The 71,898-nt window shown below is 43.9% G+C and overlaps 2 protein-coding genes across 6 annotated transcripts in view; one reads left to right on the forward strand and one right to left on the reverse strand.

The window, feature by feature from the left end:
- Positions 1-22,570: 22,570 nt before the first annotated feature.
- FAM117B (family with sequence similarity 117 member B) lies at positions 22,571-51,711 on the forward strand. The gene is made up of 8 exons (XM_028701688.2): positions 22,571-23,502; positions 34,848-34,999; positions 38,522-38,614; positions 40,091-40,204; positions 41,342-41,485; positions 43,156-43,381; positions 43,933-44,053; positions 46,634-51,711. Exons 1-8 carry the CDS (start codon positions 22,782-22,784, stop codon positions 46,950-46,952), a joined length of 1,890 nt encoding a protein of 629 aa, XP_028557521.2. The 5' UTR covers positions 22,571-22,781; the 3' UTR covers positions 46,953-51,711.
- A 4,951-nt stretch (positions 51,712-56,662) lies between these two features.
- The window catches only part of ICA1L (islet cell autoantigen 1 like), a 26,629-nt gene continuing 11,393 nt past the window's right edge, over positions 56,663-71,898 (reverse strand). For 2 of the 5 annotated variants that reach the window (XM_028701756.2, XM_028701743.2), the window contains one exon: positions 67,785-67,936. In XM_028701756.2, coding sequence (XP_028557589.2) covers positions 67,850-67,936 — 87 coding nt within the window. In that variant the 3' untranslated portion in view covers positions 67,785-67,849. Of the gene's footprint in view, positions 57,697-58,862; positions 58,962-59,728; positions 59,957-63,236; positions 63,306-65,813; positions 65,861-67,784; positions 67,937-71,898 lie in introns of those variants that run through there. The other 3 variants (XM_028701734.2, XM_028701727.2, XM_077918109.1) reach the window with 3 other exon arrangements.

Genomic DNA, 71,898 nt, shown 5'->3' on the forward strand with positions numbered 1-71,898 from the left:
TATGTAATAAATAATTGTAACATGCAAATGAATTTAAAGTTTATAAAAGGCTATTCCATCAGTCTATATAATGAAGAATATTTTATGTGATTTGCTTTTTATCATATTATGTATGTCTTTCGATGCCTTTTTTTCAGTAAACACATGCCTCAGATCTCTGTTGCAACTTTTTCCAGACACACCGTACGAAATATACTGATTGGAAATATTAAGCCTATAACCAATGACATAGCCATACAAAAAGACGAAGAACTCCCTATAAGATGGCAATGTGTCTGAGGGAGCAAATTTTAGAGGAATCGTGATGGCTGGGTAAATGTTAAGCATCCCTTCCCTACTGAATCCTCTTCTCCTATCTGCAATTTTTTTAAGAAAAGAGGAACATGTCATAGGGCACTGGGATGAATGTCCCTTTCATCTCCAGTGCAGGCTAAGTACTGAAATTCAGATAATAAAATATCATAGGCATTAGCCATCAGCTATATGTGACATTCATTCAACTGTATTGCACTATGAATTCCAATGGCCTTGCTAACTGGGAAGACAATTGCATTTAGCAGTAACAAAATCTTGCCATTTGAGTGCTGGTAAAATACAACATCGCTGAAAGAGGTGTGCATATCTGAGGAAGACAGACTGGATCCTGGGCAGAAAAATGAGCAACAGCTGCACAGTTGCTGCTTTGAAAACTCAGTGCTCTGAGACGGTAGGATATCTGGAGTAAGCAAACTCTTGTTTTCAGCAGGAATACACAAGCACCCTAACATTCAACCTGAAAAATATCATGCGAGTGCCCTGTTCAAGCACTCACAAAAGTGTAAGCCTTTTTTTTTTTTTTGTAAGTGTCCAGTTTGAGGACTTGCAAAAGGCTTGCTGGTCCTCACAGTGACCACTGCCTCCCATCTCACCAACCTGAATAATATATCTTGAGACTAGGGCAGGACGGTAGAAGAATGGAGGCAACGGGTGTTCTGGAGCCCCTCTCAGAGCCTTCTTCCCAGCAATCACTCATAGTATTACTGTATTTTTCGCTCTATAAGATGCACCAGATCATAAGACACACCTGGTTTTTGGAGGAGGAAAGCAAGAAAAAAAAATATTCTGAATCTCAGAAGCCAGAACAACAAGAGGGATCGCTGCGCACCGAAAGCAGTGATCCCTCTTGCTGTTCTGGCTTCTGGGATAGCTGCGCAGCCTGCATTCACTCCATAAGATGCACACACATTTCCCCTTACTTTTTAGGAGGGGAAAAGTGAGTCTTATAGAGCAAAAAATACGGTAAGTCCCATCCCCAATGAAGAAAGATGCTCTGCTGGGGCCTCTGGATCCTCTTTGCTATCTTTGACTCCCCCCACTGGCAGAGGAACAGGGGTGCAGGGGGAGCGCATTGCCCCTGGCGGCATGATCCCGGTGGGGTGCCATCGTGGCTCCCCCCCTCCGCGCTGGGTGCCACGCCCCTGCAGGCGGCGCGCCACACCCCCAGCACGCATGCCACGCCCCTGTGGGCCGTGCATCACGCCCCCAGCACGCGTGCCACGCCCCTGCGGATGGCACGTCACGCCCCCGGGGCGTGCGCCATGCCCCCAGGATGCGTGCCAGCCATGCCCCCACGTGCTCTCCGCCAATGGCTCCCCCTGTCTCAAGGTAGGTAATTGGGACAGGGGAAGGCAGATATGACAGTGGGCACTTGTCGGATCCAGATCAGCAAAGGAGCCCTGCTCACCTTGAACCATTTTCAAGAGTTTGAACAGATGCGCTGTCTTCTGTGACCATTGATGTGTTTACACCATGCTTAGCATGTGTGCTCAATTTAAAGTTCTTTCTGTCACTCTATACATTTTGCCAGCCACACAGATTTATGCAAAACAGACCACTTCCCTTTGTGTCCTGCTGTTCATTTTTAAAGAAAACCATTTGGTCCAAGTACCATTTTACACAGCTTTCCAATATTTCCTTCAGCACTTGGAAAGTTTCATTTAAAACACAACTAGTTCAAGTTAAGGGACGCGGGTGGCACTGTGGGTAAAACCTCAGCGCCTAGGACTTGCTGATCGCATGGTCGGCGGTTCAAATCCCTGCGGCGGGGTGCGCTCCCATCGTTCGGTCCCAGCGCCTGCCAACCTAGCAGTTCGAAAGCACCCCCGGGTGCAAGTAGATAAATAGGGACCGCTTACCAGCGGGAAGGTAAACGGCGTTCCGTGTGCTGCGCTGGCTCGTCAGATGCAGCTTGTCACACTGGCCACGTGACCCGGAAGTGTCTGCGGACAGCGCTGGCTCCCGGCCTCTAGAGTGAGATGAGCGCACAACCCTAGAGTCTGTCAAGACTGGCCCGTACGGGCAGGGGTACCTTTACCTTTACCTTTAGTTCAAGTTAATCCTGCCCCAAAGGGAACTACCGTATTTTTTGCTCTATAAGACTCACTTTTTCCCTCCTAAAAAGTAAGGGGAAATGTGTGTGCGTCTTATGGAGCGAATGCAGGCTGCGCAGCTATCCCAGAAGCCAGAACAGCAAGAGGGATTGCTGCTTTCACTGCGCAGCGATCCCTCTTACTGTTTTGGCTTCTGAGATTCAAAATATTTATTTTCTTGTTTCCCTCCTCCAAAAACTAGGTGTGTCTTGTAGTCTGGTGCGTCTTATAGAGCGAAAAATACGGTGCTTCCAGTTCATCCTTTTACAAAACAAAACTTGTTCAATTAATTCATCCAAATGAATACATCAAAAGGTCATCCTAAAATCAGCATTCAGAATGTCACAACCTGCTGTGCAGAGCTATAGGGTCTAAAAGGAAATAGGGGTACACAACTAATAAGATGTCTAAAAGACAGAATGTTAGCAAGTGAATCTTTTCAATCTGTGCCAGCCACACAGCTGTTAACGGCATTGTTCATTTTGTTCCTCTACCTGTTCTTCTCTCTGCAAACTACCCTGTTGAAAAAGAGCAAATCTCTTCACTAGGGAAGGTACAGGAAATGCCTTACATTCCTTCCTTTTGATTACATAACAACAGTGATTAAGTTACTGTCTAATCAGCCTCCATGGTTTGCTTTCTAACTTTCCTTATAGATGTCTGACCGACCGGGGGTGGGGGGGAATAGTCTGGGCCTCCTGCCAGGCTGAAGAGAAGGGAATGAAAGTGAAGATGAGCTAGAAATTTACTTCACCCAGCAGTTATGGGGACCACTTTCAAGTGTAGTCCAGAGATTTTTGAACTTTGTTCAACCAAACTAGTTCATTCCTAGCACTGATTTCCTTGTTCCTTAGAACTTAAAACTTTGAGGATATAGTAGTTGGCACTGTTAACAGTATCAGTCTCATACTATTTGAGTAGTAACAGAGTACTTGCTTAAATGTTTTAAAGACTAAAATTAGATATGAGTCTTATGTGCTCTGCTGGCATACACCCCACTGTTACACATGGGACCACAGGAGAAGATACATATACAAAACTGCTTTATAAATTCCTAAACTGGAACAAAAGAGCAACTAATCCTGAGAAACTTAAAAGACTAACAAATGTGTTCCTGCATGAACTTTCATAGCTGCAATATAAATAGGCGTTACGTGTCCTGTAAACTTGGTGGCCTTGTGTACACATGTTCACATACAATGCTGAACCATGGTTCGTGGTACATGCACAAGCTAGAATGAGCCAGAGCAAAACCGCCAGCTTGTGTTCTCCTTCCACGTAGCCAAGAGAAAGACTTCTGCCATTTCTATTAACGGTTTCCATGAATCTTGGCTTCTCATTTCGTATAAACGGGAGACGGTAGCAAAGAACACACCTGATCAATTTCAAAACGAGCCAATTCCAAACTTTGGGCTATAAAGTTGGCTTCATTAGCCATCGTCATGACATACCAGGATTTGTAAAAACTGAAGCCAGGTATTGCAAGAGGAGGGGAGGAAGAAATGAAATTAACAACATCTGCAAGCTCAAAGCTTTGCTCAGGCTCATCATAGCTCATGCATGTAGTACTAAATCATAGTTTAGTGTTGTGTGTGAATTAGTACAATGAGACTAAAGGAAAAATAAAACACATAAAATACTATATCACGTCAGAGTTGGGTGTGTGCCTTGGCTCATAGAGGTATACAAGATGCAATCGGAAATTAGGAATTATTCTTTTTCTCCCTACGATTTTAACAAGTGAAACAGAATTTTTTTATTATCTTAAAGCACATCATTCAGGTTTGGACCCCCCCAACAGTCTTAGGTCTATTTCCAGTTATTAGTATTTAATACCTGTTTCGCACAAATATTGTGTTATGCACTGTGGATTTGGTAGCTTGAAACCAGGTTCTTTGTATCTTAACAGCACTATGGAAAATTCCAATGTTCCAAAAGAAACTGACAATGCAAATTAAGGAAACGATAATTCCAAACCTCTTTATTTGTGTCGCTTATACAATATTGAGCTGCATTTCTTGTTTGTTTACTCAAGAGTGAGGGAACTGGGTTGTACTGGCATGCATGTAAGGTTGAAGCATCCTTCTCAATGACTGTGGGCTGAGAGTTTCCTCCATCTCAATGATGGTGTGTTGTGACAATGGAGATATTCCTACAACTTTAAACACGAAGCCATGCATAGCCTCGAATTGGAAAAACGAAAACACCGAGCTACATGGCATTCGTGCCCACAGCGAGATTTCTAGGGAGAAGGAGCCGAAGAATACTAGTCCTCTCCGAACTGTCTTATTGTAGTGCTTCTCACACATTTCTGCTGAAATGTCAAATTTATACATGGTTTATTTTACTACTTTTGTATAAGCTGCCCAGTACCTTCCTATGCTGTTTAAGTTGCGCATTACAGGATAGTCTGACTACGAATGAAACGTACCGCTTTTTTAAATCATCTGTGGATGCCACTATGAAAGCTGACATTCTTAAAAGCCACTTCAGAGTTTTCTATGAATACTTGTTATATATGAACCTATACAAAGAGACTGTATCGATACAAAGAAATTGGAACATTTAAAAACATTTCTTTAGGTTTGGGGGCTGCGCGGGGAGTCTTGCTGTAAAATGATGCATTAATCCATTTAATAAAAATGACCTTCATGAAATGAGCTGGGGTTTTTTTTGTGTATGTGTGTGTACGTTTGACAACTTTATGGTGTGACCAGTAGATGTCACTGCTTACTATTAAAGCATGGGATTAAGATATACCGGTATTTATCTGCTGGGAAAGAAGAACCATCTTCTGACTTGGCGTGTTACAAGAGTAAGTTGCGGGGAAATGTGCCTAAATTCAGGTTTCTGTATTATCTGTTTCAATCACGTGTATACTTTGTTGTAAATCAGCTTATAAAGAAGAGTACTCTCCTGAAAGCCCATGATGAGTAAGAATCTCCTCTTAAGTCAGGCAAGATATATTTGTCCATTGGAAGGAGTAGGAGTTTCTCTCTCATTATCTCTGGGCCAAGATGTGCATAGACAGAAAATTTAAATCTAAAAAAATGTAGTACAGTGGTACCTCGGGTTACATACGCTTCAGGTTACATACGCTTCAGGTTACAGACTCCACTAACCCAGAAATAGTGCTTCAGGTTAAGAACTTTGCTTCAGGATGAGAACAGAAATTGTGCTCCGGCAGCACGGTGGCAGCAGGAGGCCCCATTAGCTAAAGTGGTGCTTCAGGTTAAGAACAGGTTCAGGTTAAGAACGGACCTCCAGAAAGAATTAAGTACTTAACCCGAAGTACCACTGGAAAACACTGGCCTGCGAATGCTCCATTTGGAGAAGAACCTTTACCAAAGGTGTCATGGGTTTTGAAGACACTCAAACTCAGGACAAAAGGGAGAAACGCGCTAAGAGGAAGGAATGTTTGGCAATTCCTCTCTATGATCAACTCCCATCCAGAAACCTATGTCCCACTGTGGAAAGATGTGTGGATCCAGAATTGGCCTCCACAGTCACTTACGGACTCACTTTTAAAACAGTGTTTATAGAAGACAATCTTACTCGGCTACGAGTGATCGCCAAAGAAAGAGACAGAAAGTTTTGTAGGCTGGGAATGGACTGTTAGAGTGGTTGTTTATTTTGGTGATGTAGCGAAATGGTAACTTGAAGAAACCTCTAACGTCACACAATTTTGCCTGGTGCCAGGGTTCAACAGCTAAGTGATGTCACCCTGGGCTCTTTAAGGAGGAAGGGTGGGATATAAACTGAATAAATAAAAACTGTAATAGCTGCCATCACTTGGGTAGAAGATGCCACCCAAGAAAAGGAATGGGAATGGGAACGCTGTCTGGGCAGCGTGTTATAGAGGTCCTAGGCTGCCTGGACAACAAGACCCATCTCTTGGCCTTGCTGATGCCATTCAAAAGAAAGCAGAGCAATACATTTGACACAAGCTTGGCTGCAGGAGTTGCCAGAAGGTGGCGTACAAGGTGCCATCCAACCACCTTAGGGATGGCAATCCAGATTTGTGTAGGGTTTACTCCCTAGCTGTGGGTTAAACTACAGAGCCTAGGACTTGCCGATCGGAAGGTCGGTGGTTCGAATCCCCGTGACAGGGTGAGCTCCCGTTGCTCAGTCCCTGCTCCTGCCAACCTAGCAGTTTGAAAGCACATCAAGTGCAAGTAGATAAATAGGTACCGCTCCGGCGGGAAGGTAAACGGTGTTTCCGTGCACTGCTCTGGTTCGCCAGAAGCGGCTTAGTCATGCTGGCCACATGACCTGGAAGCTGTACGCCGGCTCCCTTGGCCAATAAAGCGAGATGAGCGCAGCAACCCCAGAGTCGGCCACGACTGGACCTAACAGTCAGAGGTCCCTTTAAAAGGTAAAAGTACCCCTGCCCGTACGGGCCAGTTGTGTCCGACTCTGGGGTTGCGCGCCCATCTCGCTTAAGAGGCCGGGGGCCAGCACTGTCCGAAGACACTTCCGGGTCACGTGGCCAGCGTGACAAGCTGCATCTGGTGAGCCAGCGCAGCACACGGAAACACCGTTTACCTTCCGACTAGTAAGCGGTCCCTATTTATCTACTTGCACCCGGGGGTGCTTTCGAACTGCTAGGTTGGCAGGCGCTGGGACCGAGCAACGGGAGCGCACCCCACCGCGGGGATTCGAACCGCTGACCTGACGATCGGCAAGTCCTAGGCGCTGAGGTTTTACCCACAGCGCCACCCGCGTCCCAGAGGTCCCTTTACCTTTACCTTTACTCCCTAGCCCAGGGGTCAGCAAACTTTTTCAGCCGTGGGCAGGTCTACCATCCATCAGACCATGTGGTGGGCCGGACTATATTTTGGAAAGAAAAAAAAAGAACGAATTCCTATGCCCCACAAATAACCCATAGGTGCATTTTAAATAAAAGCGCACATTCTACTCATGTGAAAACATGCTGATTCCTGGACTGTCCTTGGGCCAGATTGAGAAGGCGATTGGGCCGGATCCAGCCCCCAGGCCTTAGTTTGCCTACCCATGTCCTAGGCCACCATCTGTGTGCAATTAGGACCAAGGTTCTCCACCCAGATTTCTGGTCTGTTTGCTTATCCAGTTGACATGTTCAAAGTTACATTTTTTAGAAATGAAGTTATCGTCGTTCATATTGCAGCGATACACCATTGTTCTCAGAATTTTCTCTCCCAAAATAGTTCCTTCCTTTATGAGCTCACACCCTAAATAAGGGAGCAAGAGGAAATCTTTAAATAAGTCTTAATTGTCTGGGCTTGTCTGAACAAATGGTGAGAAGGAGCCAAGCTTTGTCATTCCAACTACTCTTGCTAAGATCTGCAAATATTTCTCTTTGCACTATGCCCAAGAGAACTCTCCTTTTTAGGCAGGGCCTGGTGACTGGAAAAGGGCAAGAGTGCCTGGCGATGTCTCTGTGCTACAACCTCTTCTTCTTTTCCTATTTCACTGCACCCACTTGGCTTTAAAATGCATCTCTAAGTAGAAGTCCTGAACAGTCTGAAGCTAACCAATGAAGACATCTGTGGAGAGCATTCCACTGCTGTAGTGCTAAAATCAAGAATATAAGAAGAAACCTGCTGGATCAGGCCAAAGACCTGCCTTAATCCAGCATATTGTTGCCACAGTGACCGAATCAATCAGAGCTTCCCAAACTTGTTTCTCCAACTGATTTTGGACTACAGTTTCCACCATCCCTGACCACTGGTCCTGCTGGATAGAGGTGATAGGAGTTAGTCCAAACAGCTGGAGACCCAAGTTTGGGAAACCCTGAACTAGATAGAGGCCAGCAAGCAGGACATGAGGAATCCTCCTGCTTCGGGTTGTTGCTGTTGTTTAGTCGTGTCCGACTCTTCGTGACCCCATGGACCAGAGCACGCCAGGCACTCCTGTCTTCCACTGCCTCCTGCAGTTTGGTCAAACTCATGCTGGTAGCTTCAAGAACACTGTCCCAACCATCTATCTCGTCCTCTGTCGTCCCCTTCTCCTTGTGCCCTCCATCTTTCCCAACATCAGGGTCTTTTCCAGGGAGTCTTCTCTTCTCATGAGGTGGCCAAAGTATTCAGCTTCAGGATCTGTCCTTCCAGTGAGCACTCAGGGCTGATTTCCTTCAGAATGGAGAGGTTTGATCTGCTTGCAGTCCATGGGACTCTCAAGAGTCTCCTCCAGCACCATAATTCAAAAGCATCAATTCTTCAGCGATTAGCCTTCTTTATGGTCCAGCTCTCACTTCCGTACATCACTACTGGGAAAACCATAGCTTTAACTATATGGACCTTTGACGGCAAGGTGATGTCTCTACTTACACATTTTGCTTCATAACGTGTTTTTCTTGGAGGGTGAGAGAGAGAGAGAGAGAGAGAGAGAGAGAGAGAGAGAGAGAAAGAAAGAAAGACAGACAGACAGACACAAAGAGGAAAAAGCTCATTCTGTGGCCCCTGTGCAAGACTGGGCTGGCAAACCCTGAACTAGGCCCAACTAAAACTGCCTTGGTAGACTGGAAAAACTAGCTTTTACTATCTATTAATTCATAATATATTCACACTCCAGTGCATGGCTGGCCTTCACAAGACTGGGAAGCCTCTCTGAGAGGCATTTCTCGTAACAGACTTGACTTTTTTTGTTCTTTTTAAAGCAAAACAAAGGATTTAGTTGGTTTTCAATGAAGGGCTCAGAACCACTGATCCAGCAGATTAGCACAATGGGAAAACAATTTCCAACGGGAATTAGACAGAACTAATAGGGTGGATGGCAAGAAACCACCCTGATAAAAATGTCAGATACTTATCCACAAGCTAGCTGCTGAAAGCTAGCTTATCCCACGCCTAGGGAAGGACATATAAGGCAGCTGGGGCACTTATTTCCTTGAAAACACAACTGTGTGTCAAATATGTCAGATAACAAATGAGGGGTCTTAAATCTGTATCTAGTTAAGCGAAGCTGATACTATATCAGTAGAATTTTAGAGCCATAATCTCCACACGAAAAGTACCATGCATGTCAAGTATTTCCATATAGTACAGCTTATGTTAAATACGTACACATCTACCAACCGCCATTCCCTTACCCCCACCTGTTTATTATTTTTACACAATACAGTGGTACCTTGGGTTACAGACACTTCCGGTTACAGACGCTTCAGGTTACAGACTCCGCTAACCCAGAAATAGTACCTCGGGTTAAGAACTTTGCTTCAGGTTGAGAACAGAAATTGTGCGGCGGCGGCAGGAGGCCCCATTAGCTAAAGTGGTGCTTCGGGTTAAGAACAGTTTCAGGTTAAGAACGGATCTCCAGAATGAATTAAGATCTTAACCCGAGGTACCACTGTATATGGTTCAGCTTTTATTTTCTGTATTTTCATCCGTTTATTTTAATTTTTTAACATAAGGTGATGAGACTGGGCCCCCAGCATTCTACATAAAGGTACCATCTAGAGTAGGGGTCAGCAACCTTTTTCAGCCATGGGCCGGTCCACCATCCCTCAGACCATGTGGTGGGCCGGACTATATTTTTTTGGGGGGGGGGGGGGATGAACAAATTCCTACGCCCCACAAATAACCCAGAGGTGCATTTTAAATAAAAACACACATTCTGCTCTTGTAAAAACAACAGACAGGCCCCACAAATAACCCAGAGATGCAGTTTAAATAAAAGGACACATTCTACTCATGTAAAAACACGCTGATTCCCAGAACGTCCGTGGGACGGATTGAGAAGGCAATTGGGTCGCATCCAGCCTTAGGTTGCCTACCCCTGATCTAGAGGTACAAAGGCATTACAGTGGTACCTCGGGTTACATACGCTTCAGGTTACATATGCTTCAGGTTACAGACTCCGCTAACCCAGAAATAGTACCTCGGGTCAAGAACTTTGCTTCAGGATGAGAACAGAAATCGCACGGCAGCAGCGGGAGGCCCCATTAGCTAAAGTGGTGCTTCAGGTTAAGAACAGTTTCAGGTTAGGGAGAAGAGACGGTGGATGAAGATTGGAAGAAAGTTTAAAAATTTATTGAGAGAAATATTGTAAAATTAATGAGTGTTAGAAAAATGTTGGAATGAAATTACATGGCTTTAGTAGAAATGTTATAAGGAGTTAAGTATAAATAAGTTTTAGGGTTCTTTATGGTAAGATAAGGTTAAAATAAATTAAGACAATTAAATGACAGAAAACAGTGAAAGATGGAAAGGATTTGCTGAAATAATTAATAACTAGAATACAAAAAAGGGAGGTGTGAGGAGGTCAATGAAACAAGTTAATGAAAGATAAAGATATGGAAATATTGGATGTGTTTTTAATTGTTTTAGTTTTAGTTTCGATGTATTGTGTCTTTTGTTTTATATATATATATGTATTGTAATGTATTGATTTGTATTGTTTACCTTTTTTCTTTCCTTTTTTACTTCTTTCTGTAATCTTAAACTTTTAATAAATATTATTATTATTTTTTTAAAAAAGAAGAGTTTCAGGTTAATTACGGACCTCTGGAATGAATTAAGTACTTAACCTGAGGTACCACTATATAGTTAAAATCGCTGTTGTTTCCTTTCAGCTGTTGGAGCCTGTTGATCTAGTATTTTCAGTGGATTTTGACTCCAAGAACATTTCCCTGGGCAGTTGCAATCTAATCCCTGAATAGGGTTAGCATTTTTTACTGCATTGTCTCACTTTCTACTTACAGGAAGGGTGTGTTCACATTATACCCATCTTAGTGCCCAGGTGAAGTTGTTGCCATTGCCCCACCACCAGCAGCTGTTCCTATTGGCACAGTTTCATTAGTTTCAGATTTCTATCTGATTGTGTTTGCACCATGGGGTCTTGGCAGGACAAGGGTGTCATTACCCTATGCCAAGGTGTTCACACCTTGGCGAGAGATGAATGAGAAGCGTCTTAATCGGTGTGAAGCTGGTTTGAGAAACAGTGCATCAAACGGTAGCATTTCATAGCAAAGTACAGGACGCACATGCATTTGGGATGATGTGTGAACACAGATTAAAAGCACTGGAAATGGAGTGTAAAAGGTAAAGGGACCCCTGACCATTAGGTCCACTCGTGACCGACTCTGGGGTTGCGGCGCTCATCTCGCTTTACTGGCCGAGGGAGCCGGCGTACAGCTTCCGGGTCATGTGGCCAGCAGGACTAAGCCGCTTCTGGCGAACCAGAGCAGCGCACGGAAACGCCGTTTACCTTCCCGCCGGAGCGGTACCTATTTATCTACTTGCACTGGTGTGCTTTCGAACTGCTAGGTTGGCAGGAGCAGGGAGCGAGCAACGGGAGCTCACCCCATCGCGGGGATTCAAACCGCCAACCTTCTGATCGGCAAGTCCTACGCTCTGCGGTTTAACCCACAGCACCACCCGCGTCCCTGGAAATGGAGTGAGTACATAGTAAATGGAAGTGTGAACACAGCCAGAGAGTCAAATTACAGATTATGTGGGAGAGGAAGAAACGTGTTCCCCACGTGTTTTGCTTTGCTACTGTAAAGCAGTTCCCATGCCAGTTTAAGTGACGGAACAAGCAAGGGGTAGAGGCTGCTCTCAAGCCTGAACTTCTGCACCAATTGCCTGCTCAAAATAACCCTACCCAAGTTGCTTTTCTTCCTGCACTGGGGGAAAGAACCTCCCTCTCCCATTCTGCTCAGAATCACAGCCTCCTGGGCTACTTTTCATTTGAGGGAAAAAACAAAAACAAAAAACGAGCATGTATTGCCCACAAATCCACTAGTTCAGATCTGAAACACAATTGTCATTACGTCACCTAGACATCCAGTTTGCAGAGAGCTTTTGACCATGCTAAATGTTTATTTGGTGGTCATCTGCGAACTTGCTGTTCGTCATTGACTCTGGATCATTTCTGAACAGCATCAGTCCTGATACAGAGCATCAGGGGAGCAGTTTACATCCTGTTAAAACTTATTTGGTCCTACCCACTTCTTTTCTATTAATTGATGAAAATCTCAAGCATTTCCTTCTAACCGGTTTTTTAAAAACATTCTGAAGAAGCCTTCTCCCTTCACCCCCCCCCCTTCCCTGCCTTAAGCTAATGACTCTCACCTCTTACCTAGGGCACAGGTAGGGGATAGGGTGGGTGTTGTCAGTGTTAATCCAATGCGGCTGTAAGGACCAGAAAAGTCACAGCAAGAGACGTGGTGCAGAATTCAAACAGCACCCCAGAATGCCAACGAAACCTGGAGTAGCTGTTTGTAGTGACTCACAGTCACTGTCAAACTACACTATTTCACCTGAAATAAGCTGAATAAAAGTCTGTGGGATCCTGCTACTCTTTCGCCTTAGATCTGGGTTGAACAGATTGAGGTTGAATCCTGACAAGACAGAAGTACCGTTTTGGGGGGACAGGAGGCGGGCAGGTGTGGAGGATTCCCTGGTCCTGAATGGGGTAACTGTGCCCCTGAAGGACCAGGTGCGCAGCCTGGGAGTCATTTTGGACTCACAGATGTCCATGGAGGCGCAGGTCAAATCTGTGTCCAGGGCAGCTGTCTACCAGCTCTACCTGGTACGCAGGCTGAGACACTACCTGCCTGTGGACTGTCTGGTCAGAGTGGTGCATGCTCTAGTCATCTCCCACTTGGACTACTGCAATGCGCTCTACATTGGGTCACCTTTGAAGGTGACCCAGAAACTACAACTAATCCAGAATGCGGCAGCTAGACTGGTGACTGGGAGCAGCTGCCAAGACCATATAACACCAGTCTTGAAAGACCTACACTGGCTCCCAGTACGTTTCTGAGCACAATTCAAAGTGTTGGTGCTGACCTTTAAAGCCCTAAACGGCCTTGGTCCAGTATACCTGAAGGAGCGTCTCCACCTCCATCGTTCTGCCCAGACACTAAGGTCCAGCGCCGAGGGCCTTCTGGCGGTTCCCTCGCTGCGAGAAGCCAAGTTACAGGGAACCAGGCAGAGGGCCTTCTCGGTAGTGGCACCCGCCCTGTGGAACGCCCTCCCACCAGATGTCAAAGAGAAAAATAACTACCAAACTTTTAGAAGACATCTAAAGGCAGCCCTGTTTAGGGAAGCTTTTAATGTTTAATAGGTTATTATATTTTAGTGTTTTGTTGGAAGCCGCCCAGAGTGGCTGGGGAAACCCAGCCAGATGGGCAGGGTATAAATAAAAAAATATTATTATTATTATTATTACTATTATTATTATTATTATTATTATTATTATTATTATTATTTCCCAAACTTGGGTCTCCAGCTGTTTTTGGACTACAGTTCCCATCATCCCTGACCACTGGTCTTGCTAGCTAGAGATGATGGGAGTTGTAGTCCTAAAACAGCTGGAGACCCAAGTTTGGGAAACCCTGAACTAGATGCTGCCCTTCCCTAATGAAGTGCCCCGTTGATGTTTCGCTGCTCCCTGTTAAGATCTCTGACTAGTCTTTGTCTCCCTGGTGCATATTTTGACATCTGTAGATGGCATCACTCCCAAGGCAATATGGTGCTTCAGATCTCGTTCATTCTTCCATGCCCTCTACTCAGCGGTTACTGCTACACCCAGCCTTGCGGCAGGAAATTGCGGTTGGTTTGCAAAAAAGGGGCTGCATTTTAGTGGTGAATGAGCATTTACGGCGAGGACCAAGGGAGCAAGGCCTTTTCTGGAAGCTCAGCTGTGGTGAGAACTAGCTCTCAAGAGGCCAAGCTGAGTTCACTGCTGACTTGCAAAATGCACCTAGGACTTTCCAAGGCCCAAAGTGAACACTGGACTGGATTAGTAATTTTGATTCTACCCTCCCCTCCCTTACTCCATTTATCATGTATTAATGAAACAAAGAAACACTGGCAGAGTGCCACAAAGAATTGTTTGAAGCTCTTCCAATCTCAGTGTCACGAGGAGATTGTTTTTGCTCTAGGACAGTCACTGAACTGTCTTGGCAGCCAGGGCTGCACTGTACATAAAATGATCTATAGTAATTGCTTCTGTTACCGTCATTCCCACGCTGCTTCGTAAAAGCAGTCATGCCTGAACTGTCTTAGCTGTAAAAACACTCCTTGGCTTAGCTACTGAAGGTGGGCATGAAGCTATTACTAGCTCACAAACAGATCTCCTATAGATTTAGGCCACAATCTTGGAAAGGCCCTGCAAGTCTTAACCACTCTCCAGAGACAGCCATTTCTTCTCAGTCCTCTCATCCTACTGCAAAAAATGAAAGGAGCAAAAATGGTATCTCTTCTTAACCAGGCAGATTAACCACATTAAATGAGGTAAGCCTCAGTGCATAGCAACCCCAGCTTGTAATTGCATGAGTCGAAACACAAAGGCATGCATAGTCAGATGCTATAGTAGACTCAAACAGGTTGCAAAGGGGAAGTGAGGTGTGTAAGAATATTCCACTGTGTTTGCTGAAAACAAACAAACAAACAAACAAACAAACAAACAACTCATTTATTTATGTTTGGAAAGTAAGGGGTTAATGTATTGCGGAAGAAAGGAATCAAAGCGGTGCTCCAAAAACGGTTCAATTTCACACACACACCTTTTTTGTACTATAGTCATACACCTATTAAAAGGACGCGGGTGGCACTGTGGGTCAAACCAGAGAGCCTAGGACTTGCCGACCAGAAGGTCGGTGGTTCAAATCCCCATGACGGGGTGAGCTCCCATTGTTCGGTCCCTGCTCCTGCCCACCTAGCAGTTCGAAAGCACGTCAAAGTAGATAAATACCGTATTTTTCGCTCTATATGACGCACATTTCCCCCTCCAAAAATTAAGGGGAAATGTGTGTGCGTCCTATGGAGCAAATGCAGGCTCCTTGGCTTCAGTGATAGCAACGGGAAGCCTCCGAAGCACAGTGGGAGCGCTCCGGAGGCTTCGCGTTGCTTTTGCTGAAGCCTGGAGAGCAAGTGGGGTCGGTGCGCACCGACCCCTCTCACTCTCCAGGCTTCAGGGATAGCTGCAAGACTCTCCTGGCTTCAGCGAAAGGAACCTGAAGCCTCTGGAGCGCAGTGGGAACTCCTGCTGCGCTCCGGAGGCTTCGGGTTGCCTTCACTGAAGGTGAAGGCAATGTGGGAGAGGGAGAGCTGCGCAGCGCCCCTTCAGCGAAATGGTTGGGGCTCTGTTTCTCCTGCCGCTTCGCTGAAGGGGCGCTGCGCAGAGAGGGGGAGATTTTTTTTTTCTTGTCCCCCTCTAAAACAATGTATGTCCTATGGTCAGGTGCGTCCTATAGAGCGAAAAATATGGTAGGTACCGCTCCAGCGGGAAGGTAAACGGCGTTTCCGTGCGCTGCTCTGGTTCGCCAAAAGTGGCTTAGTCATGCTGGCCACATGACCCGGAAGCTGTACGCCGGCTCCCTCGGCCAATAAAGTAAGATGAGTGCCACAACCCCAGAGTTGGTCACGACTGGACCTAACGGTCATGGGGTCCCTTTACCTCACATACACCTATTTGCATTTGGACTAATGTCTTCTTGCATAGTTCAGGGCTTGTGTGGAAAGATGGCAGAGGGCATACCTATACAATTAGTGTGTGTGTGTGTGTGTGTGTGTGTGTGTGTGTGTGTGTGTGTGTTGTGTGTAAATGGTTATGAGAGCCAGTATGGTGTAGTGGTTAGGAGCGGTAGGCTCGCAATCTGGGGAACCGGGTTCGAGGTGATATTTCTGGGTTAGCGGAGTCTGTAACCTGAAGCGTATGTAACCCGAGGTACCACTGTACAGAGTCCTCTTGTCAGGTGTGCGCACAGGAGCCAGGCCCTGTGACCAACAGGAAGGCCCCAGTCCTGCAAAGTCCTAAATTTGTTCTGAACAGGTGAGGCTGGTTGGTAACTCACAGCCCCTGGTGGCAAGAGCTGAGAAGGGATATAAGGTCAGCATTTCCCTTCAGCTCTTTGCCACAGCAACACACTTCCTGCCTTGGACTTCTTGACTCCTTGCTTCCTGAGCCAGTCTGGTGTAGTGGTTAAGAGCGATAGACTCGTAATCTGGTGAACCGGGTTCGCTTCCCCGCTCCTCCACATGCAGCTGCTGGGTGACCTTGGGCCAGTCACACTTCTTTGAAGTCTCTCAGCCCCACTCACCTCACAGAGTGTTTGTTGTGGGGGAGGAAGGGAAAGGAGAATGTTAGCCGCTTTGAGACTCCTTCGGGTAGTGATAAAGCGGGATATCAAATCCAAACTCTTCTTCTCTTCTAAATGGCACACATTACAGCATGTGGTGTGGACAACCAGAGAATCACAATTCACATGTGGAGTCTAGGAGACAGCCAGTAGTACTCTCAGTAAGTGAGAAAATTGCACCTGTCCCTTCTCCTGTGGGGCGTGGGTGAGATCATAATGATCAATAGTGCAGCTAGGTAATTTTAGCTCCTGGGCTTAATAGTGGAGGGTGGCCTTTAGTGGGCCATGCACATTACTTCCGTTGTGAAGCGTGCAATTAACATTTCTCTTTCCCCCACGCCGCCAGCTGTTCTGTGCTTTACAGCTGCTTCTACGTTCCTGCTACGTTCGAGCAAAATGCAAACAAATAAAAATTGCCAACCCTGAATTTTTTCTCTTTTTTTTAAATGAATATTCTCAGCACGTGCAGTTTCACATATTAAACTCACTTAAATTATAGCACCATGGTGACTGCAGGACTAAAAGGGAATTTGCTTCTGCCGCCTAGATGCTGTGCATTTATTGAGCAATAAGCACCGTTTCGTTGTGGGAAATGACAAGACCTATTTTTAAGTGGAAATAATGCAAGAAGAATCTGTAACCATGGGCATGTCTAGCCAGCTGCCCCCTAACTTTAATTTTTAAAAAATAAAATAAAATGAATAAGAATAAAGGATGCTGCAGTGACCGACATCAGCACTGTTTGCTGCTGCTGCTGCCATCACCTCTCACTCTCTGGGGACCTTCAGGGCCTGAACCTCAGGGTTCAGTCTGAGCCGCACCACCAGTAGTGATGCAAGAAAGCTTTTGCTGAACAGTTGGCATTTAAGAAGAGTTTAAAGGACAAGGCATTGGTTTTGATTGACAAGAAGGCAGAAGAGGTTTTAACCAGTATATCACCAGAGCGATATGGCAGTTAAGAGCGTTCATAGCTTTGGGCGTGTTTTCAACCTCTTTTTTGGCTGTGAAACGCGCAGGTGCGCTTTAGGCAATGTGTCTCAAACTAAACTACCTCATAGGGTTATCGTGAGGCCAAAATTGTTGTTGTGAGATCCTGGGAGGAAGGGTGGGATACAATTGTAACTTGCAGATGGTTGCTACAAGCTGCGACAGCAGGTTTTCCCTTCTATATATGGGGCGTGGGAAAAGGATAGGGTTGCTTCTTTATCAGGTTTTAACCTGCCAGATTGTTTCCTTCTGCATTTCCTGGCCCCACGCCCCTTTCTCAGCCTCAGGGTTAGTAGTTAATGGGCAAATATTTAATGTGAGAAAGGACTGCACCCCAGGCTATAATGTGAGTTGGATTGGTGGAGAATCTGCCAGCAAGCATGTTCAACAGTGGAACAGTCTCCCTTGGGAGGTTGTGAACTCTCCTTCCTTGGAGGCATCTAAGAAGGTTGGATGGCCATCTGCCATGAATGCTTTAGCTGAGATTCCTGCATTGTAGGGGGTTGAGCTAGATGACCCCCCGAGGTCCCTTCCAACTCTACAGTCCTATGATTCCATGAGGACATCTCTGTTGCCTCACTGTGGCTGGCACAGGGAGTAGCACGAAAGTAATCTGCGTCATTGACTATGCAAAAGCCTCTGACTGTGTCGACCACAGCAAACTATGGCATGTTCTTAAAGAAATGGGAGTGCCTGATCACCTCATCTGTCTCCTGAGAAATCTCTATGTGGGACAAGAAGCTACAGTTAGAACTGGATATGGAACAACTGATTGGTTCAAAATTGGGAAAGGAGTACGACAAGGCTGTATATTGTCCCCCTGCTTATTTAACTTATATGCAGAATTCATCATGCGAAAGGCTGGACTGGATGAATCCCAAAACGGAATTAAGATTGCTGGAAGAAATATCAACAACCTCAGGTATGCAGATGACACAACTTTGGTGGCAGAAAGTGAGGAGGAATTAAAGAACCTTTTAATGAGGGTGAAAGAGGAGAGCGCAAAATATGGACTGAAGCTCAACATCAAAAAAACGAAGATCATGGCGACTGGGCCCATCACCTCCTGGCAAATAGAAGGGGAAGAAATGGAGGCAGTGAGAGATTTTACTTTCTTGGGCTCCATGATCACTGCAGATGGTGAACAGCAGTCACAAAATTAAAATACACCTGCTTCTTGGGAGAAAAGCAATGACAAACCTAGACAGCATCTTAAAAAGCAGAGACATCACCTTGCCAACAAAGGTCCGTATAGTTAAAGCTATGGTTTTCCCAGTAGTGATGTATGGAAGTGAGAGCTGGACCATAAAGAAGGCTGATCGCTGAAGAATGGATGCTTTTGAATTATGGTGCTGGAGGAGACTCTTGAGAGTCCCATGGACTGCAAGAAGATCAAACCTCTCCATTCTGAAGGAAATCAGCCCTGAGTGCTCACTGGAAGGACAGATTGTGAAGCTGAGGTTCCAATACTTTGGCCACCTCATGAGAAGAGAAGACTCCCTGAAAAAGACCCTGATGTTGGGAAAGATGGAGGGCACAAGGAGAAGGGGATGACAGAGGATGAGATGGTTGGACAGTGTTCTCAAAGCTACCAGCATGAGTTTGACCAAACTGCAGGAGGCAGTGGAAGACAGGAGTGCCTGGCGTGCTCTGGTCCATGAAGTCACGAAGAGTCGGACACGACTAAACAACAACAATGAAACAAAGGGGTGCAATAGCAAGCAAGCTGCTCTATTATAACAGGCGCCCAAATTGGAGAATGATGGACAATTTGAAAGGGTTGATACAGTAATGGGTAAAACTCTTAAGTGTAAGAACTGGAGCAGCTAACAGATTGGGAAACTGAAAAAGGAGTGGAGGGCCAAGTCCCGCAAAACCCCATCCCACAAAATGGCTTGGAAACAAATCCTGTTGCTCTAAACCAGGGGTCAGCAAACCTTTTCAGCGGGGGGCCGGTCCACTGTCCCTCAGACCTTGTAGGGGGCCGGACTATATATCTGGGGGGGGGGGAGGGAATGAACAAATTCCTATGCCCCACAAATAACTCAGAGATGCATTTTAAATAAAAGGACACATTCTACTCATGTAAAAACACGCTGATTCCCCGACCGTCTGTGGGCCGGATTTAGAAGGCGATTGGGCCAGATCCGGCCCCCAGGCCTTAGTTTGCCTACCCATGCTCTAAACGCTGTTTGCCTGCACCTTTCCTCTGCCTCCGGAGCTGGCCACATAGTAGTAGTAGTAGTAATAATAATAATAATAATAATAATAATAATAATAATAATAATAATTTATATCCCGCCCCCTGCAGCCGAAGCCGGGCTCAGAGTGGCTAACAACAGTAAAATAATACAGCATTCTAAAATCAATTCATTATAAAATCAGTTCAAATCAAATTGATGGCAACCATTGGTCTAGAGTTCTGTGAAGAATTACCAAAGGCCTGGTGGAACAGCTCTGTCTTGCAGGCCCTGCGGAAAGATGTCAAGTCCCGCAGGGCCCTAGTCTCTTGTCACAGAGCGTTCCACCAGATTGGGACCACAGCCGAAAAAGCCCTGGCTCTGGTTGAGGCCAGCCTAACCTCTCTGTGGCCAAGGTCTTTTTGTTTGAAGACTGTAAGGTCCTCTGTGGAACATACCAGGAGAGGCGGTCCCGTAGGTACGAGGGTCCTAGGCTGTGAAGGACTTTAAAGGTTAAAACCAGCACCTTGAACCTGATCCTGTACTCCACCGGGAGCCAGTGCAGCTGGAAAAGCACTGGGTGAATGTGATCCCGCAGCAAGAACCCCGTAAGGAGTCTCGCTCCTGCGAGAGATGCTTCTACTTGAGAACTTTGCCCCGGGATGCGAGCGGAAGTTGTGTGCCAGTGCCGTGGCGGCAGCGGGGGGCCCCATTAGCGAAAGCACGCCTCATGTTAAGAACGGTTTCGGGTTAAAAACAGACCTCCGGAACGAATTAAGTTCGTAACCGGAGGTACCACTATATAGTTACTAATATTTGATGGAAACATTTAAAATTAGAGGCATAATGTATGAGAACTAGAACATAAGAATTGAAATAAGGTAATAAATTGCGGTTTATAATTTTTTTTTTACGGAGAACGCAGGAAAGGGAGACGTGAGGAAGTCCAGATAGTTATGGAAAAAATGTATGAAAGGTTGTGATTTTTTCTTTTTTCTTTGTTATATCTTATGTTCTATATTTTTGTCTATCTATGTTTTCTTTGTTTGTTATTTAGTGGTGATGGTGTTTCATATGTTTGGTGATTTTCTTTTGTTTAAAAATTGCAATAAAATATTTTATTTTTAAAAAAAAAACTAATATCCTTGGCAACTGATTGGGAGGGCATTCCACAAGGAGGACGCCACTACTGAGAAGGCTCTTGACCTGGTTCGCTGTAGCTTTACCTCTTGCTACAGGGAACTGCCAGAAGGCCCTTAGAGCTGGACCTCAGTGTCCTGGCTGAACAATTGGGGTGGAGACGCTCCTTCAGGTATACTGGGCTAAAGCCACTTGGGGCTTTAAAGGTTAGCACCAACACTTTGAATTGTGCTCAGAAACCAGTGCAGATCCTTTAGGACTGGTGCTATATGGCCCTGGAAACTGCACCAAGTCACCAGTCTAGCTGCCGCAATCTGGATTACCGTATTTTTTGCTCTATAAGAAGCACTTTTTCCCTCCTAAAAAGTAAGGGGAAATGTGTGTGCGTCTTATGGAGCGAATGCAGGGTGCGCAGGTATTGCTGAAGCCAGAACAGCAAGAGGGAGAGCTGTGCAGCACCTCTTATGATGACTTAGCCTCCTCCTTCAACATTTGATTCAGAATATTTTTTTTCTTATTTTCCTCCTCTAAAAACTAGGTGCACCTTATGGTCGGGTGCGTCTTATAGACCGAAAAATACGGTAGTTGGTTTTGAATCACCTTCCAAGGTAGCCCCACACAGAGCACATTGCAGGAGTCCAAGCAGGAGATAACCAGAGCACTTCATTCAGTCACTGCAGAGCTGAGCAGACAGTGCTGAACTGGTACATGGGAGCAGTAGTTTGGCCCAGGAGAAGGGCAGCTTTCTATTCCCGTCTGTCTGCTGGCCCTTTTCAGCACAAACGCAGCTTTAAACATCACCTCCAATATCTCCCATTTTGAAAACAGAAGCAGAACTACATACATGGTCAGAATTTTATTTTGTTGGCACCTTTCCCCAGTTGAAACCATGCTCAAGAAGGCTTACAGCGCGAGCAAAAGCTCTTAATTACAAAAAACATCAAAAAGTACACAACCAACTTGAAACAATTTCCACGTAATTCATAACATTTAAATAAAAATACAAAGATATATAAATAATAGCAATAATAGCAACAACTCCCCCCCAATTTTGTGTCCAGTTTGCCCCTAAGAATGTTGGTCCGAATACAGTATAACCTTTAGAAGACACCAGAAGGCAGCAGGGCTGTATAGGGAAGTTTTTTTAATGTTTAATGTTTTATCGTGTTTTTTATATATGTTGGAAGATGCCCAGAGTGGCTGGGGCAACCCAGTCAGATGGGAGGGGTACAATTAATATAATAATAATAATAATAATAATAATAATAATAATAATAATATTGGACAGGAGCCTTTCCCAGTACTGCCAGGAACAGAAAACGAATGGAAAGTGAGAGCTTATGCATGCAAACCACATGCAATGGGTGTTCTCCATGCACAAATTTAATAAAAATAACATAAAAATAAAAAATTATTATTGTTTATCTTCATCATCATCATCATCATCATCATCATCTATTTTCCATGATGGGGCGCTGTATCTTAAAACAAGACCCAGCCATGTCACCTGCCTTCCGACGCCCGCGGCTGAGGGCGTCACACGCCCGCGATGAAAACACGCGTGCGGTTGCGTGGAACGCCTCCGCAAGCTGTCACTCAGCTCCCGTCTCGCCTCTCGCGACGCTGCCCCTTTAAGCCTCACCCCACCCCGCGACGGGCGCGCGCGCGCGCGCACACACACACACAGAGACGGACTCCCCCCCCCCCAAGGCCACGCCCCTCGGCCAATCAGCGCGCTGTAGCGGCAGCAACGGCGCCGACGAGCTTCCAATAGGAGACGCCGGTGCGGCCACTATTGTTGATGAGGCGGCCGGAGCGGTCGCATCGGCCGGAGCGGCGTTCCGCTCGTGTGTGAGGAGAGCTATATTGCTGAGGGGGGCCTGGCTGACCGACCGACCGACTGACTGACTGACTGACTGGCGGCTCCTCTCCCCCCTCCCCTCCCCCCTCCCAACGGCCGTTCTCCTCAGCGCCGTTTACCTCAGAGCCGGCCGAACGATGGCGTCTCACCCGCCGCGCGTGAGGCGAAGCGGCTCGCCGACCCCGGCCACCTCCCTGGCGGCGGCGGGGGGAGCCTCGGCTGTGTCGGCGGCAGCAGGCGGGGCCGCCAGCGCCAACAGCAGCCGCCTGCAGCCCATGCGGGCGACGGTGCCTTTCCAGCTCAAGCAGCACGGCAGCCCCACGAGGGGCGGCGGCGGCGGCATTTCACGCGCGGCGGCGACGACGACATCCCCTCAGCCGCCGCCGCCTCCTTCTTCTTCTTCTTCTTCGCCGCCGCCTCCTTCCTCCCGCACCGCCAGCCCGACGCGCCCGGCGCCCGGTAACGGCAGCGGCGCGCGCAGCGGCGGCGGCGGCAGCCCTGCCGTAGCCACGCAGACCCCTGCCGCCGCCGCCGCCGCCCTCCCTCCTCCTCCTCCTCCGCCGCCGCCTTCCACGCGCGGCAGCCCCACGCGCGGGGCCGGGCCTCGCGGGAGCCCCCCTCGGCTGCACCAGCTGCCGCCGCCGCCGCCCCCCGCGCCGCCATTGCCGGGCTCCAGCCCTTCGCCTTGCTCCTCCCCGGTTTCGCCGCCTGTGCCCGAGAGCAGCGCCTGCTCCGCCGCCGCCGTGGTTTCTTCCTCGTCCTCCGGGGGAAGGATCCGGCACCGGCAGAGGAGGCGGTCGCCCGAGCAAAGCAGGGCCTCTCCGGAGAGGAAGAGCCCGAGTTCGCCTGTTTGCAAAGGTGAGGGGTGGGGGTTTTTTTTTTGGGGGGGGAGGGGCCCTTAGGGTGGAGGAAACCGGAGCCCCCCCCCCCAGCTGCTGCTAACCGGCCCTAACCATACCGGTTGCCTGCTTTTCGTGGCGAGCAGATGGCGAGGGCTTTCCTGCAGAGCTGGACCACGAGGCCGCCAGGGCATCTCTGCACTTCCCTTGTGGACCCCTTGGCTCTGGACCCCCTTGTTGTGTGTGTGGGGGGGGGGTGTTGTCATTTCTCACCTGTTATTTGCAGATCCTGTGACTTGGCTGTGGTGCACTGAATAACTTCCTCACCCCCCATAATTTTTGGAGGCTGACTCGCCTCCCTTCCTAGGGAGCTGTGTTTCGATGGCACAGTGTACAGGGACCTGTGGAAAGGAAAGCACTGCCAAGCATGGTGTGGTGCCTGAAAAGAGATCCGGGCAGCGAAAGGATGTGTCTAGACATGTTTCGCTTTAATAGGAGCACGGCAAGCTGCATGGTGTGGAGCCCATCTAGTTCCATTCTGTCTACCCTGACTGATAGTGGCTCCCGAGGGCAGTGGCGTAGCGTGGGTTGTCAGCACCCGGGGCAAGGCAAGTAATTTGCGCCCCCTAACCCGTGGATTTGCGCCCCCTAACCCGTGGATTTGCGCCCCCTAACCTGTGGATTTGCCCTAACCCCAGATGTTGCACCCGGTGCGGCCGGCCCCCCTGCACCCCCCACGCTACGCCACTGCCCGAGGGTTTCAGGCAGGGAGTCTGTCCCAGCCCTCTTTGAAGATGCTGGGATTGAAACTGGGACCTTCTGCATGCAAGGCAGATGCTCTTGTTTCGGCCTGGTTTTACAGTGCAGCTTTACATTGATTTGTGGTGGTAAAACATTACAAAATAGAATATAAGTTGATGGTAATTGAGGGTTGAAGGGGAGCTAGTTTGTTATTAAATAATATTTTCTGATCTTTGAAAGCAATTGTTCAGCTGAGTGGGGAGGACTTAACGTTTTTTGCAGCAGACAGTTTGGGTAGTTACATGTGTCGTCCTTTACACTGGTAAGTTTCAACTAATGTGTCTTCTTGTGCAGATTAGGTTTTGGAATACCTGAGCTCTAGTATTCACAAGTTTCTCTAAAATGAGTAGGTGAGATACTTGTATAGGATCCGTAGAATTGACACCAGGGTGAAAGTATTTGCTTTAGTGACCCTCCCTCTGTTGAGAAAACAGTGGCCTTGAGCCTCTCTGTTCACAGTTCCATGACTGAGTACATACCATACATTTAAAGCACATGACTGATTCCTCAAAGAATCCTGGAAACTAATAGTACTGTGAATTGCTCTGTGTGTGGGGGGGGGGTAAACTACAGTTCCCAGGATTCTTTGGGGGAAGTCATGCCTTTAAATATATGGTGTATACACAGTCTATATCTTTTTAGGTTCATGCTGTAGTCTATACACTACAGGACAGGTGCAGGGGTTTAATACCAACCTTAGGGAAGGGAAAAGACCACAGAAATTTGACTATCTTGGTAGCATTCTCCATGCAGTCAAGATAAGAAGTAGGAGCAGAACAGTGGACTACTTTCTCCAATAAAGATACAAAATGTTAAAGTCAGTGACAATCATAGTGCCCTGGAATACTCAGCACCTCCCTAGGTAGGTCTGTTGTATACAGTAGAATTGCATCTTATGCCAGCGGTTTTCAACTGGTGTTGGGGCGCCGTGAATGATGGTCAGGTGCAGCACCATTTATTTATTGCTTCCCTACAATTGATTGTTTTTTTTAAGGCTGCAATCCAGTGTACAGTAAGAGTGAGCCCAATGCAACTTAAACATGTCTGAGTAAAAGGTACAGTGGTACCTCGGGATGCGAATGGGATCCGTTCCGGAGCCCCGTTCTCATCCCAAACGGAACGCAAGACGCAATGGGTCACTTTTCGCCGCTTCCGCGCATGCACGTGACGTCATTTTGAGCGTCTGCGCATGCGCGAGCGGTGTTGCCATGGATCGCAACTCGAACGCGCTCAATCCGAAGCACATTCAACTCGAGGTATGCCTGTATAGGGTCCTACTGGAAACTTTCCACAGGGGAGCCGCAAAAAGAAGGGAGCTGTGGACTCAAAAAGGTTGAAAGCCTCTGTTGTACGCACATGTAATTCATTCATTTTGAACCATACATGATTAAAGTCAGGCTAGTTGAAATTGCACAAGTTAAATGAAAGCAAGGCAAAGAGCTTAAAAGCACTTTTTGCACTGGGTCAGCTTGGGCTGCCTGGTGCTTTTAAGCACTCTGCCTTCCTTGGGCAGCGGCAGCAAAGCCTCCTCAGTTCATTGGTCCAGAAGGCTAGGGATGCTTACAAGTGGGCAGCTTGAGTATACATGTTTTTGCATATATGTAGAACCCTTGGACGAAGGGACGCGGGTGGCGCTGTGGGTTAAAGCCTCAGCGCCTAGGACTTGCCGATCGAAAGGTCGGCGGTTCGAATCCCCGCGGCGGGGTGCGCTCCCGTCGTTCGGTCCCAGCGCCTGCCAACCTAGCAGTTCGAAAGCACCTTTGGGTGCAAGTAGATAAATAGGGACCGCTTACCAGCGGGAAGGTAAACGGCGTTCCGTGTGCTGCGCTGGCTCGCCAGATGCAGCTTGTCACGCTGGCCACGTGACCCGGAAGTGTCTGCGGACAGCGCTGGCTCCCGGCCTATAGAGTGAGATGAGCGCACAACCCTAGAGTCTGGCAAGACTGGCCCGTATGGGCAGGGGTACCTTTACCTTTTACCTTAGAACCCTTGGACAGGGACACGGGTAGCGCTGTGGGTTAAACCACAGAGCCTAGGACTTGCAGATCAGAAGGTCGGTGGTTCGAATCCCCGCGACGGGGTGAGCTCCTGTTGCTTGGTTCCAGCTTCTGCCAACCTAGCAATTCAAAAGCATGTCAAAGTGCAAGTAGATAAATACCTTCCGGCGGGAAGGTAAACAGCATTTTCGTGCGCTGCTCTGGTTCACCAGAAGCAGCTTAGTCATGCTGGCCACATGACCCGGAAGCTGTCTGCGGACAAACGCCGGCTCCCTCAGCCAGTAAAGTGAGATGAGCGCCGCAACCCCAGAGTCGGCCACAACTGGACCTAATGGTCAGGGGTCCCTTTACCTTTACCTAGAACCCTTGGAATCGAACCCACACATATGTTGTGATTGTGTTGTATTTGAAACTGTTTACTAGACAGTTGTGAATGCAAAGAATAGGTAACATTTTTTATAGACAGGCAGCAACCATTCTAGGCAAGTCCCATTGACATGTGGAACCTTTTGGACCCGGAAGAGGGTGGGGCACACATGCTCTGCTGTCGTGCATGGGGGCTGGGAACAGAACCCCTGCACAAAATTGTCGCCGCCTGTAGTGAGATTGAGAGGTTATTTGGAAATTTGTACACTACTATTGTTTGAACAAGCATATAAATAGCCACTTGCCTGGTTATCTTTGGGATGTTACCAGTGCTATTTTGCAACCACACAGGGAAGCTTCTATAAAATGGAGAATTCTCCTTTCTTGCACACATGCACACCCCCATTTCCTTCACTATGCCATGAAATACCAAACAGATGTGTGGGCAGATAGATTAGCAAAACTGATTGCGAAAGTAGTTAGATTGTACTAAAGAAGCATATCCTAACAACTAAGGTACTTCCTTTATTGTTATTTTAAAGAATACTAACTTTTAAGGACAGAAGAATTTAGGATTAGCCAGCATACATATTTTCTGCAGGCTTATTTGATGGCAAGCCTCATTGAACTTGGTGTGACTTCCCAGTAAGAATGCGTAGTAGAATCAAGCAGGTATGAACAATAGGTTTCTTTTCCTTACATCTTGGGAAAACTAGAAATGTGATCTAGAAAGGATCTGTCTTGAAACTACTTGCATGGATTATACGTTTCATCTTTGACCAGAGTCTCTATCTAGTCAAAGCTGAGCCTTTTATTGGTTGTTTCAAGTATCTTTAATGAACGATAAGACCCACTCTCAACTGTAACATTGTTTAGGATTGCAGCCTTAGTCTTCAAGACAGTATTGACTTGTCATTATCAATTGCTATGGACTTTGGAAAGTGTGACTGCTTTTTAAGCTTTCTTTCAGCCTTGAAGAGAGCTATGAAAGAGTAATTATTCTTGAGGCCATTGTTCAGAAAACTTTTATGTCCTGAAGGCTCTTATTCATTGATATGTATAATTGATAATAGCACTGAGTCAGAATTTGTTACGGGAATGACTAATATGATGTTGCCCCACCTACCTTTTTACTAAATTTTCAAACACTTAAGAAATTTACAGTTAATAGCTTTGTGACATGCTGATTTTCCATGTGGCTATTGGAATGCCTTTAGTTGACAGGAAATAGTAGGAAGGTGAAAATAGAAGTTTGAAGCTTTATAACATATCTAGCAATTTTGTTTCCTACATATACTTAAATCATTAAATTGAATGCAAATAGGTAAATAACATAAATCTCCATTGATTTGGAAAGATGGATGCTACTTAAATTTAGTATTTGCAGTAAAGTGAATACACTTAAGATTAATGAATGCTGCAAATAATAATATATGTGTTGTGTGGTATTTATCTACACATCCCCCAAGCATACTTTCAAAAGATTAATGCATTATTTCAGGGCTTTTATTTGGGGTAATGCTTCACTTTGTATATCATTTAAAAGAATGTGTTTGCCTATATTAGAAGGCGGACTAAATTTTTCTGATATTAGTTTATACCACAAGGCAAAAATGTTAACACATATACATGAGTGCCAAGTTTATTTTTAATGAATACTCCAGCAGGTAGGATTTGAGCACAAGAGCACTCTCCCCTCCTGTATTTTCCAGAGACTGATATTCAGAAGAATTACTGCCTCCAATTGTGGGAAGGGCAACAGCCATCATGGCTAGTGGCCACTGATAGCCCTAATTTCCAAAATTTTGTTTAATTCTCTTTGAGAGCCATGAGCATCACTGCTTGCTGTAGGAGCAAGTTCCATAGTTTAACTATGTGCTGTGGGAAGAAGCACTTCCTTATGTGTCCTGAATCTTCCAGCTTTCAGATTCATTTGATATCTACAAGTTTTTAGTTTTATTAGACAGAGAGAAAAACTTCTTTTATCCACTTTCTCCATGCAATGCATAATTTTATAGATTTCTATCACATCACCTGTTGCTTACCTTTTCTTTAAATAGAAAGTCCTGCAACCTTTCTTCATGGGGGGGGGGGTGTCACTCCATCCCCTTGATCATTTTTATTGCCCTTTTCTGAACTTTTCCCAGCTCTCCAGTATCCTTTTTCAGTTGAAGTGACAAGAACTGCACACAGTATTCCAAATGCGATCACACCATAGATTTGTTTAACGCCATCATGATATTGGCACTTTTATTTTCAGTTCCTTTCTTCATGATGCTAAGCATAGAACTTGCCTTTTTCATAGCTGCCTCACACTAGATCAACATCTTCACTAATCTATCTATTGTGACCAAACGTTCTGTCCCCATGAGCATGTAAATGTGAAAGATTTTTGCCCCAATGTGCATCACTTTATGTTTGCTTACATTTAATTGCATTAGCCATTTTATCACCCATTCACTCAGTTTGGAAAGGTTCTTTTGGTCCTTCTGTGATCAAGTTTTAATTTGTACACAAGGAGATTGCCTGGAAGGAATAGAAACCAGATAAACCAGATTATACAAGGCACTGGGGGAGAAATGGATAGGTTGTATGCATCAGAGTCCCATACATAGGCCAGAAAGCTTACAACATAGGTTGAAAGCTTGCAGCAGTATGCAGATTGTATTGTTGAGGCTACATCTATTCCATTTTCAGGATATAAATTTTCTCCACAGGTCAGATGACTGCAGTTTCTTCCATTCCCTGTGTGAATGGAAGGGAGGTTCCCAATTTCCATACATAACAACCCCTACGACTACAAGGGGCTTTTCAGCTGGATCTAAACATAAAGTAGAACATTCATAGTATTTGGCCTATACTTGATAGTAAATGTAAATGCAAGGCCTCTTTTAGTGGGAATATCTGCAAACTGAATCTTACATTTGACACCCTGGTATGAATCCTACCTAATCCAGGTTGATTATACCAATGGTTGTAGTATTCAGCATACAGTAGTACCTCGGGTTAAGTACTTAATTCGTTCCGGAGGGCCGTTCTTAACCTGAAACTGTTCATAACCTGAAGCACCACTTTAGCTAATGGGGCCTCCTGCTGCCGCCACACCGCCAGAGCACAATTTCTGTTCTTATCCTGAAGCAAAGTTCTTAACCCGAGGTAATATTTCTGGGTTAGCAGAGTCTGTAACCTGAAGCGTATGTAACCCGAGGTACCACTGTAGAGGCAAGAATAGCAGTGAACAGTTTTTGATCCTGATCAAGTAAATCTATGATTCTATAGAATCACTATGTTCCTAGAATTCTTCCATATGTCTGAAATAGGGCCTGCTTCCTCAGTGTCATTAAAGTCATCTCTAAATATGGCACTAGGATCTCTCTGAACTGTTGCATTTTACTAATAGCACTATTCCTACTTTCGGGGTCTATCTGTTTTACAGTGAATCTCTTGACTTTCTCCCCGCTGCCATTGAGCCTTGGAGCTTTTTTATATATATACTGGATGAGCAATCCCTAGATTTTCCAGAGGCTACATTCTGCCTCTTAGATGCTCTCAATGCATAAAACGCTTTGCACATATTATCCTCAGTCGTATTTCTGGATTGATCAGTGGCTGCTGGTTGAACCAAAGAATCATCCCAGTGAATAAGATCCCGGGGCCTAAATTCTAAACAATTTTTTGAATATGTATGCTTTAAAATGATGTTTAAAAATAAGTGCATGGAATCACCCCAACTTCATGGAGGAACCCCTCTTCCTTTAATATAGGGGAAAGTAGCTTGGGCTGACTAAAGGTTAACAAAAACCTAGTTCAAAGTCAGTGGGAGTTTTACAGCTGAAATTAAATTAACGGGTCCAACTGGCTTGTGCAATGGTAAACTTAAACGTTTTGCAAAAAATATTGAACCCCAAAATGGAATTGTCCCATTTAGTGGTGGAACACATTGCCACTTGGTTTGTCTGGAAAACAAAGTTACAAGACTTAAACTAGTTTTACCTATTTATAAAATAGTTATGGATGCAATTGCTCTTATCCTTTCTGACTTGAACGCCAATTTCTGCATTGTCCTGTTTTGATGAATAACTTTGAGTTTGTGACACCTGAGGAAGTGGAAAAGATCCTTACAAGTGAAGGAGAAATCTCCATAGGTTTGAAGGAGCAGTGATGAGACCACTGGTTCAGAAACCCTCATTTGATTTCACATTTTAACAATTTTAGACAAAGGCTGCAGCTTGTGTACAACACTTGAGTGAGTGGATGCCCCTTCCTCTCTTCCCCGCTTGGACAGGGAAGCCCATTCTGTTTCACTGCCTGAGGTTAAACAGGAATGTGCCACTCCCCACTCACACCCCAACCCTCCTCTTCCGCTGTTGCCAGAATGCCCCCCCCCCCCACCTTGCTGCTTGTCATCTCCAGCAGCTTTTGAAATCATCAACCAGGCTTCCACATTTTCACTCACACTGTAGCATACAAAGTAAGTTAGTTCTTGGTATGAGCTTTCGTGTGCATGCACACGAAAGCTCATACCAAGAACTAACTTAGTTGGTCTTTAAGGTGCTACTGGAAGGAATTTTTTGACTATGGCAGACCAACACGGCTACCTATCTGTAACTGGAACTGTAGCATACAGTTGAATAATTTGTGGGAATTTTAAGCATAAATTGTACATTTTGGCTAGCTGCTCCTAGTCAATACTTTATAAGCATACAACAGAAGTACACTAGAGGAATGGTTAGCATCATTTTTAAAATAAGATTGCATTCAAACTATGCAGAAGCTACCATACCATTGGTGTCAGAACTTCCCATATTAAACAGTCGGACATGTTTTTGGCTAGTTGAAGCCCATTCTGAATTACTTCCTCCTATGTGGTGGTGATATGATACGCACTGGGGAAGCTAGCATCTGTTACCAGCTTAGAGTTAGCAGAACTCTAATTGTGTAGCAGTTGAGTTACTGTTCTGCTGCTTTCCAGATGGCAAGCAAGAAGCTTAGCAAAAAGCCCTATCCCTGTTTGTGTACTCTGGCAGAAACATAGATAATGCCAACAAATATATATTGCAGTTACATGGTGATTTACCTATTTACACCTTTTTGGCCAAATTACATTGTGAAAATTAAGGTGCGCATCAGATTCGATAGCACTTTTACCTTTGCTAATAAATAGATTTTTTGGTTTCAAGGTTCTGAAAATTGAGGTGCTCATCAGATTCAATGGTACATTAGACTCTAATAAATACGGTACTTAATATTTTTTTATCATGTTTTATAGATTGTAGGTTTTTAACTGGGATAGAGATACTTCCCATCTTGAAACCTTGTTTTAACTGTATTTGTACTATTTTATGTGAATGCATTGGGCAGCAGACTGATGGAGCACAAACCTTTAATTGCCATGATATTTGCTGTAAATACAGTAGCAAATATCAATGTATTTTTCTGCTAATGCTGATAACGTGTAATTGACATAATTGATGTATCTGCACATATATTTTCAGAATATATGAGCACAGCAACCTAGTAATCGTTTGGATTCGTTGTTTTCCAGCCATGAAGTTGTGGAAGGATCTGTTCATTCTCTCATCTTACATACTTTATGTTTGGCCTAACTTCTGGGTTCAATACCGTCTCACTTTCCTAACCTAAACTAATTGATGACAACTTGCTGGCTATATAAATCATTGTGGAAATGAATCTCTAACTGTTAACAATGATAAGTTAAAGTTTATGGTATTTTCAAAAAGGAAGGCCAAATATTATTGGACTGTGGATGGGCAGAGGATAGGACAAGTCGATTCTTAGACGTATCTCAGGATCTGGCTTCATGCCTGTTATCTGTAATGTACAGGGTAAATTAGCAAAGATCAAAGCAGAGTCTGCATTAAAAACATTCTTCAATTTTCTACACAAATAGAAGTAAATTTGTTCCAGCTGCTATATGAGTGCGCACTGTAAAAATTGTGACCCAGATTTTGTTTGGAGCCTCAGTATTGTTTCCAGAACTTGAATTTTCTCTTGGAAATTTGAAGAATATTAAGGTTCCATCAGGGGCAGAGGGTGGTATGAGATGTTTTCTCTCTCTCTTATTTGATGTCATTGTAATTAGTATGAGCCAAATCTGACAAAAGAAAGAATGAAAATATAGATGTGCAAAAGCTGGTTGCATTGGCTAATGGACCATGTACTCCACAGTTGTTGAGTCTTAGATGATCTTGTTCTAATAATTGAATGGCATATTTTAAATTTTCTGACAATGACCAAGTGCAGAAGAGATATTTTATTGGCCCATTTTCAAGGCTTTAGATAGCAGATTTCCTAGAGTTCCCTTAAAGATAGATCCTGCCTGTATAACCACTCAGAGGTTGAAAGAGTGTCTAGTCATGTTTTGCTGTTGTTTTTATCAGATAACGCATAATTATGAGGTGATTTCCTGGTCAATTGTTCTGACTATATTCCATGATTACCAAGCAAGTGGCAAAAATATCTGAATGTTGTCATATCATGCCTCTTAGTTCTGCTATGATCGTTCATTCTTCGCTTGTCATTTTTTAAAACAATTGGCTTCATTGAGGCTGTGTTTTTGTATTTTTAGATTCTGTCTTACTGGTTGGTGGATCATAATAAGCATCTGATTGACTAAATATAAGACCAATAACGAGCATCCTATAACAAGAAAACTTCATGCAGAGGGAACACTGAATAGTTTTGGAACCATTGATTATAGTATAATTAAGTCTAATAAAATTAAGACATTTCTGAAATACCTCTATTGTTCATCAGCCCAGCTGTTGTAACTGCTATCTTGAAGCAAGTGCATCTCTTGTTATGTAGGTCACATCATGTGACGCTAGCAGCTGAGCAGTTGTGGGAAAAGAAGGGGGGCTGAGTGACAATGAAAATACTACACAATTTGCTGAAGTGCAGACAGTATTTTAATGAAATATTCTGAAATAGCCTAGGGAGCTAGATGAGAAAAATACATTGGATGGATTCAGGAAAAAATAATATAGTGAGAATATATATTTAAATTTTACTCTCCTGTTAATGGGGATGAACTGTATATGCAAACCTTGTTCAGTTAACCATAGAATATGTTTTTATTGGGCTGATGCTGAAATATATACACGCATTTATCTGCAAATGGGAGGATTGGTCGTACGATGCTCAATTACTTTATTCAGTATAGTGTACTATACTACATGACGATGTATAATGCATTTTAAGCAAAACAGCTCGGTGTGTAATGCATTAAGCAAACTAGCTTCTAGGCTAATAAAATAATGGTAAACTTTGTGCCCTTGCCAGAGTTGTTGTGTGGGCATGCGCACTATGTTTTGTGTATTATTTTTTTTCAACATCTGCTCCCTGCGCATAATAAACTATTCATGAATTTCTGGGAAGTTTTAGAAGAAATTGGGTGAAAAGAAAAAGTCACGTTGTGTGCCTGAGTGAGTTCTCTGAATAATAATGACTTTTAATTGTGTGTATGGATTGGAGTGTAGTTGATGGCTATACTGTAGTTGATTATATTTTTTATTCAGGAAACGGTAGCTCTGCTATTGTTGCAATTCTAGTGATTGCTTTCCCAGATAACTGATTCAGTATGTGTTTGTGATTTTTAAGTTGTAAAATCCACTTTTCAAAAGTTTTACTAATGTTGAGGAAAGCAAAAAAGCAATATATTGGGGGGATATGGAGTCTTCTGATAAATTATTACGTGTGGGTACTACTACTCTGGGTTTGAGGCTTTTTTGGTTTTATTATGCAACAGGGAATTAGAAGCACAATTCCTAGTATTAAATAATAAGTTAATGGAGTGTAATTTATCTAAAAAAATGTAAATGGGGTGACCAGCTAGAAGGCAGATAGTGTATTTAACCCTAGGACTGCCAATCAGTCAAACTCTAGTATATAATAGCACAGAGGGAAAGTTTGTCAGCCTATTCAGTCACAGTTTAATACAGCTGTGCATTTAAAAAGTCTTCAAGGCCTAAACTTTAAATATTCATTGTTGGCAGCTGAGTTCTATGTTAGTCAGGAGTATATACCTCTTTCTAAAAACAACCTATACATAACAGCTTCATAAATAAGACGTTTACCAGTTGTATACAGTCCAAATGCATGATACGCAGAATGAAAATCTGTGTAACAGTAGGCTTTATTTCCTCTCAGTCATATTTTTTTCTTTTCCTTCTTATTTTAGTTGATAAACCACGGCCACCTTCATCAAGCCCTTCCAGTATTGCTCGACGTACTCCTTCACTAGACCTCCTTGCTGCTCCATATCTTGCTGGACAATGGCCTCGTGAGAATCACGGTCAAGCGGCACCATGCATGAGGGACAAAGCCACACAGGTAAGAGTTCATATATGCTAGGAAAAAACACTTGCCAGGCAGGGGTAAGGAATGTCAGCACCACTCCTGTCTGCTGTGGTGGCTTCACAGAAGTTCAGCAGGGGACATTTTCTACTGAATTCATATGCTTAAAGATTTGAAAGCATTCTTCTTTGTTCATAACATTTGTTAAAATTTCATCACCGTTGGTCTAAAATGTTAAAATGGAAGTATTGAGACCTTTACTATCTACATCATGAATTTCCAGTCCCTGGTATATTAATCATGAGTTGATGAATTTTGTTGCTTTCCTTGTATGCATAGATATTTCTCATGTAGTTTTTATGATACATGTATGTGGTACGTATCATACAGTGTGGTGTAGTGGTTAGAGTGTCGGATTAGGATCTGGGAGGCCAGGGTTCAAATTCCCACTCAGCCAAGAAGCTAACTGTGTGATCTTGGGCCAGTTACTCGCTCTCAGCCTAAACTACCTCACAGGTTGCTGTGAGGATAAAACAGCCAAGAGAACTATATACATCACCTTGAGCTCTTGGGAGGAAAGGTGGCATATAAATGCAATAAATAAAAAATATACATTTTTGAGAGTGCATAGAGCATTGAACATGAGTAAGCAATATCTTCTCTAACTATCCTTACCTTATTTGGTGTGTCATTTCATGTCTAGTATTTAACAAATTACCGTATTTTTTGCTCTATAAGACTCACTTTTTCCGTCCTAAAAAGTAAGGGGAAATGTGTGTGCATCTTATGGAGCGATTTGATAGCGCTTCCCTGCTATCCCGGACTGCTTTTAAAATGCTGGCGGTGGGGAGCAAAGCCTTTCGGCCCCCACCAGCCTTCCTGGACCTCTTCTGAAGGCCGGAGGGGGGGGGAAGGCTTTGCTCCCCACCGCTAGCATTTAAAAGAGGTCCCCGGAGATTTCCCTATGGGCTTTCGTCTTGCGAAGCAAGCCCATAGGGAAATTCGTTTTGCGAAGCGCCTCCAAAACAGAAAACCCTTTCGTCTAGCGGGTTTTCCGTCTTGCGAGGCGTTCGTCTTGCGGGGTACCACTGTAATTAATATTGTCAGCAGGCTTTATTTTGGTTTAATATTTAAGAAAGGTGATAGATGGCCCCCCAAATAATAGCCCAATGTGTGTTTTCTTTATGTTCCTGCAAAAATGTGCATGCATCTTCTTCTAAATAATTTAGAACAATGGACCAAGGAGAGCCAGGTAGTGTCCCCAATCTAGACTGGATTTTGCAAGGGACATTGCACAATTGATTAATGTTCTGTTTTGAATTATTTTTTTCAAAAGTATTTTGGCAATCCAACAGAAAAGTTGGAAGTTGGACTTGTTGATCTCTCATCTGAGTTGAATATGAGTGATAAGAGTCTAGGGAATTATTATTATTATTATTATTATTATTATTATTATTATTATTATTATTATTATTTTAAAAAACCAACCCAAAGTATGTCCTCAGAAACAGCTACTGGGCCATTTCACAGGGGGAGTGCAAAAGGAGCAAATAACATTGCCTATATCTAAATTATATAAATAATCAACACCGTTCATTATTTATGTGATAATTTACAGTTGCTCTTACTACAAACTGTAAAAGGTATAAAAATAAGACATTAGAAAGCTCAAAGCTGCAACAAATTCACAACAGCAAATGATAGCTTCCTCCTCCCAGAGCCCTACAGTCGTTTGACAACTAGTTTCGGGATCTTTAGCCCAGGTGGTGCTGAGTGCCATATAGCAACTGGTGTTTGGAAGACCCTTTTAACAGCTATTTTTAATTATTTTCAATGCTTCTTTCATCCTATTCTGATTTGCCTCCTTTGGGAAAGACTGTAAGTTAATTCATGGGACAAATGGCTGCTGTTTCTTATACCACAGCTATACTGTAATAGTGATGTAAAACACAATATATATTTTACAATCTGGCCTTGGGGATTCTCCTTCAGATTGAATATTTTGGCCCTGCTATTTAATCTTTGCATCAAGAATGTACAGTTGCATTGCTTGGTTCTAAGGGCCACACATATATGCAAAAATTGTATACAGCCAGAATTGATGTTTTTCTTGGTGGAGAAAGCCCTGCAGGGAGGCGTCCCCTGTTTCTACTACCTCCCTTCCACAATTGAAGGAAGGAGAGAGACCAATGTGAAGGGAGGAGCAGAGATAGACATAGGCAGAAGGAAAAGCCTTGGGATGGTTTGTTTGGTTGGGGGGGGGGTCTATAGAAACTCTACCTTTTTAATATTAATTAAGCTAAACTACTCACACAATCACCCATTTCTTTTTTGGCTTCAGATAAATGGACGGATAGTTCACATAGAGCTGAGTTCGTGTTTAGATAGTGATGCCATGTGAGTTCTTAGAACTTCAGTTGTAAATTTCCAAAGGTGTTTCGGTTTTTCTCTCTTGGTTGCTGAAGCCTTAAAATGGTGGTTGCCCTGCCGTGCTTCCAATAGGAGAGAATTTATTTCCTTGTTGAATCATTGTTTGAAAGTTAGACTCGCTGTTTCTTTCGTTCTTCTCTGTGCTGGTACGTGTACAAATATCTTTAATTCTCAAAGGGTTGGCCTTGGGAGAGGTTTGGAGGAGTAGATTGCTTTGCTATTCCTACTTTTTTAGGCCTAGGACTCTTGGTGTGTGATGTTGGCACCAAAATGTACTGTTTTCTTCCCAAGCTGTCTGTTGCTAAAGCCTGGGATGGTTATATGTGAGTAAGGTGCAACTCAACTGTAGTTCAGGAGCGCTCCCTGCCATCCACTCCCTCCCTTAACTGGCAATCAAAAAATTCCAGTACTTCTTTCTTTATGAAGATGAGATGGTTTTTATTTCATCATCACTAGGTCCCTGGATGGTCACAACAGTGCCAGTCATTTAAGAACCCAGGTTCACTACTTTGCCCTCCTGCTAAGTGACATTGACTCCATTGACAGGAAGCTCGTGTTGTGGCTCTATCCCACCAGGCAAGCTGCTCCTGCAGTGTTGTAACAGTTGGATATTGAGTTGTTCAATTTCCCCTGAAGCATCAGCTCATAACATTTCTGACTGTAAGAACCATAATGCAATTTTTGCTGAATATGCTAAAAATGGACGTTCAGTGTATTAATTCTGTGTCCTCAATTTGGTACATTAAAATTAAATCTGACCATAAAAGGTCTGCTTATCTGTGGGAATTATTTTTTTTGTTAGCTACACATGCATTTACTCAGCTTAGATTTCAGACTTTGCCCACCAGATATCTGACAGGCAAATTTTTTAATAGGCCAGTAAATGACTGTATTTGTATATGTGGATCAGACCAAATCAAAGGCATTATACAATGTATTCTGTATTGCCCTTTATATCTCATTTAGGAATAGATTCTTCTATTCGCTTCAGAATGAATTAGGGAACGAAACTTTTTTTAAGGTCTGGCATGTTGTATTTCTGAAAATTATTTTGATCCAATCTGTTTCTAGTCAGCCTCTAATTTAAAATTTTTAGAATCTTTTTTCCCCCCTTTGTCCTTGTCTTAGACTGAAAGTGCTTGGGCTGAAGAATACTTGGAAAAGAAGAAAGGCTCTCATAAGCGATCGGCATCTTGGGGCAGCACAGATCAACTGAAAGAGGTTGAGAAACATGTTTAGCTGTATTCAAGTCAACACACACAATAGCTGCAAATGATTGTACAGTACATTCATTACACAACATGAGAGATATGTGATCTCTCAACATTGTGAGTGGGGAACCTCAGGTTCCTGGAGGCCAGATGCTGCCCTTTGAACTACTCTATATGACCCTTAGAACTTTCTCCAGATCATACCCCTCTGCCTTCTTTTGCCTCTGGCCACCACTGGCCTGTAGTCCCTGGAAGGTTGCCCTCAAGAAAATGCAGCCTGCAGGCTGACAGAGATTCCCCATTCCTATGCTGTACAGTTGATACCTCAGGTTACAGACTCCACTAACCCGGAAGTAGTACCTCGGGTTAAGAACTTTACTTCAGAATGAATATAGAAATCGCACGGCAGCAGCAGGAGATCCCATTAGCTAAAGTGGTACCTCAGGTTAAGAACGGTTTCAGGTTAAAAACGGACCTCCGGAACGAATTAAGTTCTTAACCAGAGGTACCACTGTACTAGCAAGAGGAACAATAAAACATGAGGTGCAGTTCTAAATGTTAACAAAGGCACCCATCTGACTGCTCAGAAGGTCAAGTTCTAGCACATGGAATTGGTGTAGAAACATGTAATAGAGAAGAAGACATCATAGTTTAGAGACATGCTTGGTAAGAAGATGGCTAAGTGTCAGTTTCATCAGATTGATAACCATGGAGAACATACAGCCAAATTATTTTTTTATGTCAACTTTTACTTCTCTCTTTTTAAAAAAACTGCTGGTGTTTGAAATACGATATGAATATTGAATGCCTGCCCTCACAGGGAGAAATATCCCATGGGTCTACTTCCTACCAACCAACCAACCAACCAACCAATCTGTGCAACCAAGTGGTACAGATGCAACTCAGTTATAGGCAGAGGGAATTTCTCTCAGCCCTTCCCTCTGCCACAGCCACTACAGCTTGTGTCGGCATAGCTCTTTCTCATGCTTCTTGCTCATGGTTGAGGTCAGGTGGTGGAGGTGCCCACCTGCCATGATATCAGTGAAAACAAAGGCTGAATGGCAGGTGTCCAACGAGCCTTCTCCCCCATGTGGAATGGAAACGCCAATGTTTCCATCAACGTGCATTCAGTTTTCACTGCGTGATGGAGTTCCCACTTGGTGAGGCACACATCTTTCCATCCTGCTTTTTTAATGAGCTACACAGGCAGATTGGAGACAACTTCATTCTGCTTCCACTCCAAGCCATGTAGGAGGCAAGAAAAAAGCCTCTAAATGATCGTGTTGGTACATAGGCATCCCTATTCTTGCTGTGGTCAACATGTCTCTGAGGGGAGGGAGAATGCACATGTTACTGTTAGTAGTATTGTGCACTGTTCCTAAGTGGTTACTGTGGTAGTAACAGTACTTACTGTACATTTTGACATAATTGTTCAGACTTTTCGTTATAAATCTTACAGGGAAACTTAAAATGTTTGTCCTTTCAGATAGCCAAGCTACGCCAGCAGCTGCAAAGAAGTAAACACAGCAGCAGGCATCATCGGGACAAAGAAAGACAATCTCCATTCCATGGAAATCATGCAGCCATTAACCAATGCCAGGTACGATCACAATTGTTAATGTAAAATTTGGAAAGCGTTCGTCCCGGGATGTTTGCTGTATTTTAGGTGCTGTGTCACACACAGAAACTCCCACCAAAAGTCTGGAAGCTGTCAGCACTCGAGGCAGAAAAATAATAATGACAAAATAAGTGGCATGCAGCTCTATTGGCGAGCAAATGTTTGCTTTAGATTTGAATTCCTTGCAGAACTTGAAGATCAGCATGTATACAATATCAGAGGTAATGGGTGGAAGAAAAAGACTAGGTTTGGGGGAGTGGTTGCTATGCAAATTATGAGCCCTAACACCCAAATCTGTTTTTGGTTCTGAGCCTCCAGCAGGCACAGTGTGGATAGAGTTACACACTCGAATGAAAGAAACATAAGTTGAAATTCTCAAGCCAAACACTATGCCCCAGGCACATTGCAGGTGGCATGTACAAATGATGCGCAATTTCCACTGCTCGGGTCTTTTTGGACCTGGAGGAAGGAAGACTGGGGGCAGGGTGGAGCATAACAGGGCAGCATGTGCTTATGCGCACTTTTCCTGACACACGCAGGGGCCGGGAACGGAACCGCTGCGCAAAATGCTTGTCACCTGTACATGTTAAAATCTAAGGTATGCTCATAGTCTAGAAAAACAAATGCACTCACTGCAGTTTATTATAGCATATTTTGTATTCGTCATCAATAGAAGATTCAAATCACAAGTGCTAAGCTATTCTGGTAGAGGAAGGAATGAAGTGAAATTTTTGAGGTGATGGGATAGAGGGATATCATTCATGGCTGGGCTCTCATGGTCCGTTTCAACACCTTACCAAAAAGATGAGGCATAAGTCAATTGGAAGGGAGTTCCGTAATTGTGCAGTCACCCCTGTGAAGTCTTTTTCCAGTGTACATACCAGCTTAACCAATCTTATTAGAAAGCACACTAGGAGGACATATGAAGCAGATCCTGATGTATGGGGAAGATTCTATGTATGAAGGCCATTTCTCCGATAACCTCGTACCAAGCCATTTCAGGGCTTAACTTCGTCGTATTAATAGAATGTGAGCTGAGAGCTAAAGTTTCATTCGTTGTCCTATATTAAACTATAGAAATGTAGCATTTTTTAATTACTGTTTTTGGGGTTTCTCTAGCCACCTGTCCCAAAGAGTGTGCTAGTTCCTGTGATACCAATTGCCAAGTCGACAGGCTCGCGCTTCCGTAACAGCATAGAGGGGCTGAACCAGGAGATCGAAATAATTATAAAGGAGACTGGAGAGAAAGAGGAACAACTTATTGTGAGTATACTGTTGCAGTCAAATAGGTTTTAATTGCGGTCTTATGCTAGTATGTGAATTAGACCTAGTTAATCTTCAAATATGAAAGATATGAAATTCTTTTTAGACATAATGTTCCTGGTTCCATGGTTTAGAAAATCAGAAATCAACATCAGGCTCATGCCTTCATCCATTGCCCCCCCCCCCTTTTTTTTTTTCCACACCAGCTTTTTTGCACTGATTTTGGTTGAATTAATTTACAGGTTCCTCATGTCTGAAACAGGACACCGTGGTCTAATGTTAGTTTCTTAACTATAATCTTCAATCAGGATCAGACCATGGTTTCAGAACCTGGGGTTATATTCAATGTAGTGCTATGTAAACTCCCATTTCCACATTGGGACTCCGCCTCTCCCAGATTTGTTTGGTGCGTTCCTCCAACCCTCCAGAGCAGATTGGGGGCCAGCAATTGGGAAGGGGTGGAGCATAAATATTTCTACTTTCACAAAGTTTAGTTGATTACCAACCTTGGTTAATAAATTGGCATTAAACCACCATTTCCTATTTCGGATGTAATGAGACTGCAATTTAAGCACCAAAGATGGCATGCAGGGGAAAGGCGAGGAGGGAGTATGCGAGTTGGACACTTGTTGCTGGCTTAATAGACTCTGGTTGAAGGGTGGGGAACCTGATTTCCCGAGGACTGAATATGGTGCTTTGGCCTCTCTGTCTCTGGCCCTTGGAGCTCTCTCCAGACACCCCTTCACAACTACAGTGGTACCTCGGGTTACATACGCTTCAGGTTACATACGCTTCAGGTTACACACTCCGCTAACCCATAAATAGTGCTTCAGGTTAAGAACTTTGCTTCAGGATAAGAACAGAAATCGTGCTCCGGTGGCGCGGCGGCAGCAGGACGCCCCATTAGCTAAAGTGGTGCTTCAGGTTAAGAACAGTTTCAGGTTAAGAGCGGACCTCCAGAACGAATTAAGTACGTAACCAGAGGTACCACTGTATTTATTTTGTGCTTTTATCGTATACTTTTATATATAGGATATCTTTAGGTGAGAGGCGGTATATAAATTAAAAGGTGAAATTTGCATTCGTGGCTCTGCCCGCTTTTGCCTCTGATCCTCAGAAAGTTCCTCAGAAGGGAACGCTGACCTCAGGCTGAGACACGTTCCCCACTCTTGCTTTAGATTATTAAGCCAGGAGTGTTACTTCCAGACCTTCCTACTGTTTCTGAATATCCAAGTAATTGTGCATTCAACACTTCCAAGATGAAATACACACGTGTGAGAGTTTCTGGAGTCAATGAATGTCATTGGGAAAGGAAAAGGAATCCAGACATTAAGAAGGGGGTCATTCATGAAGTACCCTGCTTCAGTCAATTTGGTTGCTTTTTGTACAAGATCATCCCTTTAAATCCTCTTAAGTAGATATATATTTTCCCCTTGCTCAGAATCCTTTACTAGACCTCAAATCTCCTTAAGTTTGACTTCCATCTCTCTCTCTTTCTCTTTTTCTTTCTTTCTGTTGGAGTCTGAAGAATAACTAATCTTCTACTAAAGAGCTTTATTGATACAAAAGACTAAAGTAGTCTATTAACATGTAAAGTAATTTCTTATCCAGACAAGATTAGTGGTCTGCTGCATGGCAGGAAGTTTATACATACGTTTTTTTCTTCACAGCCGCAAGATATTCCAGATGGGCACCGAGCCCCTCCACCTTTGGTGCAGCGCAGTAGCAGTACCCGCAGCATTGACACGCAGACTCCGGGCGGGGCAGAGAAGGGCAGCAACAACAGCAGCAGATCTCAGTCTGTGTCCCCAAGCTCCTTCCTGGTCATTTCCAATGAGGGCAGTGAGGAGAGCCCATGCTCTGCTGATGACCTACTTGCAGACCCCAGAGATAAAGGTACCTGCTGAGAAGTGCTCATAAAAGCATATTACAAATTCCAGGCCTAGGCATCTGCTGAAGTGTGATGGGAAAACGGGAACTTGACATCTTTCCGCAGGGTCTGCAAGACACAGCTGTTCCACCAGGCCTTTGGCCAGGGCACAGCCTGACTCCCTCCTTTGGCAATCTTCACAGAACTTTAGCCTAATGGTTGCCATCAATTTGATTTGAATTAATTTTATAATGAAATGATTTTAGAATGTTGTACTCTTTTATTGTTGTTAGCCGCCCTGAGCCTGGCTTCGGCTGGGGAGGGCGGGATATAAATAAAATTTATTATTATTATTAACTGAGCAGAAAGAGCAAATAGTCTCTTGTGCATTGTGGACTTTTGAGGGAATATTTACTGATATTTCTCATGGCACCGTTGGGGGATATTGATGGGTACACTGGTATGTCCGGGGGCCACGTTGGAGGCCCTGGTTTTAGGAAATACCAATAAGAGTGTGGGAGGAACAAGGGTAAGTGTACTGGTATGTTTTAAGGAACTAAGCCTCTGTTCATTTCAGAGAATGGAAACAATTCTCCTCTGCCCAAATACGCCACCTCGCCCAAACCCAACAACAGCTATATGTTCAAGCGCGAACCTCCAGAGGGCTGTGAGAAGGTGAAAGTCTTTGAGGAAAGCTTGTAAGTAGGACTATACTTCATAGTTACAAAGTCTTAACCTTTCAGAAATATCTAAACTTTTGTTTTGCAATGCAGCTTTAGTGGCTAATCTCTGTATAGACTCTCCCTAAGGTTATTCCTTCAGCTCCATTGTTTTGTCAGTTCATAATTCAGTAATTGTTTAAAACTGTTTGCAGTTGTCGTTGTCCCCCTTCCACTTTTTAGGGAATGCTTAGGTAACAGAGATCAGACCCAAAGCTGCTTCATCAATGAGATCTGTGATATGTTGCTAACCTACCATGGCAACCGGCAGAAGACAAATACTATTCTTTGGTCAGTGATTAGGGACTGAAAATGTACCATGCCACACAAATTGAGCTTTTTACTAGTGATCAGACTTGGTGATAAAGGGGTCTATGCTGTCTAGCAGCAAGGGATCTAATAGAGCTGGAGAATGGCCACATAGCTTTGGCACAAAGCCCAAAAAGAGAAACTCTTACAACTGTAGAATATCTAGTTTTCTTAAAACATGAAAAACACTTTCCTTGCCTGCAGTTTTGCTTTAAGGAAAACTTAAAAGGTAAAGGGACCCCTGACCATTAGGTTCAGTCGTGACTGACTGTGGGGTTGCGGCGCTCATCTCGCTTTATTGGCCAAGGGAGCCGGCATACAGCTTCTGGGTCATGTGGCCACCATGACTAAGCCGCTTCTGGCGAACCAGAGCAGCGCACGGAAACGCCGTTTACCTTCCCGTTCGAGCGGTACCTATTTATCCACTTGCACTTTGACGTGCTTTCGAACTGCTAGGTTGGTAGGAGCAGGGACCGAGCAACAGGAGCTCACCCTGTCGTGGGGATTCGAACCGCCGACCTTCTGATCGGCAAGCCCTAGGCTCTGTGATTTAACCCACAGCGCCACCCGCGTCCCATAAGGAAAACTTACCACAGGTTAATTTTCAAAATTACCCAGCCTTGAACTTTGGAGACACTCAACACCTTCAGAGCTCAGCACAACTGTGGGACATGGCCCCATCCCTTCTCAGTTGCAAACTGGATAGAGAAGTGAAGGCTTGGTCCCTGCCATGCTAGCTTTCAGGGAACTTAGAACACCCTCAGTCTAAGGCACGGCTGAGGACTTCTCTCAAACTCTGAGCTGCAGTGTGTCATTGTTGCACTAACTTTGGAGACGCTCTGAAAGCAGTGAAACTTTGAGACCCAACTTCATATCAGGGAGAACCCCATCTTCTCCAGAGCCTGTAGAAGAGCAGAATCTCATGAGCTTGTTTTGATTTGGAAACACTTGAAAAACCATGAAGTGTCACTCTACTTTCTGAGTCTGTCAGGAAGTGCAAGACAAGGGAGACTCCCCAATTCTTTTAAGCTTTGGGAAAGGTGGTGGCTTTTGCCAGCTTTGAGTTCAGTTGTGGACTGCCTTATTTAGGATTAGGATGACAATGACCATTGCGATTCAGTAGATCATGGTTACTTTCAGAGAAGCCTCCAAAGTGGACAGATCTTAGTCCTTGAGCCGTTTCCAGTAGTGACCCAGACCTCTCAAAATCATCTGCCTTTTCCTCTTGCTCCTTCTGCGCTTGCAAAGGTACTTCTACTCCTTCTGACACAGTGCCACAGCTAAATAGGGTTGTTTTTCACTTCTAGCAGTGGTGCAATGCCAGAGGGAAAGGATGTGCCTATGTAAGTATATTGAGGGGGCTCCTTTTCACTGCAGTGTTGGACTGGGATGAGCGCTGTAATGGGGAGGAAACAACCCCCACTCTTCAGCTGATCAAGAGAAAAGTGTGTGGGGGGGGTGCCCCCTGTACAATGTGGTGGGTATGTCTTGGCCCCGGGCATGTTCTGTGCTGGCATGCAGCCCCCAGAAGATCTGCCAACTCTCAGTACAGCCCTCTGGTCAAAACTGCTAATCATCCCTGCACCAAACTGCAGCTTGGTGAATGTGAACCTATGTTAAAGTGATAGATACCACATCACGTTACAGAGGAGTGGAAGGAGGCTAGCAAAAGGGAACTTTTTCATCCAAGCAACCTCACCACTGCAGCCATCTGTTCTCCCTGTTCATCAGAGTTGAAGGACCCTTCACCCCACTGTGTTCTATCCCATGCCATTCAATAGTCACCCAGCTCACAGGAACAGGTTTTTGTTTTTTGCAGGGTCGGTGGGGGAGTCACCAGACTTCAGTGTGGAGGAAACAATAGGAAAGTCCCTTTCCAATAGCTTGTTTCTACTTGCATTTCTTGGAACCCAACCCGATAGTCCCAATACACATGGGATAACTGTGATTTTAAAATCTTCCATGCTTTTACATTGATCCAGTAATGAAGAAGCTGTTGTCATATTTGTTGATCTCTGGGATCAGCACAACAAGCACAATAAGTCATTTAAAAAATGATTAGAAAAAAGAAAGGATAATTTTTTTACCATAATGAACTTTCAAATGCCCTCTTCCTTTCACACGTGTGTGCTAACATCCACATATTTAATTTTCATTGCATCTGAGATTTGCAGTTAACATATTCAGAATGCTGGCAATATTTAGCTTTCTGTACTCAACCTTGTTGCGTTGTTATTCTTTCTTTTGTAGGCCAAAGCCCTTGCATGAAATTCCGGCCTTTTACTGTCCTGACAAAAATAAAGTAAACTTCATTCCTAAAAGTGGCTCTGCTTTCTGCCTGGTCAGTATCCTGAAGCCACTTCTTCCCACACAAGATCTTACACTCAAGGGTGCTACTCATAATCTGACCGTCGCGCCTGGTATGACCCCTGCATTGCTGCAGCCTATTGCCATGGCCTCCATCTCTGCAAGTGCGGTCCAGGAGCGGCTCCCTGGCGGAACAAACAAAATTATACCGCAGATGTCGGTGCTGCAGCAGTCGAGACACGGTGAAGAAACTGAAGGATAAACTTGGTTTTGTTAACTTTTAAGAGAACTTTATTGAAGCTAGTTGTGATTATGCCTTCCAAATCACATCTGTTTGCATCATGATTGCTGGCAATTCCATAAACAGGTCATACTAGTATCTTGATCTCCATGACCATGACTGTTAGGCTGGCGTGAGATCTAGGAAAAGGAGTGGCAGAGAAACTGCTATACTTGTCTTGGGAAGGCTCAAATTAAATCTCTGGCCTGCACTTTTTTTTTAAAGCTTTGGTACAATAAAGGGAGACAGGTCATAATGCTTTACAATTTGGGAAGACCAATTTTTCTGATGCATTACCAATCTTCAATTTTGAAGAAGGAAACATTCAAGACATACCAGCTGTTCCTTGCAAAAGATCTGCAAGGGAGAAACAAGCAAATGGCACTCTAAGAAGTATTAGTTCATACGAATCTTGAGCTTTTCGATGCGTAGCAGGATGATCCCACTTTTCTTGCTACATCGTTTCCACTCTTGGGACCAAAGGACTGAATCTTCTCAGCATTCTACGATGTGACCAGCATTCTGTGATGTGACCACGTCCTCCTCCCACATAAGCTTAATCTCCTTCAGACCAAGAAGAGAAGCAATATTGGTACATTACGCGCATTGGGGGCGGGAGGTCAAGCACTCACATAGAGGTACCTGTCTGGAAATAGTGTTTTAGAGCACTTCTGCCAATAGTGTAATGACTTGTTCCTAGTGTTGTGTTTCAGAACAATATTCCCTTCTCCCTCCCCCCCCCCCCCAAAAAAAAATGCCAACTAACCGTCACATCAGTGCCTCCTGGGACATCTTGGTTTGTTGTGTCGCTTTCAGAATCTAGAATTGCCTTTTGGCCTATACCCCAATCCTATCATGTCTTGCCACTACTATATAAACTGTGTAGTCATATGATCTTGAAATGGCCATGCATGGTTCTTCCTGCTTGTCAAAGTACTGTCTTGTGGGTCTCTTGAGGGTAAAGTTTGTCAGGCATGATGTTTGTTAAAGCAATTTATTTCAGTGGATATAGTCTCCTTTTTTGACTAGCAATATTGTTAGGGTGTTAACCTAAGGATCGTTTGATTCTTTAATATTGGTCTGCAGTTGTGGCCCATTTCATTTCTTTTGTGATCTTTCTAAAAAATAATTGTCATGGTGTAACAATCAAAAATGGGATGGAGTTTCCGTTACTAAATCTGTTTATGAAGGGCAATGAACTAATCTGGTAACGAAAGGAGATTTTACCGAGACTCATTAAACAACTAGAGCTAGAGCGGCTGCTTAAAGGCCACACTTTTCAGATTCCAAAACGCCTCCAAAATGGCAAATTATCCTGGAAGGTAGACTGTACTATTAGTACAGAATGATTCAAAATTAATTGGTGCCAAGCTATGCAGTTATAGGAAAGTTACTATATTTAAGGGAGGCGTTCCTGGTATCTTTAGACTAACGAAAATATTGTAGCATTAAGTGTGACCATTCAGTTAGTGTGATTGAAAGGCATAGCAATACAGTCACTGCAGTTCATCTTACTATGTCTATTCATCCCCAGTAACCACTTGTTTGGAGTGGGTCACACCAACATCTTGCATTCATTTTTGCTTGCTTAGTAATACCAGATATACCAGCTCCTACATCGCTTGGCCTTTTGGTTTCACTCCATGGCTTTTTTTGTTTCAAAAACAAAACCACCTCTCCATACTCAGGGCATACATACCTACCCAGTTTGGTGTATCCATACCTACCCAGCAAAGTAGGTTCTGGGCTACAATATACTTGTTAGTCTTTAAGGTGCTACAAGACTTTGTTGTTTTTGCTGCAACAGACTAACAAAGCTATGCTTCTGGAACTATTTTTTAAAGTGTTACTTCATCATTTTTGTACCTTGGTCCCGTATTGTACTTGCATATCTTTGTTTCTGCTGTGTTCTGCTTACATATTTTGTATTAGCACAGCAAGACGGTCTGATGACCCCCTCTCCCCCCCATCCAATTCCTTGATCCTAACTTGCCTGACATATCAAGTCTTCGAACTACTTATTTTGCAGCAAAGACATTACCATTAAGGCAGCTGAGTTCGAGTGTTAAAATCAGGTTTTTCACTCCTTTTTGAAACAGGTAAGGATGAAATGGGAAAACAACGTAGTATTTTAAAACTAGGTCAATTGTCAAGCAATGTGTTTCATCAACGTAACTTCTGTGAACGCACAGCCTTATTTTAAATTGAATGTTGTGGCTTTGTGAAACATGGGAAGGTAGGCTCCCTCTGCGTTAGAGGAATCTTTGCATTTAGTTTAAACCCAGTTCCAGTTCTTAAGTTAAACAGCAGCTTATAAGAGACTGCATGAAGCTCGTCACTCAATTTTCCCATTGAGTACCTAAGGGCCAAATTACAACTTGGAATGGTATATAAAACATAAGCCTTCGAAATTCATCAAAACTGAAGTTTGCCATGTCTTCAGAACAAAAAGTGAGAAACACACTTCAGGCTGGCCTGCAGGTGAATATGAGAAAGCTGACATTTCAGCTTCCATTAAGAAAACAGTGTTTAGCCCTTGTAATAATTTGAAATTATTGAAAATTCTGAGTAAATGCCAAACCATAAGCAGCTCTTTTTTTGGCTAGTAAATGTCCACTTAAATGCAATGAGATGTTCAACTGATCTGTACCAACATATATTAGTCCAGGCCAAGTAATGATTTAAATAAATAAAAATTGCTTACTATTCTTTAACATTCCACTCACAAGTTCTCTCCAAGCCTTGATTTTGCACTCCACTGCCTACCTCTGGGTTGCTTTTACCCCTCTGTGACATTAGAGCAATTCAGCCCATGACTTTTAAGAGAGGCAGAATAGCGAGAGAGGATAGTCTTCATGGAAGAAATCAAAAGCAAAGAAGTTAGGACAAGGAAAAGGTCTAACAGAATAATGAAAATCCAGCTTTAGCTGGTTAGAAATAATGAGATCAAATTCATTATCGCCAGTTGTCAGGATTGCCGAGTGTCTATTAAACTGTAATAGCTATGCCATTTTTTCCACATACGTGGTGGGTGGGTGTAATATACATACACCGTACATACATTACATGTACATTCATGCCACTTGTTAGCATTCTGTTTGCTTCATGTTGTTCATACACAAGAAAAGGACCCCAGGAAACTTGGAAAACTGGGAACGATCAGCAGTGCATCAAAGATTCACTGCCTCTTTCTCATTCTCACCTGCAGCATGGGGGTTGGCTTGGAGGGGATTCACCCTCCATTTCCCACTCCCCCAAACCAGCTTGTATGTATGTGTAGGGAAACAAATCTCCCCTTTCCTTCAAAGCTGCTTAGAGGAGACGGGCGGGGAACGATGCACTCCAAAGTTTTGTTGCCTTCCTCTCTCTTCCAAATGAAGCTACGGGAATAGGGAGATGGTTGTTTTCATCATTTCCCTTGCCTCCCAACCAGGAGTTGACTTGGGGAAGATCAACAGAGGCTACTTCCTTCCCCGTTAGAATTCCAGCTCCTGGTTGGAGATGAGAGAAGTCCAGAAATGTAGAAGCAAAACAGAAATGTCTGCAACCCTGGTGAGAGCAAGAGAGTTACTGCCACCAGCTCACCACAACACTCCTAAAACTGTCAGGGGGAGGAGAATTTGAGGTCTCGCTACTCATATTGTGTCGTCTTGCTGTGTCCTGTTTCCATGGATTTTCTTTCTGTTGTGGGGAGAATCTGCAACAAGAGGCGGTTGGGGGGCGGTAGGATGGGAAATATGGGGGAAAGCTAACCTAATGTGACATTTCCTTGTACCTATGAAAATAGGCCTTCTGGTTTTGTTTATTTTACTTAATTCAATCTGAGGTGTTGCTGCTGCTTGTTGTAAGTTCTCCATCTGAAAAAAAGGAACACCAGTAAAATTGTCTTTAAATGGCTATGTTTGTATTCAGGTGTAAACTGTTAGTGACATGAAACGGATCCTTTGGGGGGGAAGAAATGTATGTGTGGTTTTAGCTAGTTGTTGGTGTGGCTAAATAACACTGTATTGGGCAAGTTTCAAGGTATTGTTGACCATAATATGCATTTATCACTAAAAACAAAGTTGTTGACCATAATATGCATTTATCACTAAAAACAAAGTGCAGAGAATTAAGATTGGAGCATCTAAAGGCCTCATCAGTCATGAAAAGTCATATTTCCTTAAACTGATATACAAGTATATCTCCAGTACTAGGTAATGCAAAGGCAGATGACTTGTGTTGGTAACGAAGCATGAATGTTTTCTTTGATTTCATCTTGTTTGGCTATCAGTGTCCTATTTAGATCTGCAAATGGAAATGAAATGTTCCCCAACATGTATCTTTCCTACCATTCTAATTCTGTCTGGATATTGTGTAATGTGACTTCATCACAGCGGTTCACTGCCAGAGGCATGTGATATATTTCTCTTCCGGGTTCCCCCCTTGCCAGAGACTGGCTGTCCTGTTTTATGCCAGTACTAGGGATAAAGACGTTATGGAGAAATCCACGCCTAATTTGGTAGACTGTATGGCTATATGCTATATTTGCAAAGCCAACGATGTTTGTTTATGTAAGACTTTATAAGAATCTTTCCCCTCTCAGTGCACACCAGTGTGTTTGGGCATTTCCTGTTTTTCTATTTTTTATTTTAATTATGTAAGATCTACGTCTGCAAAAAATTCTATTGGATTTTTTTACAAAAAACGTTTTACTCACCTTTATGGGACTCACACACTTTCAATAAATATTTCAAGTGAAGACTTGTGTGTTTGATTTCCTCTCCACCAGTTTCATAATGAAACATCAGCACTAACATGTGAAGCCAGACTTGCAAATGATGATCAACAGAGACATTTATTTTGGAAGTTCTTGCCACACCCACTGGAAATCTTCATTCCATTTATCTGAAATTGCCAAAGGTTGTTTTACAGCAAACATCTCCAGCTAATTGGCACTGCCTCTATTAAAGATTACTTAATTTGAAGAAGGGCTTGCCTTTGCACACACACCCATCTCTGTTTGTGTTCTAGAGCCAGGGTTTTCAGTGGATAATAGTGTCCCAAGAGTTCTTGAGTCAAATCCTAGCTCTCGCAGAAACTCTAGATTACTTTGTGCCATTTTCCCCCCCTTTCCTACAAAATAGACCAAGCTGCTTTATAGAGTTGTGGGGATTGCAGTATTGATGGTGCATAAATGCTAAGATTATATTAACGTTACTGTGTCCAATAAAAGGCATATTCTGAAGGTGACGCGTCATTTGAGTTGCATATTAAGTAAAACATATTTCTAGAACAAAAATAGAAAATTCCGAGGCCAAAATAGAAGTGGATACTCCTTGGGAGACACTGGAGGTTCCCAGACCACAGTTTTGAGATCCATCCAGATAATTTGCCAAGTTATTCCCCTGAGATGTTAGAGCAGGGTGATGTCTACAATTTGGGGTGTACAAGGATCCCTTCCTCTGGCTCCTTGCGCACAGGGCCTTTCTCTCTGTGGGTGGGTCCTGGACAGCTGTGTGCACTTTTTGCGTGTTCCTGCCCAGCATAGGAGCCAACTCCTAGGGGCAGGGGTCCCTTCAGCCCCCCAGTAAAAAATTGGGAGGGGGCTACCCTCCAAAAGGTGATGGGCATTGCCATTCAGATGGTGTGCGCATGCACTGCATCGTGTGATCAATTATGTGGGAAGGAGCTTACCTCCCCCCCACTCAAATATTTTACTCAAGTTGGCACCCCTGCCGCCCAGCGAGTTGGGTGGATGCTGTGTGGTGTGTGTGCTGTGTCCTCATTTCCTGTTACGTTTTGAAACCGTGGTTGTGAAGGGGATGGGGGGCTTCCAATCCCTTCCTGGAGGACTGACTGTCTAGGGATCGGCAGGAGTGGTGTTGGCTCTGGATCTGGAGCTCCTGGCGTGGGTGTGCTATGGCATCGGGGTGGGGTGCTGATGTTGTTGGTTGTTGGGGTGATGAGTGTTCAGACCTCTGGACTCTCACTTGTGGGGTGCCTCAGGGTTCCGTCCTCTACCCCATGCTTTTTAATATCTATATGAAGCCGCTGGGAGAGATAATCAGGGTTTGGGCTGGGTGTTCATCAGTATGCAGATGATACCCAGCTCCACCTCTCGTTTAAATCAGAACCAGTGAAGGTGGTGAAGGTCCTGTGTGAGTGCCTGGAGGCAGTTGGAGGATGGATGGCAGCTAACAGATTGAGGTTGAATCCTGACAAGACAGAAGTACTGTTTTTGCGGGACGGGGCGGGTGGGTGTGGGGGACTCCCTGGTCCTGAATGGGGTAACTGTGCCCCTGAAGGACCAGGTGTGCAGCCTGGGAGTCATTTTGGACTCACAGCTGTCCATGGAGGCACAGGTTAATTCTGTGTCCAGGGCAGCTGTCTACCAGCTCCACCTGGTACGCAGGCTGAGACCCTACCTGTCCGCAGACTGTCTCGCCAGAGTGGTGCATGCTCTAGTTATCTCCTGCTTGGACTACTGCAATGCACTCTACGTGGGGCTACCTTTGAAGGTGACCGGGAAACTGCAATTAATCCAGAATGCGGCAGCTAGACTGGTGACTGGGAGTGGCCGCCGAGACCGTATAACACCGGTTTTGAAAGACCTACACTGGCTCCCAGTACGTTTCCGATCACAATTCAAAGTGTTGGTGCTGACATTTAAAGCCCTAAACAGCCTCGGCCCAGTATACCTGAAGGAGCGTCTCCACCCCCATCGTTCTGCCCGGACACTGAGGTCCAGCACCGAGGGCCTTCTGCTGGTTCCCTCATTGCGAGAAGTGAGGTTACAGGGAACCAGGCAGAGGGCCTTCTCGGTAGTGGCGCCAGGCCCTGTGGAACACCCTCCCTTTAGATGTGAAGGAAATAAGCAGCTATCTTCTTTTTAAAAGACATCTGATGGCAGCCCTGTTCAGGGAAGTTTTAAATATTTAATGCTGTACTGTTTTTAACACTTGATTGGAAGCCGCCCAGAGTGGCTGGGGAAACTCAGCCAGATGGGCGGGAAATAAATAAATAAATTAATATTCAGTTGTGTGTCTGCTGAGGACATGCCCTTGTCATTGTGAATTCATTCGCTCCTTCCATGTAGGCGTGTCACCGCTGATGCAGTCCCTGATTGGTTGTTGCCACTGGTGGTGTTTCCAGGGCCCGTGAAGGTATGTCTGACATTTTCACTTCGTTTTCTTTGCTTCCTGGCGAGTTTCCCTGGTCTTCGCAGCTGACGGCATATAGAATGCAGTGGCTTTTCTGTCCCTCCCCACCCACCACCACCCTGGGTAATTAGAGTATTGGATTGCTCTGCCCAAGAACCAAATAAAAGAAACCAGACATCAAAACAACAGAAATGAGACATGCCATATTGCTACCTTGTTTACTGTCTGCATGTAAGAGATTTGCTATAATGCTGGCATAGATTAAGAGGAGCAAAGGCTTAACCCAACACTCTGAGTAGTCAACTTTTAACAGCATGCCTATTCCATAATTCTGCAAATCCCCTCTAATCCTTTTCCTGCCTATCTGTGGAAGAAATCTGACGAACAAATGATTGCACCCCATTTAGATATAAAGTGGCTTGTTCTGTATGAGAAACTGGCATCTGCGTTTCGGAAGACATCTCTGAATTCTGCCAGCCACTTAAACTATCTTTGTCCTTAACGTTGGTTTGGAAACGATGGAAGTGATGGCCCAAAATGGAGAGTGATAAGAATCTACATTCAAGCCCAGCTCCCATATATTTTTTAAAGTGCTGTGTCCTGTGCTTTAAAAAAGAATGTTTGCATTTAATTGGAAACTGTTTGTTTTTGTTATTCTTAAAAGCCTCCGAGTTTTAATATTTTGCCTTCTTCCTAAATGCAAAATGACAGGCAAGAGCTAAACCCCCTAGATCTGAATTGTACTGAAAATAATATACAAATAACATTGCAATCCTTTGCATATGTACCTGGAGTAAGCAGCACTGAAATCAGTGGTTTTTCTCAGTAAATTTGCATAGGATTGTACTTAACATGTGCTTAGGGTGAGCATCTGCACTGCAAGGGAAATTGATGTAATGTATGTTCAATTAATCCCATGAATATTCTCTCTTTCCCTCATATACTCAGACAGCAAAACTTTTTTCGAACCTCCGTATACTACAATACTCAGCATACATGCTTTAAAAGCTCCCAGAGCTATGGATTGTATACATGTATATCTATTGTGTGTGTGTTCTTCTCAACTGATCTGATGTGGCAGACTGACAATCTCCCTGCTCCCCACACCACCCCATGCGCCAAGGACTGGTATAATATTTGGTCCCCAAAGCCCCTTACCAACCTGGGCTGGTAAGGCCACCAATCTGAGTAGCGCTGAACTAGATCACTAAGAATGAAGTCCTAACAGAGTCACAGAGCCATTTCATAGTCACTCCCTCTTCCCAGGGAACTCGGGGAATAGGGGGTCTCTGAACAACTCTCAGCACCTTAACAAGCTGAAATTCCCAGGATGAGGTCTAAATCTCGCAGTAAGCAAAAGACTGCAAAGAGCCCCAGAAAAGGGTGTGCTGTACTTCAGAAGCCCAAAGAAAGTGATATAAAATGGTTCCTTACAGGCGCACTCCAAGTGGAGGAGTCTTTCTACTCACTCATATAAAAGTAAAGGTACCCCTGACCGTACAGGCCAGTCTTGCCAGACTCTAGGGTTGTGCGCTCATCTCACTCTAGAGGCCGGGAGCCAGCGCTGTCCGCAGACACTTCCGGGTCACGTGGCCAGCGTGACAAGCTGCATCTGGCGAGCCAGCACAGCACACGGAACACCGTTTACCTTCCCGCTGGTAAGCGGTCCCTATTTATCTACTTGCACCCGGGGGTGCTTTCGAACTGCTAGGTTGGCAGGCGCTGGGACCGAACGACGGGAGCGCACCCCGCCGCGGGGATTCGAACCGCCGACCATGCGATCGGCAAGTCCTAGGCGCTGAGGTTTTACCCACAGCGCCACCCGCGTCCCTTCTCACTCATATAAGGGATGTTAAAACATAGCTGGGGAAAAGTTTTTATTCATAGAAGTATAAGTTTTCATATCATCACATCTAGCTTTGCAAACTGCATTAGTCTCTTATCTCCCCAAAAATTCTTTAATATAGCATACTATATAATGAAGAAGAATGGGACCAGAATTCCACAAAAGCAGCCAGGAAGTTTACATAAATAAGATGTGACACTAGGTCTAAATGTGAAACTTGAATGGAAATGTAACCATATTTGACAACAATAATCAACAAGTCTGTTGCAAAATAATACTATTGGTGTTGTTTCTACTTTCAAACAATATTTATTACACTAATTGATTACCAGAATAACTAGTGAAATACATTTTTTTCTAATTAAAGGACACTTCATGCTTTCTAAAAGTACTCACCAAATTATGACAATTTATATGAGATGGTTCTGTAACATTTTTTATTAAACTGCAAGCAATCACAAGTAGAAGAATGAGCTACCAATTTAAATTCAAAAGGTGCATGTCTCTAAATAGAATATATCTTTAAATATGAAGCATTATGTATCTGTTAACATTTTCCTATATATAGAGGGGAGCTATACTGTTCACTGATCATTTAGAAATCAGTTTCCAAATAATGAACTTGTATAACAGATGAAAGATGAAAGCAGACTCAGTACTAGGTATGTTTGCTTTCTTAAGTGATGCAAATAATTGATCAGTACTGTGGAAAACAGATTGCCAGTACAGGCAACCAATGTAGGGTTCTGGTGCTTTAAAATTCTTTTTCTAAGATAGGCGGTACATCAGCAGACAGCCCTTTGTAGCATCAAAAGCATGTTCAGGAGGGACAACAGAGACCCGAGAAGTGGCCAGCAAGTTTTCTCTCTGTGGTGCTTCTAGATGGGGGCAACATGAATTTGGAACTCTTCAGAGAGAAAAGCAATAAGGAAATATTGGCCGGGAAGCATTTAACTTCACTTTTCTATCCTAATTACCCTCCAGATGCACCTTTTCCAGGTTATAAAGGGCTTGCAGGACTCTAGTTGGACCTCTTAGCATAACTGACCTTCAGCAGCTCCAAGATACTTGACTTATTTATCTATCCTTCTTCACAGGTACTTTAAAAATAGCTTATATATGCAATATAGGGATTTTTACAATGTACTGGGCATTTTGAAAAAGGTTTGGAAAACTATGATGATATATGCATATAACTGTATCGTCTACACTGCTTGTCCTTCAAGAACAGATGAAATATAAGAAGGCAAAAGTCCAAGAAGTGATTAAGCAAAAATATGTGCCAAGGACTTAACGTAAGGAACACTAGTTATCTATCTGTAATGGTAAAGATAATATAGTTTGCCCAGCTTCCTATAACTTTCATTTATTGAATTTATGGGTGAAATCCTAATTAATTGTGTTGTAAGACATTTCTGCAGTAGTAATAAAGTTTTATAGCATTGGAAATGATCATGAAATCAAGAAACATAGGTGGTCTTTACACTCCTGATATTCTTGATGTGACAACATGGATGTTCTTTATCTGCGATGATGTCTGCAACAGTGTCTTAAGGTCTCTCTTGGAAGAACACAGTAGTTTCATACCAAAGTAGTTTTATGTTCTGGGTTACACTTAATCATGCAGTAAGGAGATCATCATCCGAGCGTCCAACAGCATCTGGATTTGAAAGAGGATCCAAGTCTGCAAAGGCACTAAACCAGGCTGACATGTCTTGGCTACTAGTCTTCTCCACAGCTGAAATACAGGTAAAAGAAACCGATTTCATTGTTTGACCTAGACCAGGCATCTCCAAAGTCTGTTTCATCTGGCCCTTGTGGCAGTTTATCTATTGGGATCAAATCCTTTAAAAAAATCAACAACTATGGGGTAAAAATTATTGTAGAAAAAGATCGGCCCTCACGCATGTTCACTTCATCAAATCCGGCCCTTTTTGAAGAATGGACACCCCTGACCTAGACAGAGCTTTTAAGAAATATTTTTTACTGCTCAGACATTTTCTTCCTTCATCTTAATTAATGAGTGGCTTGGTGATTTTTACTTTTTTTTACTGTATCCTTTTAAGCCACTTAGAAATAATAGTTGCTAATTTTAAAAACTATTTAATAAACAGACAAGTATTCCTAACAATCAAGGTCAATGGACAGTAAAACAAGTCTGCTTAGTACTGCAAGCATTACATATAATTCAGTTACTTTTCCTTGGGAATTTTATTTATATAATGAAGCTACTGTGGCTGCCATTTAAAGTGGAAGACCAGAATGGGGTTAGAGGGGCTTTCTTTTTCTACTGGACACTGTCCTGTCCCAACGATGGTTTCACCTCATGCTCAGTGTGTGTGTGTGTGTGGCGGGGGGGGGGGGGAATCCGCATTTGTATCTCTCCCTCAAACTTGCCTTTACAGTTTCTGTTTAAAGAGCTGATTTATCACCCAGGGGAATCAGAATACATTACGGTTGTCAGGATTACTCTCCTTTTCAGAAGCTAAGGTGAAGGTAAAGGGACCCCTGACCATTAGGTCCAGTTGTGGCCGACTCTGGGGTTGCGGTGCTCATCTCATTTTATTGGCCGAGGGAGCCGGTGTACAGCTTCTGGGTCATGTGGCCAGCATGACTAAGCCGCTTCTGGCGAACCAGAGCAGCACACGGAAACACCGTTTACCTTCCCGCCAGAGTACCTATTTATCTACTTGCACTTTGACGTGCTTTCGAACTGCTAGGTGGGCAGGAGCAGGGACCGAGCAACGGGAGCTCACCCCGTCGCGGGGATTCGAACCGCCGACCTTCTGATCGGCAAGTCCTAGGCTCTGTGGTTTAACCCACAGTGCCACCCGCGTCCATCTACATTGCACAAAATGAACGTGCACACCCCACAAAAGGATTTGTGTGAAATATATCACTTACACTTTTGTGGCATCTTTGGTGAGGTTTGTGAAGGTCCTAGCTGCTTCTCAGGCTCTGGTTTGGAGAAAGGGTCTAGAAATTCTGACTGTGTGATCCAACCTCCGGGAGGGAAAAACAGGAAGATCGTCTTTATTTGACACAGTACCATTTAACACATGCTGCTCCATTCACGACTAAACCCAGGTAACGATTAATTTCTTAATGCTTACAGCTGTTCAGGTATGCCCACCTCTACACCATCAATAATAACTATGGCAAGAGTTTAGATTTTGGGGTCTAGCAAATATTCTAGGAACAACAGGTGCATGCCTGCCAAGTGTCACGGTAGGGGCGGGAAGCGGGACATGCTAATATTTCGCATGAGATCGCAGCGGCCATTTTGGGTGATGCACTCACACTCTGACAAAGGGGTTCGGTGGGTCATGTGACTCGCCTGGGAGCACATCCCAGAAGATGCATGTCCTGGTTTTTTTACCTGAAAAAGTTGGATGGTATGCAGGTGTCAATTAGGTAGGCAATCTGAGTCAGTAAACTTTTAAAATTTTATATGTACATATCTATCTCCACCTCTCTTCCCCATAACTTTCTCCATCTAATCCCACATCTAAGTGCCTCCCTGGTGTTTCTGTTTGGTTACATTATCATGCTCAGTATGTCCAAGATCATACTTTTAATCTTTTCTCCCAAGCCCTTCTCTGTTCATTGATACTCTTTATCCATTGACATCGCCAGCCTGTTGACGGTCGCATGGCCTTAGTATTTATCATTAGCTTCCCTGTCTTGTTCCTCCCCTCATTCAATCCATTGCTAAATCATGTTTCTCCTCCATTTATGTTACTAAAAAAACTGCCTTTCCTAATACTTACTATGAAGGCCAAAATCGAGGAGCTGTGAAGGCAGAAATCCAGATGAGAGTGCTAGGGATTTTGCCTCTGTTCCAGGTTCCTGAACAAGGAGAGCCACGAAGGGACTATCAGCTGCAGTTTGGCATTCCTGTATAATATTTCCTCTGCTTGAAGAACTGGGGCTTGATAAATTCTCCAGGAAAGAAAAATCTCTCTCAAAATCTTCTTCCAAAGAATCTGTTGGAAATTCTGAAATAAATGTAAAATAAAAAGATGGTGGTAAAGGAATAGCAGCCTATTTCTTCCCCATGAAGCTACTTATGCCTCAGAAAGTTATTTAGCAATGCAGTCATTCTTTGTTCTCAAGCATATCAATATACAATAACATACCACAAATGATCTCTAATTTGCATAGCTCTCCAGTGATTGCACAATGTGATCCTAGAGCTGGACCTGAGAAACTTGCCCCATAAGCAAAGTCTTCCTTCCTAGCCAGTAGCAAAGACTGCACAAGGTCATTTAAAAAATGAAAATCCTGACACTTGGCTGTTTCAGAAAGAAGTGGGAGATAGATACACACACCAGCTTGTACAACTAGTTGACAGTGTTTTGTTAGTTTTGTAAAAGAATTGGGGCACAGAATCAGTTGCTACATGTTGACTGGAGTGAGAAGTGTGGTGGTTGAGATAAACTGAACTTTATTTCTACTTCTTACACAACTTACCACCAAAGGTTGTTATTGCCAAGGCATTGTAGTTAATGAAGTCTTGCAGAGTGATATAGGGATGGAAAGGTCCTGGTACGTAAGAATTCAAAATACTTGATGGCTTGGTTATCATCTACACATTTCCCAAATACAGTGGTACCTCGGGTTAAGTACTTAATTCGTTCCGGAGGTCCGTTCTTAACCTGAAACTGTTCTTAACCTGAGGCACCACTTTAGCTAATGGGGCCTCCTGCTGCCGCGGCACGATTTTTGTCTTCATCCTGAAGCAAAGTTCTTAACCCGAGGTACTATTTCTGGGTTTGTGGAGTCTGTAACCTGAAGCGTATGTAACCTGAAGCGTCTGTAACCCGAGGTACCACTGTTTTAGTGCCATGAAAACAAACCGACAGGTTAATTGAATAGGTTGTAAAGTGAATCGGGGTGGCGCTGTGGGTTAAACCACAGAGCCTAGGACTTGCCGATCAGAAGGTCGGCGGTTCGAATCCCCGAGACGGGGTGAGCTCCCGTTGCTCGATCCCTGCTCCTGCCCACCTAGCAGTTCAAAAGCACATCAAAGTGCAAGTAGATAAATAGGTACTGCTCCGGCGGGAAGGTAAACGGCGTTTCCGTGCGCTGCTCTGGTTCGCCAGAAGCACCTTAGTCATGCTGGCCACATGACATGGAAGCTGTACGCCGGCTCCCTCGGCCAATAAAGCGAGATGAGCGCCGCAACCCCAGAGTCGGCCATGACTGGACCTAATGGTCAGGGGTCCCTTTACCTTTACTAAAGTGACCCCCTTATTTCAAACCCCGAGAGAACTTTCAACAGCAAGATCAGTTCCTCTAGATCAGTTGCTTAAAAGATGAAAGCTATTTAGCACACCTAGGAAGAAAAGTACAGCCTGCAAACGTGCCTCGGCCTGTAGGCAACTTGGGTCTAGTCTGCATGGAGCTAGCTTGTGGCATGCAAGCTTCTCAGGTTCAGCACTGTGCTTGCCAGTCTCAGTCACTGGCAGATGCTGTGGCTGGAAGAGATCTGCTTTTAGGGTATAAGCCTGTCTTTGTGTGTGCTATTTGGCTTGTGGCCTCAACAGCTGAGGATGCAGCAAACGCTATGGAACGGCTTTTGGCAAAGCCTCTTTGCCTCCTGTGCTTCAGGAAGACGAAAACGAACTGGTAGCAAGGAAAGGGAAATGGGTTGGATAATGCCTGGACAATCCTACATTCATGAAAAGGAGAGGGGTGCAGAACCCAAGTAAGGTATAATGACTGTGCCTGAGTTCTCGGCAAAGAAGACTGGGTGTGGTTTGTGAGACAGAGGGAGGATGTTTTGTGAGCCAGCTGCTGTCCAGTGTAAATGAATATTAGAGGTGTTTTTTCCCCCTAATCAAGAATGATCTATCACTCCTCTGCCCCTATTCAGGTACTCTCCTATTCACGACTGCTTTATTTTCAATCCTCCAGAACCGGATGCTGTCCCACGTCAACACGGCTGGTAGCTTCTACTACTTTTGTAAAATATTGTGCTCAAAGGTAGCTATGTCTGCAAGCTTGCAGATACTTAATTGGCTTAGGATTTTATTTATGTTAAGTGATGAATGAATATGTTTAATTCCATAAGGTGAAGATTTAAGGATGTGAATGTTTAAGTTAAATTTCATAAGAATTGGGATTTGGAAAACCGTTAAAAGGACATGCAATGAAATTCAACCAAGGGGAAGCGAGGAAGTCACTTAAAATTAATAAGTGTAATTTTCAATAAGGCTATGATTTATGTTTTTTTTGTCTTGTGTGTGTGTTTGTATGTTTATAATATTGTGAAAACCAATAAAAAATTTTGAAAAAATAATAATTAAGGCAGCTATGGCTGGGCCAAACAAAAAACAGCTCAGTAGTGTTCTAGGCAGCATTCCTACTGCCGCTATAAATTATAGTGTAATAGCAGCAGCTGTAGTGCTTTTCTGCTAAGTTCAGGGCAGCTGGGCCACTAAATCCTAAGTGACAGGGGAGGGGGAAATGGAAAGGATTGCAAGTGGTTACTCAGCAACCATAGAGGCATCTACTAATACTTCCTGTTAACTGAGAAACGACAGGGAATGACTGCTTGGTTGTCTAGCAACCGCATGAAAATTACCCGTATTTCCTAGTCCCTTTTCCAACTCAAACTCAGCGAGCCTGAAGCCAGCTGGTAAGTTGCAAGACAGCTGCTGGTGTGATGGGATCCCTCAGGTCAAGAGAAGCAAGAGAAGTTGGTGGATGTGATAAATGTGGAGTTGATAGTGGAGACCAAAAGGCCACACTAATTCATTAAGAGATAGTAAAAAGAAAGAGAGGCTTAAAACCACAGAAGAGAAGACAGTCCAGTAATTCACTCCTTTAAAGAATACGCAAAAAAAGAAAAGGAAAAGGAATTGAGGCAGAATTGTAGAGAATGCAACTAAAAAGATCGCAAAAGGTATTAATGAATTCAGCAAATTGTTGTTAAAACAATGGGGCATTAGAGAACATGGTGTCTACCTCTGTCCCCCGTTTGTATATACACACCCACCCATCATCATATTTACTATATGAAGCAAGCTGTATAGCCCAGGCACCCAGTATCAAATGAAAAATGCAATCACACTGTCTATTTTCTGTACACAGAGAATGCCATTGTGAAAGGAAAGTGTTAATATATTAATTTTCTATTATTTTAGATAGCTATTATAATGTTTCATACAAACCATCTTGACATTTTACTGCAATCAAGCAGCATATATTTTGTTAAATAAATAAATGAATAAAATGAAGCATTAATTTTTTTTGCCGATTGAGAATTATTACCTTTTTCAGGGATGCATGGATCACCAGATTTGCTCATCTGACAGAGGTTCTCTTTTGTTTCATCTGACCCTGGAATACCAGAAGAAAATACCGTTGGAAATACTTGTATCAAATATAAAAGTATAAATCCCAAGCAGAAATTTCTAAATAATCTATCTGGTTCAACACTGTCCATTATAATACTGCTTATGGTGTTACATCATCTCAGTGAATATGCTACTATAGTGCAACAAATAAAATCGGACACAAAAATACTAGTAAAAGCTTCATATTGTGGGATGTAATTAACTAAGTCATACTTGGAGTAGACCCACTGAAATCAATGGGCCTAAGTTAGTCAAGTCCCTGATTTTAATATGTTTAATGAGCATGACTTAATTGGATATATCTCTTAGTATTTAATAGTTTTGTCCTTGCAACCTTGGGAAACAAATCTTTACATTCACTTTATCGCTCAGAACATGCCACGCTCCATCCTTATATCTACATATTATACCCACCGTATCCCTATCCCGTTTCTCAATTTTATCACATGTAACTTATACTGCACTCCAATGCATGTCTGTCTAGAAGTACCGTATTTTTTGCTCCATAAGACTCACTTTTTCCCTCCTAAAAAGTAAAGGGGAAATGTGTGTGCGTCTTATGGAGCGAATGCAGGCTGCGCAGCTATCCCAGAAGCCAGAACAGCAAGAGGGATTGCTGCTTTCACTGCGCAGCGATCCCTCTTGCTGTTCTGGCTTCTGAGATTCAGAATATTTTTTTTCTTGTTTCCCTCCTCCAAAAACTAGGTGCGTCTTATGGTCAGGTGCGTAATAGAGCGAAAAATACAGTAAATCTATTGAGTTTTATAGTACTTATGTCCAGGTAAGTTGGTATAGGATTGCAGCCTTAGATAAGCCAAAAAGAACATTCTATTTTGTCTAAAGGCATGGGGTTGTATTCAATGTAGCAATAAGCTTTTCCGTTTTTAGCGTTTTCTATTTCATATATGTTTTTGTATTTTTATCTGTAAACTGCCTTGAGTACCAGACTGGGGAAAAGGTGGGATATAAATGTAAATTTAATAATAATATAATAGGAGTGCATTTTGCCAGCTTTGGCTTGTGTGCCGAGTAAGATTGTCTTCCATAAACACAGTTTTAACAATGAGTCCGTAAGTGACTGTGGAGGCCAATTCTGGATCCACACGTCCTTCCACAGTGGGGACATTGGCGGGAGTTGATCATGGTGAGGGTTTGCCAAGCATGCCTTCCTCTTAGCACGTTTCTCCCTTGTGTCCTGAGTTCGAGTGTCTCCAAAGCCCATGACACCTTTGGTACAGGCTGTTCTCCAGTTGGGATGCTCGTAGGCAAGTGTTTCCCAATTGTTGGTGTTTATACTACATATTTTTAGATTTGCCTTGAGACAGTCTTTAAACCTCTTTTAGCTGATGGGTGGTGTAAGTGTACCTTGCTCAAGGAGTGGACAGTAGTTTCTATTCAATGGAAATCGCTTCTCCCTACCAGCACTGCTCTTTGAACCTTCAAAAACCAAAGGCTCAAACAGGGTGAGGCTGTTTCAAAGCCCTTTGTTAAACATCCCTGCTCTCCTCTTCAAACCTCTGATTTTTGGAGGTTTAAGCAGCAGCACAGGGAACTTACAAAGGGCTATTGGTGTCAGGTGACTGACAGGTGTGCAATTTCACTCACCTGCAAACTTTTGCCCATAAGGGCCATTAAGATCTGGCCCACTGGCCAGAAAAGGCTCCCTACCACTGCTATATGTAGCCCTGGACCAGGGTATCTGAGAAGCTGCCTCTCCCCCTACGCACATCCTTATCACTTAGATTTGTGGATGACGATTTGGTGATGGTGCTGCATGATCCTGCTGTAAACCATACTGTGACTCAAGTACAGTGGTACCTCGGGTTAAGTACTTAATTCGTTCCGGAGGTCCGTTCTTAACCTGAAGCACCACTTTAGCTAATGGGGCCTCCTGCTGCTGCCACGCCGCCAGAGCACGATTTCTGTTCTCATCCTGAAGCAAAGTTCTTAACCTGAAGCAATATTTCTGGGTTAGTGGAGTCTGTAACCTGAAGCGGATGTAACCTGAAGTGGATGTAACCCGAGGTACTACTGTACATGCTTTTATCTATGATAGCCTAGTTCTTTTGACTTCTTAGACTAGCTTTTTTTTTTTATTATTGTTGGCTTCATCTTTTTAATTTTGCTATATTATTTGTATCATGCTCTACTTTTGTACACCTCTTGAATATTCTATAAATGAATTTGGAAATAAATAAATATTACGGTAGGTTGACTTATTCTGATTTAGATTATTGGTCCATCAAGCTTACTTAATGTCTGCACTAACTAGCAGTGAGTCTCAGGCTTAAGCCAGGACTCATTCTCAGCCCTTCCTGGAGATGCCCGGAATTAAATCTGGAACCTTTTGCATGCAAGGGGGAGAATAATGGAGTGGCGAATCCAAAATGCTCCCCCCCCCTAATATTCATCATCATCTGGGGGCCCTGAAACACCACAAAGCCTTTGTTACTGGTTCCAGAGATATCTAACCAAATATTTGGCATCTTACCTGAGTCTGACAAAATTTCAGAGGCATCTTCGTCCAGTAAAATCAGCCTTGAGTAAAAATAAATAAAAGTCAGTCATATCAAGCTTTATGGCACTGGAAGCATTTATTTGTGGTAATATTAGTAAAAAATAGGAATGCCTCTTAACAGTGCAAGCCTGTATACATATACTTTCTCTAAAGTAAATCCCAATAAGTTCAAAAGAGCCTATCACCAGGTAAGTTTTCTTAGGATTCCAACTTTTATTTCTGAATTCATATGGTCAAGATCCAAGGAATAATATCTGCACAGAATAGTTACTCTATTTCCCTTAAGCAGTGCTTTTCCCACCCTAGAAAAAGAAGTGCCGGAACTCACCACAAATGCCACCCTTGTTCTATTGTAATGGCAGTGGTGCCTACGAGTTCTGGCTGGAAAATGCCCTGCCCTTAAGTATTATGTTAGTCTTAGATATAATTTATTTTAAAAGCTGAAAACCCACAGCCCGGGTTGTAAAACCAGTGGGTGTTGTTTGTCTCTAAATGGGATATGGGGGGTGAGGAGGGTGTAGGTTGGTAGTGTTATGTACTTAAGTTCTCACCCTGGGCCAGCAGGGGGATACTGTAGATAGTTATTCAAATAAGGGATCGAAAGTGACGTTCAGTGACTGGATAGTTTTAGAAAGTTGTTACAATTATGTGTAATGGAGCTCTATATAAGTAGGCTGACTGAGCCCTTCAGTTCAGTTCTGTTCTGGCCTCTGAATAAACAAGAGCTGTTTGAAGAATCGCTGTGTCATCTGATTTGTTCACCCACAACTTAACAGGTAGCTTCCCATTGCCACAACAAGGTATTCATGCTCTCTGGATTCACCTAGTTGATCACATCTAACAGCCCTTGTAAAAGATACAGCACATACGCTCAACATGTGCACCAAATATTTAGAGCAGGGATCAGCAACCTAAGGCCCATGGCCGGAAACGGCCCGCTGAGGTCTTTTGACCGGCCCACGAACCGAGTTGCCCACTCGCCAGTTTAGCGCAGCGCGGGGACTCACTTCCACAGCACTGGAAATCATATCTGCGCAGACGCAGACCCCGGAAATCGCATCCGCACATGACAAAATTTGCGGGCGCGTGCACAATCCGGCCCAAGCAAGATAAACCTTGCCGACCCCTGATTTAGAGAGTAACAGCAGCTGTGTGTACCTGCTTGATCCAGCACATAGAGAGGATCTCTGTTCCTCCCCACCCCCCATGCACTAGTGTATCCAACTGGCCTGGCAGCACATGAATTCCCATCCTACACAGAGCATCAAGCAGTCCAGGTGCTCATGAGCAGACTCTTCTGTTCATTTCAATTTATTTATTTAGCATATTTATAGCCCATCTTTCGCATCCAGGCACTGACCATGCTCAGAGCTGCTTAAAGGTAAAGGGAACCCTGACCGTTAGGTCCAGTCGTGACCGACTCTGGGGTTGCGGCGCTCATCTCGCTTTACTGGCCGAGGGAGTACAGCTTCCGGGTCGTGTGGCCAGCATGACTAAGCCACTTCTGGCGAACCAGAGCAGCGCACGGAAACTCCGTTTACCTTCCTGCCGGAGTGATACCTATTTATCTACTTGCACTTTGACGTGCTTTCGAACTGCTAGGTGGGCAGGAGCAGGGACCGAGCAACGGGAGCTTAGCTTCTGCAAAATGGTCCTCAGACCATGTCCTGGAGACACTGGCAGGTCCCCACTCGAGATGAATGACACTGAGAACTAGCTAAGGAAATCTTTATTCACTTGCAAGAGCCTGGAGAATGAAGGAAGGGAATGGGTATGCCAGCCTCCTCCAGAGACCCTCAGCAACCAGGATGGTAACAATTATGATGTCAAGAATTACAAGTTGCTCTGACCCCTTTGACTTGGTCTGCCTCTTTCTCCCCACCACCATGTGACCTCCAGCAAATGAAGTAAGCCTTGCTCCCTTCCTTAGCCTTACCTGGCATGCAAAAAGCTGGACCATGTGCTCAGTTTTGGCTATTTAGTTCTCTGAAATGTTAAACCATTAAAACTTACTTATCAAGCATTTCAGGGGTAGTGTCTCCTTCCGCACTCTCCTCCTCTTCTTCAGTAGATTGGTTAACAAGCTTCTGCAATTGCTCATAAAATTGTTATTTAAAATAAAATTGTCTATAGTTTTGACCTCCTCCAACAAGACTTGTATTAAGCTAAGACTGGTTGTGTAAGAGTATTAGCTTTCCTATACATATAATTGTCAGGCCACCATAGTAAAAAACAGAAAACCTTAATGTAATTTGTTTTCAATAAGTACTGTGCATGCTGAAAGCTTGCTGTTGATATTAGAACATTGCTAAGCTAGTAACCCAGCTGATGGGTTATCTTCTAGGGAGAAAGAATAAATACTATGCTTCGTAATTAGATTTATTTTGAATTATGGTGCTGGAGGAGACTCTTGAGAGTCCCATGGACTGCAAGAAGATCAAACCTATCCATTCTGAAGGAAATCAGCCCTGAGTGCTCACTGGAAGGACAGATCGTGAAGCTGAGGCTCCAATACTTTGGCCACCTCATGAGAAGAGAAGACTCCCTGGAAAAGACCCTGATGTTGGGAAAGATGGAGGGCACAAGGAGAACGGGACGACAGAGGATGAGATGGTTGGACGGTGTTCTCGAAGCTACCAGCATGAGTTTGACCAAACTGCAGGAAGCAGTGGAAGACAGGAGAGGAGTGCCTGGCGTGCTCTGGTCCATAGGGTCACGAAGAGTCAGACACGACTAAACAACTAAACAACAACAACCTATTGACTTATATTGGACCCCTTCCTTATCACAATTACACTGGGGCTGGACGATGCCACCAGTATGCCAGTGAAACGTCACTGTATCGATATGTGCTCTGCACCACAGGACAAAGAGGGAGAAGCATGTAAAAACACAGCAAAAACGAGCCGTGCCTCCAACATCCTTGACAACAGCATCACTGCCCCCCAGTCACACGACATGAGAGAGGCACTGCTCTTATGCTGGCCACAAATGGAGCAGTAAATCCACACTGGCTAATCTGAGGGTATGGCAGGGCGATGCGATGCCACCTCAATGTGCACAACACACAAGCACGCAATACCACAACACCCACCGTCACACGAGTCAAGGATACAGATCTCTAGATGCCCCAGGCACCCCTGCAGGCTAGCACCCCAGCCCCAGGACCTAATTGGAATCCTCCTGAGAAGACATGGGACCATGCCACAACCATCCATCTGCTAAGCTGGTGCTGCCCTATCACACAACCCTGTTCATATTCCCACCTGTTGTGTACCACCACCCTTGTGCACCTGTCTTGACAGCGGCTTTTATGTACACTACTGGCTTCTATAAAATAATAATAATAATAATAATAATAATAATAATAATAATAATAATAATAAATTTATACCCTGCCCATCTGGCTGGGTCCCCCCAGCCACTCTGGGAGGCTTCCAACAAAATGCTAAAATACAATAACCTATTAAACATTAAAAGCTTCCCTAAACAGGGCTGCCTTTAGATGTCTTCTAAAAGTTTGGTAGTTATTTTTCTCTTTGACATCTGGTGGGAGGGCGTTCCACAGGGCGGGTGCCACTACCGAGAAGACCCTCTGCCTGGTTCCCTGTAACTTGGCTTCTCTCAGCGAGGGAACCGCCAGAAAGCCCTCGGCGCTGGACCTCAGTGTCCGGGCAGAACGGTGGAGGTGGAGACGCTCCTTCGGGTATACTGGGCCGAGTGCTAAGGTATACCAGGTGCTAAGGCCCCACAGCTGGTGTAAAATAAAGGGCTGTAGCCTTTGTTGTTGTTGTTGTTTAGTCGTTTAGTCGTGTCCGACTCTTCGTGACCCCATGGACCAGAGCACGCCAGGCACCTCTGTCCTCCACTACTTCCCGCAGTTTGGTCAGACTCATGCTGGTAACCTCGAAAACACTATCCAACCATCTCGTCCTCTGTCGCCCCCTTCTCCTTGTGCCCTCCATCTTTCCCAGCATCAGTGTCTTCTCCAGGGAGTCTTCTCTTCTCATGAGGTGGCCAAAGTACTGGAGCCTCAGCTTCACAATCTGTCCTTCCAGTGAGCACTCAGGGCTGATTTCCTTAAGAATGGATACGTTTGATCTTCTTGCAGTCCATGGGACTCTCAAGAGTCTTCTCCAGCACCATAATTCAAAAGCATCAATTCTTCGGCGATCAGCCTTCTTTATGGTCCAGCTCTCACTTCCATACATCACTACTGGGAAAACCATGGCTTTAACTATACGGACCTTTGTTGGCAAGGTGACGTCTCTACTTCTCAAGATGCTGTCTAGGCCTGTCATTGCCCTTCTCCCAAGAAGGAGGCGTCTTTTAATTTCGTGGCTGCTGTCACCATCTGCAGTGATCATGGAGCCCAAGAAAGTAAAATCTCTCACTGCCTCCATTTCTTCCCCTTCTATTTGCCAGGAGGTGATGGGACCAGTGGCCATGATCTTCGTTTTTTTGATGTTGAGCTTCAGACCATATTTTGCGCTCTCCTCTTTCACCCTCATTAAAAGGTTCTTTAATTCCTCCTCACTTTCTGCCATCAAGGTTGTGTCATCTGCATATCTGAGGTTGTTGATATTTCTTCCGGCAATCTTAATTCCAGCTTGGGATTCATCCAGCCCAGCCTTTCGCATGATGTATTCTGCATATAAATTAAATAAGCAGGGAGACAAAATACAGCCTTGTCGTACTCCTTTCCCAATTTTGAACCAATCAGTTGTTCCATATCCAGTTCTAACTGTAGCTTCTTGTCCCACATAGAGATTTCTCAGGAGACAGATGAGGTGATCAGGCACTCCCATTTCTTTAAGAACTTGCCATAGTTTGCTGTGGTCGACACAGTCAAAGGCTTTTGCATAGTCAATGAAGCAGAAGTAGATGTCTTTCTGGAACTCTCTAACTTTCTCCATAATCCAGCGCATGTTTGCAATTTGGTCTCTGGTTCCTCTGCCTCTTCGAAATCCAGCTTGCACTTCTGGGAGTTCTCGGTCCACATACTGCTCGATCCTTCCTTGTAGAATTTTAAGCATAACCTTGCTAGCGTGTGAAATGAGTGCAATTGTGCGGTAGTTGGAGCATTCTTTGGCACTGCCCTTCTTTGGGATTGGGATTGTAGCCTTAAGCACACATTATTTCACATTATTACTATGGTCACAGTTAAGGCTTCATTTTTCCCTTTCCTTTCAAGATAGTCACGCTCTTAAAAGGCTTTTCGGGACACTTCTTGCCATGGAGGTGCTATTGTTCCAGCAGGGACTTAATCAGTACAAATATCTCTCTCCAAACTGGAATAGCCCTTCCTAAATCTAACAACTAAAAGGACATTAAAATAATAGAGGAGAATATCATGGCAGTCATGATGTCCCCATGCAAGACAAACCACTACTTTCTCCCAAGTAAGCGCAATCCTATTTCATATGTAATTTTTTTTGAAATTACACCTAAGGCTCAAACCACGTATTTCAGATAAAGAAAAGTCATAACTTGTGGATGGGGAAATTAAGTACATGTCATTACATGGGGAAATTAAGTACATGTCATTACATGTCTTAGGTTTTTTCACACCTCTGCCCCGCAAGCAGCATGAGACAGGGAGATATTATTATGGTGCTATCACATCACACGTTTTTTCAACTACACTTTGCTAGGAAGACACAGCTTGGCAGTGCCCTTCCGTCTTTCCAAAATGAGTAATTTGGGCCTAAGATGTTTTAAGTATACGCTTGAAAATACACTTGGAGCGCAGAATATGCTGTGCTAACTGACCTAAATACTAAACAGTATATTTTGAAATACAGTAGAACCTCAGTTTTCGAGCATCTCAAAGCCAAATGTTTTGGAAGCCAAACGGCGAAAACCCGGAAGTAATTGCTTCCATTTTCGAACGTGCCTCGGAAGTCGAACGGCTTCCGTGGAGAGTTTTTCAATTTTCTCAGTGGAAATTGCCGACAGACCTTTGTGCATCTGTTGTCGAATGTTTCGGAAGTTGAATGATCTACCGAAACATATTACGTTCGACAACCGAGGTTCCGCTATAAAACGGATACAGGCA

Source organism: Podarcis muralis, chromosome 1 (genome assembly GCF_964188315.1).
Source record: "Podarcis muralis chromosome 1, rPodMur119.hap1.1, whole genome shotgun sequence".
In the NCBI taxonomy this organism is placed as follows: Eukaryota; Metazoa; Chordata; class Lepidosauria; order Squamata; family Lacertidae; genus Podarcis; species Podarcis muralis.

Excerpts from the sequence above, each read along its gene's own strand:
- FAM117B (XM_028701688.2), top strand. The coding sequence starts at position 22,782 with ATGGCGTCTCACCCGCCGCGCGTGAGGCGAAGCGGCTCGCCGACCCCG. Across the intron at positions 35,000-38,521 it reads TGAGGGACAAAGCCACACAG|ACTGAAAGTGCTTGGGCTGA; the intron begins GTAAGAGTTCAT and ends TCCTTGTCTTAG. Across the intron at positions 38,615-40,090 it reads GCACAGATCAACTGAAAGAG|ATAGCCAAGCTACGCCAGCA; the intron begins GTTGAGAAACAT and ends TTGTCCTTTCAG.